General features: G+C 39.6%; 3 protein-coding genes across 4 annotated transcripts in view; all 3 read right to left on the bottom strand.

Moving 5' to 3' along the window:
* The window catches only part of LOC149312266 (uncharacterized), a 25857-nt gene extending 2024 nt beyond the window's left edge, over positions 1-23833 (bottom strand). The window contains exons 1-13 of the mRNA XM_089527184.1: positions 23615-23833; positions 21865-21954; positions 21048-21155; positions 19434-19518; positions 13964-14025; positions 10421-10603; positions 9012-9094; positions 7996-8072; positions 5971-6111; positions 4554-4571; positions 2642-2680; positions 2226-2264; positions 312-436 (exon numbers count right to left, since the gene is read on the bottom strand). Coding sequence (XP_089383310.1) covers positions 312-436; positions 2226-2264; positions 2642-2680; positions 4554-4571; positions 5971-6111; positions 7996-8072; positions 9012-9094; positions 10421-10603; positions 13964-14025; positions 19434-19518; positions 21048-21155; positions 21865-21954; positions 23615-23833 — 1269 coding nt within the window. The remainder of the gene's footprint in view (positions 1-311; positions 437-2225; positions 2265-2641; positions 2681-4553; positions 4572-5970; positions 6112-7995; positions 8073-9011; positions 9095-10420; positions 10604-13963; positions 14026-19433; positions 19519-21047; positions 21156-21864; positions 21955-23614) is intronic.
* An 8074-nt stretch (positions 23834-31907) lies between these two features.
* On the bottom strand, positions 31908-48197 carry LSMEM1 (leucine rich single-pass membrane protein 1). 2 transcript variants are annotated; one of them, XM_089524314.1, is made up of 4 exons: positions 48073-48197; positions 44663-44788; positions 33663-33803; positions 31908-32163 (listed from the first exon to the last, which is right to left on the bottom strand). In XM_089524314.1, exons 2-4 carry the CDS (start codon positions 44784-44786, stop codon positions 31976-31978), a joined length of 453 nt encoding a protein of 150 aa, XP_089380440.1. In that variant the 5' UTR covers positions 44787-44788; positions 48073-48197; the 3' UTR covers positions 31908-31975. The 2 variants fall into 2 exon arrangements, with proteins under 2 accessions (XP_089380440.1, XP_089380441.1); XM_089524315.1 differs by having other exon boundaries at positions 33663-33800.
* A 3003-nt stretch (positions 48198-51200) lies between these two features.
* IFRD1 (interferon related developmental regulator 1) lies at positions 51201-67117 on the bottom strand. The gene is made up of 12 exons (XM_089524311.1): positions 66743-67117; positions 61839-61943; positions 59684-59765; positions 57389-57513; positions 57126-57283; positions 56359-56409; positions 56093-56271; positions 55617-55725; positions 53881-54015; positions 52881-53009; positions 52511-52606; positions 51201-51823 (listed from the first exon to the last, which is right to left on the bottom strand). Exons 1-12 carry the CDS (start codon positions 66789-66791, stop codon positions 51734-51736), a joined length of 1308 nt encoding a protein of 435 aa, XP_089380437.1. The 5' UTR covers positions 66792-67117; the 3' UTR covers positions 51201-51733.
* Between the last annotated feature and the right edge of the window lie 4972 nt (positions 67118-72089).

The following is a 72089-nucleotide window of genomic DNA, read 5'->3' as shown; positions in this document are numbered from 1 at the left end:
ATGAGAATAAACTACAACACTATCTCCTCTGCCACCAGACAAACTATGAACAGTTGAAGTGGGCAGAAGTTTAGAACAGCAGAGATATGCAGCACTGGAGCTCTGTCCCTGAAGACAAACAAATTGAGCAGGATGGTAATTTGTAGAACCCTTGATTTGTAGGGCATAGGATAGCTTCATGTGCTATAGAAAGATGGGGCCAGTTGAGAACCTCCAACCACATCTATTTGGAAGTATTATACTATATATTAATTTTTATAATGTTTGTTACTTACGAATATCCTACACACAAAGGTCAAATTCAATTTTACTGTCCATGTCTTTCTACTTATTCTGTTGGCATAGGCCAGGCCAGGCCAGGCCAGAAAATCCAAGGCTCGTTTATAGCCCATAGCCAGATCCATTCCAGAATACCAAGCCTTATCCACAGAACATCCTGAATGCAGAAAAACATGGGCCCTTGGATGACCACTTCTTGACCTTTTGGCTATGAGCAAGTGAAGCATAGGCTATTAGATGATTGTTATGTGATCTGCTGAAGGACCTCAGGTTCCCAAGCACTGCTGGGTAGGTGACAGTGCACCTAACAAGCAATATACAGTTGGACCTCTGCATCCACTGCTTCAACCATCCACTGCGTGAAAATCTTCTCAAAAATTCCAAAAAGAAAACCTTGATTTTGCCATTTTATACAAGAGATGCCATTTTACTATGATACTGTATATAATGAGACTTGAGCATTTGTGGATTTTTATATCTATGGTGGTCCTGGAAGCAAATCCCAGCAGATAGCCAGGGCCCACTCTACCCAGCAGATGGAAAGCATGCTGAGATATGGCCCAGCTGCTTGGCACACACATTTCTTCCATGTGATTAAGTGAATTGGATTCCACTATAATATATGAAGCAGAACACACTTTCAGGCTTAGTTTCTTCAGCTTTCGTTGAAGGCTTGAGACTTACTACATATTTTAGGCTCTTATATGCTTAGTTTTGCAATAGGTTATTAAAAATACATAACAATTAGAAAAGCAATTTATAGCAATAATCACCAGATTCCCATACTACCAATGAACTTGACTCTTTCTTCACTGAGAATGCCGATAAATATTAGGATATATTAGGAAAGCGTAGTAACAAAACAGCAAATATCAAGACATTATGCAAAACTGGTATACAGCTCAATTTGTTTTGTACAATTTCTGCAGGCTAATATGAGAGAAAGGTTGGATATTGAAGGGAAAAACTGGATTCATAAATATCTAAAGATGATTACAAACATAGAAATAGTATAACATTTTTTGCCTTTGAATCCTATATTTTGCTAAAGATTATTAAAAACAATAGGAATGGTATTTTTTTAAAAATAGCAGCAATTAAAACAATAATTACCAGATTCCTGGACTATTGATGGTCTTGAGCCTTTCCTCGCTGAATGCCAGGAAATGTTAGGATATATTAAGAAAGCAACAAGAAACAAAACAGTAAACATTAAGACATTATATTAACTGGCAAACTGTTCAATTGATTTTGTGTAAGGTTAATATTTCTGCAGGCTAATACGAGGAAAAGACCTAAATACCGTAAAGGCACAGATCCTGCCTGATCCTGGAAGCGAAACAGGGTCAGCCCTGGTTAGTAGTTGGATGGGAGATGCTGCAGACTATATTTCAGGGAAGAAACGGACAAAACTTTCTCTGAGTATTCTTTGCCTAAGAAAATTTTATGAAATCCATGGGGTTGCCATAAGTCAAGAGACATTCTGAAGGTGTGTGAGGAAAAGGTAGGATATGGGTAGGCGGAAACTCAGTTCATAAACAAATGAATCAATCATAGTAAAGACTGGAGGACTCTACCGTCTATACTTAGCTACAAAAGGATCATGGACACTAACAATCACGAGTGTGTATCTACAGGATTCCAGACATAGAAACAGTATTGGAATGTTTTGGTTCTGAATGACACGTTTAGCTAAATATAGCAGTTAACAACAAATCGAAGCAATAATTATCAGATTCCCAGACTACTGATGAACTTGAGTCTTTCTTCGTGGAGAATACCAGGTAATGAAGGAAAGGCGTGTTACTGAGTGTGGGGGGGAAAAACTGTAATAAACATGAATTTAAATATGCAGAGCTTCTGCATGTTACATTTTGCTGCAATTCATTAAGAACAAAGGGGGAAAATATAACAATTTAAAAACAGCAAATTAAAACAAAATTTACCATGATCCCGAACTAATGATGAATGTGAGTCTTTCATCACTGAAAACATTAGGTAATATAAAGGAAAGGCAGCAAATTGAGAGAGAGAGAGAGAAACGTTCAAAGGTCAATATGAATTTAAATATGCATTGTTTTTTGTGGGGTTTTCAGACTATTTGGCCATGTCCTAGAAGAGTTTATTTCTGACATTTCACCAGCATCTGCGGCTGACAAAACATCAGGAATAAACTCTGCTAGAACAAGGCCACATAGCCCGAAAACCCCACAAAAAACTATGGATGCCGGCCATGAAAGCCTTCGACTTCACATTAAATATGTATTGCTTCTGAGTGTTACATTTTGCTGCAGTTAGGAAGAGCACAGCAATAGATTCACAATTAACAACACAATTAATATCAAAATAAAACAGTAATTACCAGTTTCCTGGACAACTGACGAAATCGAGCCTTTCTTCGCTGAGAAAGTCAGATGATAGGATGTATTAGGGAAGCAATAGCAAACAAAACAGCAAGTATCAACAAGACATTATACAAAACTGGAATATTATTTAATTTATGTTGTGACAGGTTGTTAATATTTCTGCAGAAGGAAAGGCAACGTACTGCAGAAAACCAGACATTGCGTAAGAAAATACGAACGTCAACATATGTAGCTGCTGCTCTCCAGTATTATGGTTAGGTTAAAGTATGCCTGAATCATTTATCTGATCTGCTAATCCAATTTTTAAAAAAGCTTAAACATCTAAAAGGTTTTATCTGATTAGGCAGCTTTTTTTAAAAAATCCACATGCACTTTTTAATTCAAGGCTCTTTCAGATAATGCCATTATGGCTCTATGATTCTGCATCTGTCAACTTCATGCAGAATCCTGGGATTTGTAGTTTGGTGAGCCACTTGAACAACCTTGTTGAAAATTCTAAATATTTAGGAAATTCTGTTCCCTAAATAGTAAACCCCAGTATGCCATAGGATGGAACCATGATAATTAAAGGAGGAACCATAGCACTATACTTGTGTAATGTAAAAGAGGTCTCAAGGGTTTAGGAAAACTAGATGGATCCCCTGAAGTGAAGCATTCCTTCTGTTCCTGTGATTGGAACCAATGCCTACTCCACAAAAATGCCTACAGCAAGACACTTGGGTGCATCTTATTAAAATGCTTCTTGATTCAGAACAATTAAGCTTAGGGGGAACAATCAATAATTAAACTGAAACTCATATAATAAGAGGATTGCAGCCCGAGCTATAAATACAGTTCACTAGATTGATATCTGGGGTTGATCCCAAATTTAGGTGATACTAGACTGGCATGAGTAGATTTCTACGTCCTTTCCTCCTCAAGACAAGACTTTCAAATAACATCAATAGATCTTGAGCCAATCTGTGCCAAAGGAGGAGAAGGGAGTCCTCACACACCAAATTTGATACAGCTGTTTTCCATATTTTCCTTTCGTCCATGAAAGGCAGATTCTGGACCCAGTCCATTAAAATTCTTCCTGGACTTTGCTATTGTTTTTGCTTTGTCTAAGTCTATTTACGCGTGGCATTACTGACCATACTTCCAGGACAAATAAAACTACAGAGGCCACTAAACTAGTAAATCAAACATTACTTGTGGGGTCGTGATCATCTAGTAGCAACCCATACCTGGAATGCCAGTTCCCAAACAATTTAAACACTCATCCACCCAACTCCCAAATCCTGGATAATGGGTCTTGGAGAACAGGATAGATACCAATGGATCTGACAAGCAATGCACCTAGCTCATGGCAAATATGGTTCGGCAGGGACCGGGGCAGGAAGAAGGATATTTCTTTGACATATAAATGGATTTCAGCAATCTTATCAAGCTCATTGCACTGCTAATAACATGAGAAGTCATATACATTCTCAAATTTATTTTCTGCAGTTGCAACTGAAGCTTTTAGGACTTTTTAGATACTAGATTTTGATCTGGAAAATAAAGTTAGTCTTTTGGATTATACCTCCTGGAATCCACAAGCTCTTACACACACACTCCTCCCAAAACCCCTACAAGTCCCATTGAAATCAGTGGGACTAACTTCCATGAAAATGAGCTCAAAAGTTCACTGTAAATGTGCTACAGCCATGTAAAATTAATGGAATAGTGTGCAACATCCTAAAAGGGAAAACAGCATGACTGATGACAAGCACAACTGGGGGAAGAGAGTTTAGCTTTCTGTCATGCAAAATCTGGTAACATATACAATGGATCACATTCTCAGTTTTTCCCCTGAAGCTTCTGTCTGCTATATTTTGAAACAGGTAGTCTAAAAAATAATAGTAACAGTAACAATAATGTAATTACCGGATCCCTGCCTCGAGCCTTCATCAGCAGAAACACCAGTCCAGTATTCAGAGACAATAAAAATGCAAATGTGAGGATTAGAAAAACAATAGCACAAAACATCTTGATCCTGGAGCTACATGGATGTGCTACACCTTTAACTGTTTCCCTCTTTACCAAGAAAGCATTTATGAAATGTATTGGGATTGAGGGCTGGATAACAGATTGTACAACTGTGTTATAGGGCTACTTCATGCAATCTACCCAAAGACATAAGCCTCCAGGTACATACTGCAGGAAGATGGGGTCCTTTGGGAGCCTTTGTGCAGCCAACAGGTATTGTAGTTTGAGTGTTGGATTAGGACTCTGGGAAACCAGGGTTTGACTTCCAGTTTGTCCAGGGAAACCCACTGGTTGATTTTGGGCAAGTCATTAATCTCTCAGCCTCAGAGGAAGGCAACAATAAATCCCATCTCAACAAATCTTGTTAAGAAGCCCCCATGATAAGTTCACTTTAGGGTCACCCTAAGTCAGGAATGACTTGAAGGCACACAACAAGAACCTAGTCCACATATGTGTGAAACAAAGGGCCCAATCTTCCCTTGCTGTGTATGGCAATTCCTTCGGGAAAAGGTGGGATATAAATAAATTATTATTATTATTATTATTATTATTATTATTATTACTTCACCTGCTGGATGGACAACCACAGGCCAGGTGAATCCATCCCATCCTGCCCTATGGTTTACAACATATCATATATGGCTTACTACTTTCCAAGATACTGATTCATGAATGATGCTAACACTTACAGATTTACAAGGATTTTCAGGCTGCCAGGAATTTGTGGGTACCCAACAGGAGCGCATCTGCCTAGAGAGCAAGTGTGGGCAATTGTGGAATGGTAAAGTTCCAGTTCTCCCTAACCTGGTATTTAGATCACAATTCTCACCCCCAGTCAGAATGTTCAGCGCTCAAGGATGGGAGTTGTAGTCCAAAACATGTCATGGACACCACATTGCAACAAGGTGGTCTTTCTACCCCCTCCTCTCCATGGTAACTCACTTCCAAAATATTGCCCAAATACAGGAATCTGCTAAATACAGTGTATTGTGCAGTAGGGTAGAGTGGGGGGTGTCTGATAAGGAAAAAGGACAGAAAATACAGTAGAATGATCCTCCTACTAGATTCCTGTGATCTTTCCCTTCTCCCTTCTCCCATACTACTGAACAGAGTTCCCTGACAGATAGGGATCTTTTAAAATGTCTGCCAGAGAAAGGGTGAAAGTTACCTGCCATTCACCACCTTTCTCCTCTCTGGATTCAGCTCAGTATTTTTAATCCGCATCTTTATAAAAGATAGTTTGTATACAAACCTGCATTGCTTCTTAGTATAAACCTGTTATTCTTTTGTATTTAAGAATCTTTGTAATTATTACCATTAATAATTAGGCCTGATTCCATGCATGCCTTTATGTATGCTTTTCTCCTTAATAACGCAAAGTTGTCAGAATCTTCTGCATAGCCATGCCTAAATGGTCTCAATGGAGTTGATATTCTTGGTCCTTTGTTTATGTCCACTGTTAATTCAGGAATATGAGAAAGAAGGTTTGTGAATTAAAGAATTTTAAAAACACAGATACACCATCAGTTGCCATAAAATACACAATTAACCAAAATCAGAAACATGCATGAACCTCCCGCATGTATCTTATAAACAGCATTAATTTCTGAAACAGTAATCTCTTTTAGAATACCGTAATGTCTAAAGATATACTGTACTTTTCTAAAGAGTTAGTTATATTTCATGAACCAGTTATGAAAATTGTAGTCTCTCCCCCCAAAAAAAGAACTTTCAGAAAGAACATGAAAAACGAATGTAAGATTCTATCTTCTCCATAAAATATCCATGCATACAAGTGACAAAAGAAAAAGTTTTTGGTTTTTATATACAGTATATATAAACAGCTGATGCATTAAATATTTTGCTCTATGATTCTTATCAGTCCCAGCCAACATGGCTAATGGTCAGGACTGATGGGAGACGCAGGTGAAATACACAGCTATAAAGTTGTTTTTCTTCTGGTCTTTCTGTGCTGAAGTTGTGTAGGAGCAACATTCAGAGAGAGAAAATGAGAATAAAGAGAATGCAGTATTTTGTATTAATGGTTTATTTATTAGTATTACACAGTATTACACAGATTCGGTTAATTACACATATATGCTAAAACAGATTAGCCTACTTCTAACAAAGTATGATAAAGGTTTATTTTAATTACTTCACTGCAAGCCTTTTGCAAACATCCTTTAGGGACCTGGCAGGGGTCTTTAGTTTTAAATTTGAATGCCTAAAATAGCGTTGTGATTTATATAATGATCAGAACAGTTTAAATCTATTATCTATATATCTATATATGTATTATCTATTATCTATCACAACAGTGCTGTAAACTAACTAAATATTAGTAGTCCCATGTTACTGATAGCAAGCAGGGGGTTTGAGGTTAAGAGAACAGCAACTTGCCATCAGTCACCTAACACATTATATGTTTCCTTTTATTTCACTGAAGTATCTGGACGCACATGATGGACAAGGGATCGAAATAGAGATCAGGGACTCCTCCACACTACACAGCTATAACACTATGATACCGTTTTAACTGCATCAAACTGCATCCTATGGCATCATCTTTGCAACATTTAGTTAACAGACTATGTGCCATGACAGCATTTACTATGGTATATGCTGTGCCTTTCTTGCTCCTACTAAAGTAATAAAGACAGGCATTGTATCAAACTAGATGCTACAGCAGACATGAAGGAGCAGCAACCCCAGCAATTATATTATAAAAGTGACAGGTTTTCCTGAAATTTTGTTGACAAAAGCAGGGGAAATGATGGATTTGTTGAACAGAGAGTAAAATTATTCACTTAATTTGTAACTCACACTTTCTCCAAGAGTGGGATTTAAAGCAGCTAGACCTACATCCCTGAACAAGAGGAAACTCTGCTGAGATGTACAACTCTTAACAAGAGAAAACTCTTCTGTATGGGTCTATTCTGTATGACACCATGGGAGGCAACTAAGGAAAAAGCAGTGTTCCCCAAAATGAATTAGAAGAGGATGTTACAAGACAAAACTACACAGAACGTACTAGTCTTTAAGACATGTTAATCAGTCTATGAGTATATGAGGAACAAGAACTAACTGGAGCCTTTAGCTATTCAGAGTACAGCCAATGAGTAGAACCACTTGCTGAAATAAGCCTATTTGGTTTTACACTTCTATCTTAATTTACAGTTCTAGTTTGAGTAATTAAGCTTATTTACTTTAACATTTAATATACTAAGCATATTTCTACAATCAATGTATATTTTCTATAATACATATTAATTAAAAACACATAGAAAGAAAATAAAGTATTCGTAGCAGAAGAGTTTCAGAAACATTCACTTGCTCTTACAAGTGGCCGCAAATGTTGCTCCAGCAAAGAGGTTGATTTCTGTTATGGTGTGAAAAGCATTCAGGGACCTCAGGAATCTATAATTATCAGAAGACAAAGATGTCAGTAACATTTATTCAAAGTTTTAATAAGTTTATACACAAATTACTTTATTGTTCAGCACTTCCACACTTCTTTCAAATGTCCATTGTGCTCTTGAAAGTTTTGTTCGCCCACTCTTCACAAAAAGCCTGATGTAATGTCAGTTAACAAATCAAAGAAATAAACTGAAGTATATATGTTAGTTATTCCTTTATTTATTTTTGACTGTGAAACAAAGTTATTTTACTATTTTAAAAAGGAAACTGATGAGAAAAGTCTAATGATTCAAGCTCACCCCTCTTTATGGAGTATGTGAAATGAATAAATAAGGGGAAATTAAAATATCAGTTTATTAGCAATAGTGTTGCAGGAAATTGCTATTTGTTCGTTTGCTAGAATGGAATTCTAAGAATGTGTGGTGATGCATAGCAGCAGGTCTGAACTATCTGCATGTTATGGAAGAGTAAAGGATTTGGTGGCAATTTCCCTGAAGCAGAACGTCAGTGGTGCCATAAAATATCGCCATATGTGTCAGTGAGAACAAAATGGAATGAGCATGAAAAAGATTACAGCAGATTCTTGATATTTGTGGGCTTGCTATCCACAGATTTAAGCACCTGTGGATGACTAACACCATTGCTGCTGTCAATGGGGGTGTATGCACATGACTGCACACACATCACACCATAAGGACAATGAGACATGAGGTCCCGGGTTTTTCCTTATTCACAGGGGATGGGTGTCCGGAACCAACATCCCATGGATACAAAGGGTGTCCTCTTCTGCCTAGAGTCTTTTATGAACCATATCACCACAAATCATCACTCACAAAAGAAAAAAAAAAGGGGGGGGGAGTGTGTATTTACAGTAATGTAATACAACTAAATGTGAAAAGACTCTAGCTGCATACAATAGCCAATTCTAGTCATACTCACTTATCATAGAAATAAGGCATTTTAGGACTGTGAAAATCTTCCACATCAAAGAAACTTGCACTTTCCGGGCACAGCTCAAGGGCCTATTGGAAGTCAAACACAATTGCACAATGTACATTAGTCTAATCTAATCTACTGCATTTCTGTTCAGAAGGCATCATTGGACACATGAAATGTAATGGCTAGGAAATAACATATGCATGATTTCAAAAAGGTATAATGTTGTAAACTGAATGACCTATTTGTGAATTTAGGCCTGGTACAGACAGATAATGCAGCACCAAAAGGCGGTCACAAAGCCTTGCCGCCGCAGCTGTGGTGACTTTTAGAGAGCGCAAAAAGGAAAAGCTCCTTTTTCCATCCTCTAGAGGCCAGATCAGGGCCACGGTGTGCAGTGGCTGTGCCCCAAATCCGGCCAGTAAAGGGGCAGCATGCAGCCCCTTACTCGCCATCCATCATTATATTTTTAATCACACTGGGCAAATCAACCTGTCATGTGGTGGCCATCTTTATTGCATCCTAGCATAGAGTTTACATTCAGTAAACCTGCCTTTCACAGTCAGTGAGAAGCTTTGTTGTATTATCAGCCAGGGAAAGAAAATATTCTGCATAGTTTCATTACCAGAATGAATCACTGATAGGGAGTGGGCTGGACTGGGCTAAAGACATCCTTCCTCTGGTCTGCTGCCAAAGCTCTGCCCTGTCTCTCCAGCTAGGCCAACCATGGATTTGATTGACTATCTGTGGTACAATTGAAAAGGAGGTTGGCGTGAGCTGTGAGCTCTCTAAACCACACTGCAGCTTCAGGGGGGAAGAGAAGCAGTTCCAGTTTCCTCTGCATCCCCATAGGATGCAAACGCAGGACCTCTGGTAAACCAAAACCCTAATTGACTATGTCATTACTGTCCCATGCTAAATAAAAATGGTGGATAAACCAAATGGCTACGTGGGCAAGTTTGTGACATGCTAAATATCTCTACTACTATTACTATTTCACCAAGTCCCCCACATGATTGTTTGTATTTTTCACCAATGGGTTCAACATGCTGCAAAGTACCCTGGGCATTTTCAGTCTGTCCCTTTTCATTACCACAGATTAATTACCTGCTTGGCTATATGAAGAAGCACCAAACCAGTGTGAAATGGATGGTTTTATGGCTGTAGTTTGATGCTTGTTCTCTCAATATACTTTTTAAATCTAGGTTTCAAATCAGTTTCTTGTTTTTGCAAGATTGCAGTGTTAACCAAAACAATTTTTAAAATAATTTATAAAATATCAATTTTATAAATAATACACCAGTGTCTGTCTCTATTAAGATTTACTAACTACATTTCAATTGAAAAACCGTCATACATTCAGTCAAGAAATAAACCAATTAAATCATAATCACCTGAAGAACTGAAATTACCTTTTCTTGATCTTTATTTGGCTCCAGAGAAGGCACTCCCCCAAGAGATTTTAAAATAGCTCCCCTTAATATCAAAGTGCAAACATGAGATGAATTTAGTCTGAAACTAAAGTTCAAATCATGAAGGGCTCTGTTTTTTTCTTTTGCTGAGCTCCACACAAGAGCCCTGATACAGTACACATCCTAGAAAATGAAAAGCATAACCGTCAGTATAAACTGAAAATAACTTAGGCTCATAACACAGTTCAATCTATGTCTGCGTAATGCAGCAAATCCTACCTGAAGCAGTTATAAGACTATAATTGAACAAATCTCATTCAGCTGTGAAGTTCACCTTGTACCTGTGAGTACTTCCCACTGTAATCACCAGGGTTGATATCAGAATAAAATGAGCAGGGCAATTTCCAGGGGATGCGGACTGCACTGGGTGGCACTTCAAGGGTATGTGTCTCCTGGTGCACTTGTAGGAAGGGGCTGCCTTCTGGTTTGTACTGCAATGCCTTTGTATGGGTAGATTGGGACATATGGAGACTGAAGGTCCTGAGGAGGACCCGGTCCACCAGCCTGCAGGCAACAAGGAAGATAACTGGGATGCTGTCAGCATACTGCAGTGGAAACCTGGGGGGGCCACTCCCTTCACCAAATAGTGCCTGAACCCCTTCGGGAGTTGCAAACAAGACAGAACAGCCTCATGCTCAGATGGTCCCTTCAGGTGCCTCAATCCACCAGGTGTCAGCAGAAAGTAGACCAGAGCTTTTCTCTTCCACGGTTCTCCAATCTACTCATATAGGACCATTTGGCCTGGCTGGGGGAGAGGGTCTTAGGCAGCCTGAGGGTTGGGGTCTGGGAGAAATACAGTGACACAAATAAACCGGATGACCAGACTTATTATTCAGGAAAAGATATGCTTAAAGCATTGTGTATTTTTGCTACTAAAGTGGAAACCCATGATGGAAAAAACAGGGGTTTGGGCCAAAATGTGGGAGCTCTGCCAGACTGATCTAAGATGTGTGTACAGGTATTTAACATGTGTGCATGCACACACACACACATTCAATTTTCTCTGAAAAAGACTATGTAGTTTCACCTCAAGAGAGAGCTCTCCAACCATTTTCTGGTACAGGGGAATACTATATATATATATATATATATATATATATATATATATATATCTCCCCCACCCAGGGGCTCAGGGTGGCTTACATTACATTAGAATAATATTAAACTATTACAATAAAATAAAAAAGAAGATAAAAATATCTAAAATACATTAAAACAATATAGCATCCTAGGGCGTTCTTTAAAAGTTTTCCGTTTTGAATGCTTGTTTGATAAGGAAGTTTTTCGCTTGTCGGGGAAGGTCATCAAGGAAGGGGCCATTCTGGTCTACCTGGGAAGGGAGTTCCAGAGTCTAGGGGCAGTTACAGAAAAGGCCCTCTCTCTTGTCCCCACCAACAGTGCTTGTGATGGTGTTGGGATGGAGAGAAGGGCCTCCCCTGAGGATCTCAGAGCCCCAGTCGGCTAATATAGTGAGATACGGTCTGCCAAATATCATGGACCTGAGCCATAAAGAGTTTTAAAGGTCATCACCAGCACTTTGAATCATGCCTGGAAACAAACTGGCAGCCAATGGAGCTGTTTCAACAGGGACGTTGTATGATCTCTATAACCTGCCCCCGTTAGCAGCCTGGCTGCAGCTCTTTGGACCAACTAAAGTTTCTGAACACTCTTCAAAGGCAGCCCCATGTAGAGCGCATTACAGTAGTCCAGACAGGATGCAACCAAGGCATGTACCACTGTGGGCAGATCCAGTGTCTTTATCACCAACAGTTCCCTGGAGAACCAGGGGGCTGGTTTGGCTCCATTATGTAAGAGGGGATGCTCAGGAGTGATTGTGTTCATGGCCCTGGTTATTTCCTCATTCCAAAAGCTGACCAGAGCTTCAACAGAAATGCCTGCTGAGGTGACAGGAAACTCCCCAAGAGCCCTCAGGAATCCATCCAGATCCATCAGCCTCCTGGGGTGGCTGATTGGTCCCCTACACCTGCCGAGGCGCCAACATCCCAGTGAGTCTAAACCAGACCAGATGATGATCTGTCCATGACAACAGAACTATAGATCATCATCACCCACCCAGCACAGAAAACAAGGTCCAGAGTGTGCCCAGCAGCATGAGTAGAGCAGATACCACTTTGGACAGACCCATGGTTGTCATGGAGGCCAGTCCTGAAAGGGCAGTCTCAACATGGGTGTTGAAGCCCCCCAGCACTAAATAGACGAGGAGACTCCAACCCCAAGTCCAAGCCCACCCCGGCTAGCTCAGGAAGGGAGACTGTTGAGCAGCGGGGTGGGCGGTACACCAACAGAATCCCTATTCTGTCCCAGCTACCCACACTCAAAACCTGTAGTCTGTGCAAGGGGGCATCTGGTCATGGGGATGGAATCACAATAGACCACTGCATCTCCCCCCCCCCCCATTTACTGTATAGGATATACTTCAAATTCTGAGAAACTGCTACAGACATGATTATAAAAGAGCTGCTGTTCTCCTTAGTCACACCATAGAAGGTATTCACTGGGTCAAGAACCTGAGCCCAGTGCAGAGGTTGACAGAATCCCAAATGCTGAATCATATAAATAACTCACCATAGCCCAAAAAAATACCAGTTTTCCCAGGGGTAAAAGTGGTAGTGTTCAAAGAAACATGTTGATAAATTATCCCAAACACACAAAAATGGACAATGAACACACACACAAAACACTAAATATATTCCAGACAATCCACCCTCCCACATAGATAACTTTATACAACACAACTGTTCTGGGGTGTACTGAACAAGAAAAAGCAATCAGAGAAAGGTATAGGGGAATACATATAATGATATAGCCTAGGTCTCTGTGAAAAGAAACAAGGGAATCTGTTATCTTGATTACAGTTTGGGGGAAATTGGGGCAAGGCTCTGTAAGCTAACAGCATCAAACAGGGATTGTCTCTCTCCAGAGATCTGATGTGTGACACTGGATATGGAGTGTTATGTTGTGTCTCCATCCACACACAAATGGTATATTTGTAAATAAAGTTACATTTTATAACAATAACAACAAAACAAAACATAACAAAACAAAGAGCTTTAGGTCTCCAGAAATCCATCCTTCCAAAGGAAATCAAAGGTAAACACACACCCCAGACCCTCTAGGGAAGAAGAGAGAACAATAACAATATGTTTGTGCTGACGTGACAAACAAATGCTATTGACTTGACAAAAAGCAAATCAGCTTATGTTAGGAAAATTTTTATGGTCTAGTGTTCTAAGAACGTTGATCAGATCATGAATTGACTCAGTATAGCTGTGGCCACATGTCTATTTGCTTACTTCATATTGCAGTAGTATGTAAAGAGATTCAAAAAGTCTTTAAGTTTTCGTCACATTGAAAAATTCAGAAAATTAAGACATAAAGTTTCCTCACCCAAACAAAAAACATTCTGTATGACTACTAAAGAAAATGGGCCCTATCCACACAAATTAGGTAATTATTACTCACAGAATTTGAAGGGTCGGAACACACAGCTCTTGTAGCATCATTAATTGCTTCTTTAATCTTGTCTAGGAATAATGAAATAAAAGATCAGATAAATACAACAGCCAAGATGGGATTTGGCAACCCCAAGATAATGTATTCTATCTTGTACAGTTTTGGACAAACCAGGGAATCAGTCCATGGTTTGGTTTTTAGACTACTTGTTTAGCAAAATTTTAAAACAAAAATTCCTTGTTCATAAGTCAAAAGATAAATGGGTATGACAGAATGCTAGAGTTCAAAACTCTGCTCTGGTTTGTCCATTTAGTACTATACTACAGTTTGGCACAGAATGTGAATAATGATAGTTTCTTCTGTGATCCATTACATTTTGCACCAAAATATAAAAACTCTTTAAAAAATGTAGAAAACTAGTGGTTTCCTCGCTGTCAGTTCTCAGAACATTTTTTAAAGGATTTTAAACTGGAACAGGGACGTAGCCAAGGGGGGGGGGGTTCTTGGGGTCCGGACCCCCCCTTCCGTTAGATAAAATGAATGGTGCGTGCTGCCGCACCGCCACACCCAAGCCCCATTATAATGGTGGCACTTAGTCTGGACCCCCCCTTCCCAAAATCCTGGCTACATCCCTGACTGGAAGGATTACGAACGGTGAAAACAGGATTGGATAGCTCACTACAAGCTGGAAACAAACAAATGATAACAAAATTATACAAAATACTATTAAGCAGGGGAAAGGAACAAGAAGTTGTGAAAGACAACGTGAAGAAATGGGCACAAAACAGAGGTCATAAAATTCAGTTAGACAATTGGGAAACGGCACGGAATAAAAATTTGAAATTCACAGGGAGTTATAACCTAAAGGCAAATTTCTATAAGATTCTTTTTAGGTGGTATATAACCACAGAGAACACAGCCAACCTTTTTAAAAGAACACTTAAACACCTGTTAGAAGTGCAAAGAGATAAAAGAAACCTTCTATCACATGTGGTGGTATTGTCCCCTTGCAAATAAAATCTGGAAACAAACACACTTTAATAACCCAAACACTAAAAACCAATTACCAATTGGCTCCCAAATTATGTTTATTGAATACGTTAATCATTCTAGACACACAAACCGAGAAAAAATATTGGAATATCCTTTTTATATATGGTAATTACAGCTCGACTAACTTACACGCAAAAATGGAAAAGCATGAAGATACCAACCAAAGAGTATTGGCTACTCAAATTATACAAGATGGCTGAAAGGATATACTGACAAATCTAATAAATGATTGATAATTCAACCAGTGTATAAATTAATGGAAAGAAATATCTCCACTATGGGAAGACCAATGAGGAAAACTAGCAGTAATATTTTTGAATAAGATATGTATTATGTTCAGAATAAAATCTGGCTACAAATGAAGTAGCTAAAGACAAAATTCAACGATCACACAGAATTTGATAGCTTAGAAGGTAACTAGAATTTGAGATTAAAATAGAAATGTATGAACGAGAAGCAGTCTAACCAAAAAAGTATAACTAAAAGAGACTTTACGTAGCAGGAGTACTTTGATTTTAAAAGGGAAACTACTTGACACCATATCTAGGAAGTTAGGGGGGGGGGGTTTAAGAAAGAAGGGAGATAAAAAGGAAAACAGAAGAGACAGAAAAAAAAGAAAGAGGGAGGTTGAGATAGTAGTGAGATAGATTTAAGGAAAACTAATATTTCTTTTATTTTAAACTAAAGGAAATTTAAGATCTGCTTAAATGAGAGACATGATAGGCAGATATATAGATACAATAAATTAAAGAAAGACCTAACAGATGCTTATAAATATATTTTCATTAATATGATAAATATGAACAATCTAATGAACAAGGTTAATTATAATAGACGCGATATTACTAAGGAGGAAGCTTAAATGAAAGGCCAGGCATGGTGATGAAAAGTAATGACATAGTAAGTAGGATGATGATAAACCAGTGGATTTAAGATTACTAGGAAAGATAAAAGGGAAAAGACAGATATGAAGAAACAAGCAAGAAAACGTAATGAAGGATAAAGTATGTTGATGTGAAGGTATAAGGAAGTACAAAGGAAGGTGATAAATTGATAGATCAAAGAGTACCACGAAGGACAAAAATGAGAAGATAAATTGAAGGAATAACTAGGGAAAAGTAACAAAGATCAAAGTAAGGGGATGGGAAGGCACAAGGTAAGCAATGAGTAAGTAGATTAAAGTTTACTAGGAAGGATTAAAAGGGACAGTTAGATATGCAGAAACGAGTAGGAAGAAGTAATGAAGAATGAAATAAGACAATGAGAAGGTTAGAGGAAGTGAGAAGGAAGTCCGGAAGTAAGTGGACTAAAGAGTATCATGAAGGATGGAAAGGGATAGATATGAAAGAACAAGTATGTAAATATAAGCAAGAAATAAAGATGGAATCAAGGAGATCAAAGTTAAAGAAGAGGTATGACCTAGAGATTTCAAAAGATGGAAACTGAATATAGGGCATTATGGGGTAATTTTCTTCTATTTTTATTTCTTCATGTTTAACTTCTTCATTGTCTAGTAAGACCTGTACACATTTAATAAAAACACATTACCAAAAAAAAACGTAAAAAAGGGCTCCCAAATAGTCTGGCGATCCACAGATTTTAATTAATGAAGACACAGCTTTAATACAGTAGTCTCCAAACTGTGCCCTTTAAGAGATTTTGGACTTCACCTCCCAGAACCCAGACTATTGATCAATGTGGCTGAGACTTCTGGGAGCTGAAATCCAAAATCTCTTCAAGGGCACAGTTTGGGGACCACTGCTTTAATACAACCTTGCAAGAAAACCAATTGCTTTAACTTTAGCATAGGACTATGTCCAATGGTCATAACAACAAACCAGATAGAATTAAACATTAGGTTAAATTAAGCCAGGGCTCCTACTGGGCGCAGACAAGAGCTAAGAAGGGAGAAGGAGGCTAGGCTAGACAACAAGACACATAAAATAATTTATTATTGCTTAATGTAGCAATAAAATGCTAAGCTATGGAAGGAATGGACTTAATTTTGGACTTAATTCTGAGTAGACATGCATCACACTAGGTATTAGACCACCAGGAGAGTCTATAGACTGACAGATGTTACAACGATATTTTCATTAATATTTTGTACTATAACGGTGTAGTTCCATACACATGATTTAATCAGAGATAAGCTCACTGCACTCATTAAGACTTACTTCCAGGCAAATGAGAACAGGATCACAAACTATTTATCAATTCAAGGTCAGCAAAAGACTAGAATAAAGCTGGGTTCATTATCCTGCACTACTGTCTACCACCATTTGCAAAGGAAAGGAAGGGCTATCTACCGGTCTGTAAATGTACTTCTCAGTTTATTATACTGTCAAAATGTTGATGACACAGATACTGTATTCACTTAAAGAATCTGGATTGTAAATAGACACAGGGAAATTGGTCTGGGTTATGTATCTCTATTTTAAGTACCATAAACCTTGCAGTGCAAAATCTTATCAGCACTGCTGGTTTGTGTAAGTTCACTTTAGTTTTTGAAGCAGGTAAAAAAATGCCCACAGATTTCCATCTTGCATTTTTCATGTCCAAGCAAACTATCAATCATATGCCTAAATGGGCACATAATTGGATTTCCATGTATTATAATCTATTCAACAGGTGGTGCTGAACAGCAGGCTCTCTACTATGTTGCTAAAGAAATATAAAAATATCTTAGCAACCAATTTTTAAAAAGGCATGAGTATTTCCTCTTCTACAGTTAGGTGAGGAACCAAGCAAAATTTATATTTCAGAAAGTAAAGATCATATTAGGCATACAGCAGGGCTGAGCAGATGTCAGAATTGAAGTTCGCACAACCTCAATATTAGAGCTTACTATGCTCCCTCATATCCATTTTTGGTCTTTCTCCAAGGCCTCTTTGTTTCAGCAACCTAATTTTAATGAGGAAAGCGCCTACTTTTCATAGTTGGCATCATTAACCAACTACAAGGCAACAGCTTCCATAGGCCTACTACTCAAACGGTCTTTCAGGAAATTCCAGATTATGTTTTGCCCGCCTCCCAATATTTAAACATTCTTTAAACATTAACACTGTTCTGTATTTGTTACGCTGGGCTTTTTTTTTCTTAAAAAAGAAAATTAAGACAAAAATAATAAGTCTAAGCTACGAAAATTAGTTCTAGTTTGCTCACGCTAGAGACAACACATTTGTGACAAAATATGAGCCTTGAAAGAAAATTCATGAATAAAATAATAAGAGGGATAACATGTGTAACTGTGAAGAAGAAGCTGAAATTCAGTCCAAGAGGAACTTAAAATATCAATATGTGGGTTTTAGGCATGTCTAAAATTGTTTTCAGTTTTTCAACTATCTGGTCCAGCAATGGCTGCTATGACTAGCAACCAGTCTCTAGAAAAAGGTCTTTCCTAGCATCTGCTGTCTGACTCACCTTTTAACTTGATGATACTGGGAATTGACTGGGAATATTTATATGCAAAGCATGTGCTCCTGCGCCCATGGCCTATGTTTTATAACCCAACGTTAATTTGATATTCCAAATCAATCTGAGGCGGGATACAGACCGCCGCTTTGCGGCGGTCTCCCGCCGGTGCCATTTGCTCCGCATGGGAGCTGCAGCAGCCAAACCGCGCGGCTCCCGCGTGGAGCAAAAAAGAAGCTCCATTTCGGAGCTTCTTTTTGCAGCGCCTTTATGACGTCGCGAGGCGCCGCTGGCGCATTCGCGACATCATAGGCGCCGCGACACGTCTAGACGCTATGCGTCCAGTACGTAAACATGGCGGCCCCATGTGGAAGGGGCGCCGCCATGTTGTACGTATTCTATATGTACTAGGGTTAGGGGGGTGCAGAAGCACTGCCCCTTCCTAACCCTAGTACGTATAGAATACGTACTATATGGCGGTTTGTATGCCGCTCAAATTACATTAGAGGGCGATTTTGTTTTATGGCTGCCTACTAGCCAACCCCCTGTACACTAATCCAAAGATATGTAAGTAGGATATATGTACGGTATCCTACCAAAGATATAGAACATGCATACATAATATGAGTTCTGTACATACCTTTGGGTGAAAATATGGAGGTTAGGGAGTGGAACAATTCCCATTCCACCCTCAAATTTGCACTGAACGAAGTAGAACATGTAACAGTTTAATTCTTTTTTAATGCTCTGTATTCTTTTAAATTGTAAGCTGCTTTGGGTCTCAGTTCTGGGGGAAAGCAAGAAATAAATTAATTTTTAAAAATGAAAGAAGAAGAAGAAATAACAACAACAACAACAACAACAACAATTTAATGTAGAAGCACAACCCAGTATAGTCCTTTTCTTGCTTTCCCATAAGGCCAGGACTGAAATAATATGTTTCAATTATCATTTTTTACTTTCCCACATAAACACATTTATTGAGTTTAATGACAAAATCAGTGTATCTTACCACATTTCACATATGCATATGCTCTCCTTGCAAACACAGGTGTGTGATAGAAAGAGCTGGTAACACAGCCAACTTTACAAGCTGTCTGAAGAGAAGAGGATGCCATTCTGAGCTGTAATATTGTCAAACCTAACATAGTTTTACAGTACACTCTATGGTTATGCTACATAAACACTGCTATTCTTGACATAATGGATCTTTGAGCCATCCACATTAGCTTCATTGCTCTTTTATTTATTTCAAATTACTGGTCTTATTTACCTCAGCAGGGTTCTATAAGATTACTCCTTAGACTGTTCAGACTCCTATGGGGATGATTTATGTCATCATTCCAGCATAGTGTTTCCCATAATTGTACCGAGTTTAAAAAACATTAGAACCCAAGGGGCCAGACAAGGAACTATAACATTAGCAGCATGCTCATACAAATCAATTTACTCCCTTGCAGGGGGAAAAAACAAGAATGGAAGAGGAATTTAATGAGATTGTACAGGAACTACAAAGACACCATGGCAGTCATCGGAACTTGTGGGTAATCATAAGTATAAATAGATCACAGACATAAATTCCAAAAGCAAAAGAATATACATGGTCATTTTTCCAGCTCCCCAACAGGAAAACAGCACTGTCAAAATCTCTAGCACTAACCATCTCTTTGGGGCCGCATTTAGTCCCAGTTCAGCAACAGCAAGAGTAATGGCATGGACAGGTACCAGTTTTCAGTGCACAGTGATTTTTATCACACGTTTCCCTTTTGGCTTTGGAAACAGCATATTCAATATACTAAAGTGAATATAATACTATTTATGTGCTGCGTTATCTGAAACTGCTATGCAAGATTCTACTGAATGGTATAGGACAACAGAGGGCAAGCATAACTTCTTTTAAGACCTCCCTTGCTTTGGTTGCTGGTGAAAACAGAAGGCCTTGTGTCATAGTTTTAAAAATAGTCATTAAGGGGGGGGGGGCTATTCTGACTGGATTGAGTATCTTCTCCCCCTTCCCACTGCACAAACATTTTAAGAATTGTATTAAAATGCACAATGCAGCTCACAAATCTAAGGTCTTTGTGAGAACTGTCAGGAATAAAATGCACTAACTTTTTACAACAAAGGTTTATTAGAGGCTGTTACTAAATACAGCTGCTTCCAGGTGAGGTTTTTATTGTTCAATTAACCTGCCTCTTTCTGGCAATTTTATAAGGAATTTCCAGACAACACTGTCTTCTATTTATAAGTGCCTTATGTTTCCCAACCATTTTTCTTACCATGGAATCTTTGATAAGAGAAAGAAGGAATGACTACATAGGGCCTTCTGACTGGCAGTGTTAAAAGCCCTCCACCCAGAGTACTCAAAGTGTCAAAATAAGATGGATGTTCTCAATGTGATGTACTGCGACTGTTGTTTTAATAGCACCCTACTACCTCAACCATCTGGTGGTAAATATAGAATTTAAAAATAGGTAGAATAAGAACCACATATCTAGCAGTGCATCTCTATGATTGATTAACTTTGTCATGAATACAAGATGTCTATCTTCCTTCCATAAAACACACACACACACACACCATGATTGTGTACACAATGACTACAAGCATTTTGCACATTCCATACTTTGGGGGTGTTTGTTTCTTCCATTGCGTATGTAAACTCTTCAAAAGCATCACGATGACAATTTAATTTTTGGAAAGCTACTCCCATATGATAGTAGGATTCAAAGATCTGAAATAAAAGAACCAGGATATCTGATTATTCATAACGCTTTCAGAGATGTTTATAAACATGCCTAGCCAAATAGGAATAAAATGGTTCAAAATCATGAGTTTTGCCAATCTAGTGTGAACACATAAATAATAAATCAATAATAAATCAATAAATAATTTACTGATTTGTATCCCACCCAATCAACAAGGAATCCAGATGGCTAACAACAGTGGAAGTACAATAAAAATACAACATGCAACTAGGGCTCCAAATTAAGAATAATGATAATTCCCCATTAAAAAATGAATACTTTAAAAAAGAACTGAGTAAGAGCAGTAAATAATGGATTAAAGGAATAGTCTGAACTGCTATAATGTAAGTTCTTAAAGGTATTCCAGTCGCTCTGTTAACAGGATGTGAAGTGTCAAGCAGGGATAGGGAAATCTAAGAGAAGGAAAAGAAGGTGGATCTTACTCCCCTCCACAACATGCTCATTTAACACAAAAATTTAACTCACTCACAGTTCTGCTTTATAGCAGAACAGGAGAACCTGTGACTCTAGTCTCCAGGCAATGCTGGACTTCAACCTGCAGCAGTCCTAGCCAATAGGGATACTGGGATTTGAAGCCCTGCAACATTTGGAGCTTCCTCATCCTTTTTTCTTTTTAAACAAGAAAGTATGCATTTAATAAATATTGAAGCATCTGAAATATTATACTGAAATTACCAGCTGAGCATACCCAGGACCAGGCACATATTCAGAAGGAAACTTCTTTCTGTTCAAGCAGTATAGTAGCTTTCTGTAATGGTCAATTGCCTACAAATAAAATAAAAAACAGCACAATAATTTTAAGCTAAGATGAATACACTGAAGATGATGTTGTGGTAGTGGTGTGCCATCAAGTCATTTCTGACTTATGGCAACCATAAGGCAAGTTTATCATTGAGTTTTCTTGGCAAAATTTGTTCAGAGGGGGTTTGTCTTTGCCTCCCTCTGAGGCTGAGAGAGTGTGACTCACTCAAGGTCACCCAGTGGGTTTCATGGCCGAGCTGGGATTCAAACCCTGGTCTCTGGAGTCATAGTCCAACACTCAAACCACTACACCACACTGATTCGCACTGAAGATATTGCTTAATTCCTTTTTAATTGTCACTTTTGTACATTTTTAAATTCTGCTATGCTTTTGGACTGTAAGTTGCTTTGAGTCCCAATTTTGGGGGAAAGGCAGGATGACAACAACAACAACAGACAGCAAGAAATTTTCTGTTAATGAAATGTATAGCAAGGCCTTGCGCCACTCTGTACACTTCTGTTTTGGCGGAAGGACACCCTAAACAGAAGATATAAAAAATGAATGCAGAAATATTAAGAAAGAATATAGTCCACATGGATTCCTAGCTCATTCATGTTTTGCTGTGCCATTGCATCAATGGATGAACACAAAGGCGTGGAATTCCAGAATAGAAGCGACTCCAAAATTCCAGCTGCCTGAAACTGGGCAAGATTCAGGTCAGTCCAGAGAAATATAAGCAGGAAATAGCTTCCAAATGGGTAATATGTGACAGCAAAAAAGAGTCATTAGAAAATTATGATACAAGAATAGCTTTAGTATTTATTGACTATAGAGCCAGCATGGTGTAGTGGTTTGAGTGTTATACGACTCTGAAGACCAGAGTTCGAATCCCACCATGGCGATGGAAACCCACTGGGTGACTTAGGGCAAGTCACACTCTCTGAACCTCAGGGTAAGGTAAAGACAAATCCCCTCTGAAGAAATCTTGCCAAGAAAACTCTATGATAGGACTGACTTAAGTTGAAAATTACCTGAAAGCACATAACATGGTGGCATAAGGAATGCGCCAGAGTGCACCACTGGTGCACTCGTTACGCAAGTGTTGCACGGCGCTGTGCGGATGCTGCGCGGCACTTGCGTAACAATGGCAGCATCCATCTGTACAGGGCACTACCATTTTGATGCCCTCGTCATGTGCGAGGGGCAAGGGGCATCTAGAAGCACCACCCCTCATGTGACGAGGACATCCTTTTCGGCCCGTCTGGACTGGGCCACTGTTTATTTAGCTGCAGCATCTCCAAAGGAAAAAAACTTCCAAATTTCTGGAGCCCTGATTTACAGGTTACACAGTCTTTTATAGCATTTTAAACAAAGAAAACTACAAATTACATTTTCTCTGAACCATTCGTTTCTCTATCCCTCATGGGTACCCATCAATCAAACTATTATCTATATATTTTCTTTTACTGTCTCCAAACTGTCTCTGCATTATATCCTTTTGTTTGGGTTAAGCAATTTAAAGCAGGAAGCACTTTGCGGTCTTACATTCCAGAGCAGAGAATTTGAACTGTCCTGATATCCATCATCCTGTCAACCTTTGCCCTCAATACATTCCAGCACTATAATTCTCAGCTCCTGAGCATAGTGAAAATTTTAATTCTAATCTATCCTCTTCAGCGTTACCTGGAGCCACTGCCGGCCCCGCTCGCAGGTGATAGCATTGTGGAGATAGGCTTGTGCTTGGGCCTGGATGCGCGCTATGGCGCTGAGGAAGGCCGGGGAGATGGCTTTGGCCTCGGCGGGAGGAGGATAGGCTTCAGCGGAGGATTGGGGTGATGGTAGTTTCTCCTGGCTTAGCCTTCCTCTTTGGCGGTGCAGGATGGTCCCTCGCGCAGCCGCCATCTTGCCCACTGAGGCTCTGATGCAGCAAATGGGTACCTCTATGATTGCCATGGCAATGGCAGAAGGAGAACCTTCAGGCCCAGGGCCTCCTCAGGTCACAAAAGGGCAGGCACTGCCTCATTTGCCAGGCCACAGCCTCCATTTTCCGCCTTGTGGGAGAAAGGCAAGATATAAATCCTTGAGATAAATAAATAAATACATTTCATCTGAGGATGTGGACTAGGGTCTACAAAAGCTCTTGATGCCAACTTCTTTATTTTTGAGGTGGATGTTGCTAGAGATATATAGAAAAGCTCTATTATAAAGCAATTGGCTTATGTTTCTTGCTTGCTGCTTGACTAGGGCCTCATTCCCACTTACAAATAAATCGCTTTGTGATCCTCATCGATGGATCGGTTTGGCAGCAGAGCGTGGTTCACACTTCATTTGCCCTGATCACTTTTTTTTTTTTTTTTTGGCTGTAAAACAAAATAAAATAACCCACTTGTGGTTCACATTGACGAATGAACCGATTCAATTTAAACAGTTTCTTGCAGGAGGCTCTCAAAACCCACTTGTGGTTCACAATGGAAATGAATCAGTTCAATTTGGAGCATTTTAAGCAGAATTTTTTTTTTCTCTGTGCATCAGTGCAATCGCATCTACATACTTCCATGCGAGGGTCAAAGGGTGAGCGAACACAGGTTGTTAATCTTCGCTTCCCCACCCAGCGACCCCTTATCACATCATAGTAAATCAATTCCAATCCACATCTCGTTCACACTGACACTGAATCGATTTGTGAATACAATTCTTCAAATCGATTCTTGAAATCATTTCTGATCCACATCTTGTTCACACTTGCGCAGAATCGATTTATCCAAAAAGATGTGGGGAAAAAATCAGCGTCAAAAAGACGCGGGTTAAATGGGTCTAGTGCATGGCCACCCTCTCCAAATCGCTTCAGCAATTCGGTTCAAGTTCGAACCAGGGTCATTTAAATCTCTTCAAACCAATTTGTGAACCAGTTTAAAATGTGGTGGGAATTTTCTGGCATTTCCGAGGTGAGGAATTAATTTATTATTATTACATGCATATGAGGCATTCTGAGGTGGCAAGGAGGGGGGATACAGGATGAAGAGATGGCATTAGCTTGCATTTTGGGGTTGAAAATGGGGCCAAGGGAAGATCATAACCTGCACTGACCCAAATGCCCACAACACACATACACACACACACAGGAGGTTTTTAAATTTGACAAAATATGCGCATTCTGGCGCCTGGTGCTTTAAAAAAAAGGAGGGGGAAGCACACTTCCGATTGCCCAATGAGTGCTGGAAACATCACCTATGACAATCGCGGAACTGAAATTTGATTAACAGCAGGCACTTTCATTTTAAACCCGATTTCTCCAAGAGGGCATTCAGGTTAAAAGCACTTGCTTCCGGAGAGATTCAGGGAGGGAGAAACCGAAGCTTCCCTGTTCCTTCCAGCACAACAGTGCCAGTGAGAATGGGGCCTAAATTGAACTTGTCTCTGAATAGAAACATTCATAGGATGAGGTTGCCCATTAGCTGATACATGCATGAAGGAGTTGTGCCTTTAGTCTCAAGATGAAACAGTTATAAATGCATCCCTGTTTGGAGGCCAAAGGAATTGGTTTAGTTTCAATTAGCCCTTGATTTTCTTTCTCAGAACCCTTTTAAGCGACATTTTTGCCATTATGTCAGAGACAGAATTAGGAATAATTCACTCTAATGATCTTTCTAGCACTATGAGAACTCATTTTAATCAATACGTACTAAACTATTTTCTCTCTTTATTCAGTCTGCCCTTCATAATGAAGTGCCAGCCCTCTCCAGAAAACATACAGGCAAACCATTTCTATAATAATGGCAGATTTCCACCACCTAGTGGATAAATTCTGTACTCTGTGAAATTCCTTGTAGACCTGTACTCTCTTGGGAGCTACTTCACAGGTTTCATTGATTTCATGCAAGTAGGCAAAGGGATTTTCTTGTAGCACCTTTGAAACTAGCTGTGTGGAAGTTATGTTATAGCATAAGCTTTCATAGACTTGGGTCTACTTCCTCAGATGCCTGGAGTGAACTAGTGCCCCACAAGGCCCTTTCTAATCAGACTATATGAATAGCCGCAGAAATGCAACGCGTGGGTATTTGTGGTGATGTGGCAAGTTCAGTTTTAACTATGGCAGGAGGACAGCTGTTGCCTAAAGTCAGGGTGGGTGGATGACCATATGAATGGTAGAAGTGTTACCCAAACTGCTAGAAGGACACCCATAAATTAATATGTTTTAGGGGAATTTTGCTACTTAGCTCAAATGGGATTTATAGTGCGGCTGGGACAACAGTGGCCTGAGATTGCAACACAAATATATACCAGGTCCAAATCATACAGAACTCCAGAGGCAATTCCAAATTAGTTGTAGTTTTCTTAAGGAAATCCACAACATACACACAAAAACACATGCACTCACACACACAAACAAGAACTGAGAATCAAAGAATGAGAGGTGAATAGATTTTGAGGCTTTGCTAAGGGTGGTACTCACCAACAATGAGGTTTGCTTCCAATTGCTGGAAATCAGGAACAGAGAAGGACTCAATAGCTACTTCAAAACAGGGGTGCAGATAGATGGGGGGGGGGGTCTAGAGGAATACCAGCATAGAGGTCTGCAGGCCAACTAAATTCCAAAGAACTAGATGTTAACAGCCAATATTTATGCTGTGAACGTGCTTTAATGGCAGAAATCAAAGACTTGGGGTTATTAACTATACCAAATGTTTTCCAGGAAGGAAAGTTGGTTGAGAATTGTAGTAGGATTTGTTCGTGAAGGTTTCTCTGGAAGATTGATGAGAGCAGTAACCATTTCCACATCAAGGCTGGGAGTTGTAGATTTCCAAGAGAGGTGTTATTTCTCATGACAAAGAGCAAACTTATACCTTGGCAAGGGAGTTCTTTTTCAATGACACCATCATCTTCCTTCCCCAGGCTAGCCATCAACATCCTGTATTTACCAAAGGGATTATGTTAATGTCTCTGTGTGATTTATTAAGAAGAGCACTTCAGATCACTCCCTGGCTAGTGTCAGCTGGTCTGGGACTAGCTGCATGCCATGAGAAGATCACAGGTCATTCACAAGTTGTAGCATCAGCTTTTGTAGGCTTAGGTCTACTTCCTCAGATACATGGAGTGAACTGGTGCCCAAGGACTTTTATAATCAGATTGTATATCCTCCACCATCAACAAAAACAACTACAAAGGAAGACTGGAAAGAGAAACAGCTGGATTGGAACATACCTCCAAACTCCAATCCATCAACCATGTGTTGAACAACTTTCTGACACACTACATGTACTATACCACAGGTTAACACCCAAGCTTCATAAGTATGCTCTGGACCTAGTTATCTCATCTCCTTTCTAGTTCCCAGCCACCAAATCCCCAAATTCCTTCTATTAGGTCCACATTTGGCCCCTTTATATTTTGATATCAAGTTCAAATTTTTAAAAAGGGGTTTTTGATACCAAAGGTGACTTCCTTTGCACAGTTAGTCTCAAAGGTGCTATAACATCGCTTTGCATACTGATATTTCAGGCTAACACAGCTATGTCTCTGAATTCTGATTTTATGCAAATTCACTAGTATTGAGGGCATGCCATTCCATCGATGCACTGGCATTGGGTGAAAGTATTCCAGGTCATTCGTATAAATTGTGAATAAAGGAGCAACTAAGCAGAACTTGTTACTTGTTAGTATCAGAATGAGAGAGAGTGTGTGTTCTTAGATGAAAAATGGTATACCCAGATGCTAGTCCTGAGGTGCAAAATTCAAATTACCATGTGGACAGGGGTAGACACATATGTAAAGTTTGGCTTTTGGTATGTTTCTTTCTGGATTACTATTGGTCTGTTTCATACATTTTTATCTGACTGTTCAAAGTATCCCTCATCATAGCTAAAAGTACTGAAAACATTTTGAAATACTGACGACAAAATAAAAAAGGCAAGAAAAATACAAACAGCATCAGACTGAAAAATGCAATGCAAACTAATCTTTCTCCATTTCCCACTTGTGCAACCCCCACTTTTTATAAAGAAATAAAAATCTATAAACCACCCTTCATTAGACCACAGGTGATCTCATCTTGATGTGTTTAGCGTTATAAAGAGAGCCTTCTCTGCATATTCACTCAGAAAGATGTCCTTTTGATTTCAATGGCACTTTTTCCCTTGGAAAGATATCCAAGGCAATCCTAACCATGTAGTTGTAGCAAGCCCTCATCTAAAGCTAAAGGAAGAATTAGTACAGTAGATGTGCCACTTTTTCACTAGTCTTTTAAAAAAACATTTATCTGGTCCTTTGAAAAGGAAGATAAATCTTACAGACCACAGTGTTGCATAGTGGTTTGAGCATGATTTCGGAGACCAGGGTTCAATTCTCAGCTCAACCATGGAAACTCCCTGGGTGACCTTGGGCAAGTCACACTCTCTCAGCCTCTGAGGAAGGCCAGGGCAAACCCCCTCTGAACAAATCTTGCCAAAAAAGCCCCCATGATAGGCTGGCCATAGGGTCACAATAAGTCAGAAATGACTTGAACGCACACAACGACGACAACCTCCAGAGGATTTTGAGGACTTACCTTGTATTGAAAGTGTGTTCTCGAACCAAGAGAAATCAGGATCTTGTGGGTTGAAGGCTTCTCCAGCTATATGCAAACACACATCATCTTCCCCCTTTCCCCCTCTGCAGCTTGAAGATGTAAGAGATATAAATCTTTCCAGAGGCAAGTGGATTACAAGATCTCTGGAGGGGGATTTCCAACCTTCTCTGTGACTGGTCCTTTGCCATCCTCAGGGACCATAGATTGTACTATTATGCAAGTAAAAGTGTTCATTCATATAGCCATACACAAGAAAAACATCATTATATTCTATAGTTTATATACCATACCTAAGGGTGGTTGTTTTTAAGTGTAATTCTGCACACCTAATAAGTTTCTGATCATCTCGAAAAGCAGTACAGTGCCTCCATTCCATGTAATACATTCTGTTTGAAACTATGGAGTATTACAAACAGTTTGCAACACTGTACGACACTGTCCTGTTCCAACCGGAAGTGTGTGTGTATGTGTGTGTTAAAGACCCAGCAGAGAAAGTCTATAATATGACTAGAGTAGTTATTTGGGACCTAACTAAAGCTGACTTTCATTCATAAATGATATCTCCCTGATGAAAATACCCTAAATGTTTGCCTCATTGATTTTGAATCACTCTACTTACCACCAGGTGTCCTTCTTGCCTTATTAGTGCACATTTGCCACTGGAAAGGGACTTTGCATTTGATTTACAATTTTTACAAACAGGACTGACAGGCCGTAGTAGTCCAACCTTTAAAGGGGCAAATGGACAACAAAAGTCTGGATTATTATACAAATTTTTAAATCACCTATCGAGAAGCAAAGGCCTAAAGTATTTTCCCATTTTTCCTTAAAAATTGGAAAACATGGGGGAGGGGGGGGGGAGAATCAGATTATGAAATATTTTATTTTAGAATGATGCATAGAATATATCCAGTGTGCATCCTATTAGTAGTCTCAACTAGAATAGGTCCACTAAGTCAATTGAATTCCACATGTGTTTACCCTCCGTTCAACAGGTCTGTTCTAGTTGAGACTACTCTAGTTCAGTTGAGTCCAATAGGATTCAAGGACCAGAATATTCATATATTGCTTCTTGGTCTTCACTTTCCCAAAATTAAATCTAAGTGCATTTAGGACTTGAGAAAGAAAATCTCCAGTGTTGCAGAATACAGAACACTTTAAGGCACTTGATTCAGGAATGCAGTCTAAGATTCTATCAAGCGTACCATTCCTACAACATGGTGACTAGGTATTTACAAAGCCAATCTCTCATGCCTCTTGTTTTGCACTGCTTCTAGTTCCTTCACCTTCTGCAGGATGTGAAAACAAAGGCTTTTCCAGGACTTTTCTGTGTCTACAACAGTTCAACGCAGCAGGGCTGGTAGAGAAAGTCTTCTCAGTAATGTATCCATGGCACTCAAATTTATCATTATTTGCACAAAGAGAGCTAGTGGTAGTATGAAACACCTGCTAACCTTACTGCAAGAAATTAGACAAGATCATCTTCAGTTTCCTTTTACAGTGCAATCATTTTGTGATGGAACAGAGGTTATTACCATTCTTTTCAATGTTAAACATTAACTTCCTCCAGTTCAAAAATTGCCCTGAAGAAAGTGTGTGTTTGTGTGTTTTCTGCTACTTTAGATTCAAAAGGGTTATTTTGGCACCTCGTAGGTAAAATAGAACAGAAGATTGATAACGAGAGCACACAACTGGTAAACATAATACTTTATAGGTGCTGAAATTCCCTTTCCACCAATCTGCGAGACTTCGTGTTCTTTGGAGTTATAAATTAGCAGCACAGATGTGTCTGCTGCTTCCAGAATAAGCTCATTGCTATTCAGGACTTTGAATCAGTATAGCGTGGAGTGCATTTCAAACAGCAGCCAAATAGGTAAGAAGTTACCAAAGAGGAAACAGGGAGGTCCCATAAATCCTTTCCTGAACTGAAAAGCTGTTTCTGTAGTTGTTTATGATTCATTCCTATATACAAATCTTCGGTTATCAAATCCAAACACTGGAACTACAGTTAATTTATGTAAACTGAAACCTATAAAAATTCTCTTCCCTTTTGGCAGGAAGCACTGACTTCTGTCATGCCAGACTGGGTCCTTAAATGAAGCACCTGACTTTTGTAATTGCTCAGTTGCTATGTTCCCCAAAAACACTTGTTTCGGTATAGATCTGACTCTACCATTGGGCAAACTGGGGCGGCAGCCTCAGGCAGCTGATTTTGGGCAGTATGACAGCCCAGTTTGCAGTTATTTAGCATACAGAAAGGAGAAGAGGCACTTTGGTTTTTCTGTTTCAGGTGCCAAAATAACTTTGCCAACTTTGGGTGCTATGTAGCTTGACATGGGAGGAAGCATTTACTTTTCTCACTCAGGCATCAAAATGCCTTTTGTTTTCTTTATAAATGGAGTCTTATGAAGCTCCAAAGTGTTATACAAACTAAGTAATAGCTATTAGCTATTCAGCATGCAAGTATTCTTTGCTCACCCAGTCATGTTTTAATGCACATAACTATGTCACCTGGATATAGTGTGAGCATTCTAGTGGTGTGTCCACTTAGGCCATTGAGTGTGAGCATGTGAACATGACATATTAATAGGAAGTATTAATTAGAACACTTTCATGATAGGAATGCTCTCCAGATGTAGGATTACAATCTACTACAACTTGTATAATCCTTGGCATTCATCCATGCTGAGTAATGCTGATGGAGTTGGGAGTCAAAGAACATCTGTAGGATCACAAATTCCTTTCCTGCCTAAAAGAGTTTAATTTTGGTCTACATGTTTTGCACTAATTAGACCTTATTTACCTTACAGAGGATAACATCCCCTGGCTTTTTGCTCACTTTGGCTTTCTGGGAAAGGATGCACCTAACTATTATTCTAATCATATGTTGAAGTGAATTATTATGTGCTATGAAAGCTCTGATTGCTTAGTCTTCAATAGCATGCTTCTGAAATGTAAATGGAGTCTTCCCCTGGATTTGAAGTCTTCTGTAAAAAATGGACCTTCCATTTGCAAAATTAGGGTCCACGCCTTTATATTGTTCAATTGCTAATGATGTTCAGCTACTAATATATACAGCCTTAAAGAAAGCTGATGCTACTTCTTCAGTTTTCTATTTATACTGCACTAGAACATGTACTATGATACAGTATGCTGAACCTTCTGCATGTAACAAGACGCACCACCTCCAAATCAAATGTGTGTGTCAAGCTCATCTGTTCATCTGTCAGCACCCATAAAAATGATCAAGAACCTAGAAACTGTGGAAAACTAGATACAAGTCTGTCAGTATAAATTCTACATGATAGTGTTCAGCAAGCTGTTTCTCTAAGCTTCTCTTAAGAGTTGTGGAGCATAAGGAATTATGAATAAAAGGCTATGTTACATAGAACTTGTCTGAAACTAAAAGAGTAAACAGAATTGTTTTTATTACACAGAGTGACCCACCACCCTGAGGCTTTCAGCTCAGCATTTATCAGTCAATATCCTGAAAGATCATGACTTGGTTGTCTTGTCTGCACTGTGCTAATATTTTCTATATTCTCCATCAATTCAGTCTGGTTGAGGTACTGTAAAATCATATCATGAAATTTCTTAAGGTCTTCAATGCTCTTCCTTTCTAATACTATTTTTCTTGAAACTTCATCCATCTTATCTCCAGTGTGAACTACAAAAGAAAGGGGGGTTAATGTTTTAGACTTAATTAGCCTTATGGAATGAAACACAACCCACACTACAGCATATTTGATCACCAGGATTGGTCCTGTCAGCTTTGTTCTTTCAGTAAATGGTTTTAGGATTCCTGGCACAGAAATTTCTGCAGGTTTGAATAGCCTTTTTTAGTTGTTTGATGTGAGTTTTCCCCCACCAACTGCCACCATCAACAAAACTTCTACTGGATCTATTTCTATTATGTCTCCAAACCAAATTTTATTATGCCCAAGGATGGGTGCCAACAGAAAAATAAAGAAAATATTGATCACTAAGGCAGAACAGTTCTCAAGAACCAATCCTGATTCAGTAACTTCATGACAATGTCCTGCTTTGTTACTTTCATAGCCATCCGTGCTTTTCTCGAGTATATTTTGGTATCATTTTCAATAGGAGAGATTTTCAATAAAATGTGTAAGGTTTTTTTCTACATTCAGGACATGGCTACTACATGACCATTTAAATTATTTTTTATTAAACATATAAGATTGGCTACATAAAATAACATTGAAACCCAAAACTGATAAATTCCCTCACTGTAGTCTCAAAGAGCTTTATCACTCTAGAAAAGAAAGCCAAAATGGAGCCGGAGAGTAACGCCTTTCTGTGTGCATGACAATGCATGACAATGTAGTGCATCAGTGTTTTTCTTGTGTGAAATGAGTCTTTTGTCTAGCTGGAAAATTTTGTTTGACAAAAGACCTGCTTTGATGACTGTCTCCCAAGAAAAGAGAACTGAAGTGCTACCAACAACATGGGAAAGGTATGGCGAAAAGCACTATTCTTTGGCTTTCTTTTCCGCTATGATAAGGCTCATAAAGTTGATCAACATATCCCAGTCTTTCTTAAAGTTAACCAGAGACTTCTCTTTGATTCACATTGTCAATTTGTCATTTCAGCAAGCTTATGTATCTTCACCAACCAACCTTCTTGTGTTGGAATAACATATTCTTTACAATTACATGATCCTCCTTCTCACATACAGAATTTAAAATTTAGAAGCAAACTTCTAGTCAGTCACATAAACTGCACTTCATACATTCATTCTTTACTTGGCATTCTTCGGGAGAAAAAGACAGAGACTGTGATAGAGGAGCTGAGAAAGGTGAGAGAATATGTTTGAAGAATAGCATATGCAAGCCAAACAGCATTTCCAGAACACTATAGGAAAAGGTAATCAAATTGCATTACCCAGGTCTCTTTTCATATGAATCACCTGTACCTTTGTGCCAGCTGGGAAATAAGCCAATGTTGAATTAGCTCCTTCGCTCCTTCCAGAGCTCTTTACTAAAGGACTTTGTTTATGATGTGTATTGTTTGTTCATTGATGATTTTATCAAATGTGCCATATATCAAAAATAAGAGCATGTTACATATATAATGCCATTAAATTCCAACCACAACTCTCATTGCAGTCAATATCATAAACACTAAAAAAAAAAAGCCCTCACTTACCTATTAAGATTATTACAAAAGAAACAAGTGCCAGGCTGACAATTAAAGTAATGATAGATGTGACGAAGAACCAGCTTTGGCATCTCAGGCTGTTTTGCATCATCAAACATCCAGTGCTCTCTGTATTCTCTTCCCAGACTGCTGTGAAAAAAAGAAGAAGAAACAGAAGAAGACTAGGAAACCCCAAGATGATAAGAGGAAAGTATTTAAGACAATTATCATGGCAAAGTATTTCTGGTTCTAAGAAGAGAATAGTGCAAAGCATTCATGACCTGAATGTACTAAATCTATCTATCCCCTTTCCTCCCAGTAGCACACAGCAACTGTTTCACACACACACCCCAAAAAGAAAAGAAAACCACCAAATCTCAAGGCATTGAGTTTATTAAACTGCACTACCACTGCTTAGGGTCACCATAAGTTGGAAACAACTCGAAGGCACAAAATAACAACAAAAACCATTGGTGCTGCTTCTGAGATACACAAAGTAGGCACTGCTGGCATGGGCTTTCAAGCACAGTAAGCTATCAGTAGAATACTGAATAAACGTCTCTTCTCCGCTCTGCTTAATGAACAGTTTCCACTGAGTGAGCTAGCTGTGAGTATTTGATTAAGAGATTGTAAAGTAATCTTTGGCAAGGAGCCCCACCAAGCTGGGTTGTTTTTTTTTTTTTTTTCAGGCTTTAATGTTCTTGTCCAAAATGGAAATGGAATTTAGTCACAGTGGGCCTTTGGTATTCACTAGGATTTGATTCCAGGTCCTCCCCATGGATACCAAAATCAGTGGATGCTCAAGCCCCCATTAAATTCTGTGGCATATAATAAAATGGTGTCCATTATACAAAATGACACAATCAAGGTATTTTTTTGTAATTTTTATATATTTTCAATATATAATTTTAATATTTTAAATATTTTCAAACTGTGGGTGGTTGAATCCATGGATAAGGAATCTGTGGATCTGGGGTGCTGACTATACTACCAAAATCAATTATGAACTACAAGTTTAATTCTCATATTTCTTTCTTTTTTTATCACAAAGTCCTGAAAGGGCTAATCAGGTTATTTAAAATTATTCACATGAAATGATAAACTGATGACTTGAAGACAGGTGTCCTTCGCTCCCGCCTCCCCTAAATGTTTTGTAATTTAGAAATCTGACCACAGATTCCTTGGTAAACAGCTGTCAGCTATAAAGAGTTCATCTGACTGTTAGAGGGCAACAACATTCCTCTCTATGGATGACTTTCTAAAACCACATACTAGACACCAAAAGTCTAGTGTGTAGATCTCTAAAGTCAAAATACTGGAAAACAAATTGCTCTAAATTACAGCCCTTTAAACTTTCCCAGACTGAACTGGCCCGCAAACTTTGCTGTTAAAAATGAATTATTGTACTGAAAGACAGTAGTAACTCCAAATTGGACTGAGAGGCTACAAATAATGCATTCCCCTGTCAATCTCTTATATAGTAATAAACAACTCCCACATAATTACAGGCCACAGCCAGTGTCATCACATGGACAGATGCTTACTTTGGATGAAACCCTCGCAGCTTTTTTAAAAAGCAAGCACCCAGTGCTAGGCAGCCACTATTTTAAATTCTCACAATACCCAAGAGCAATTCTATGTTGGGGACATTCAGGGAAAATCAAGCGCCAGATACTGTGCATCAGTCAAAGGAACACTATCAAGTAAATTCACTAAGGTACCCCCATAGGCATAGGAGGGATCCTTGAGTAAAGGCCAACACACATTGTGGCTGTTGGGATAGTAGGTGTGTTACCTATGTGCTCTCTCACACACACACATCACAAGCATGCACACATAATGTCTCACAGCACCAGGATTGGATTAAGACAGGCTAGGGCTCTAAACTGTGTCAACATCATAAAAAGAGTAGTGATAATGTCTGCATTAGAGTAGTTTCTTTTTTCTTTATCCTCTACCTTTTTTATCAGTTACATCAAATGTTAAATGTAGGGGTTTGAGATATATATGTCTCAATGCCCATCATAACCTAAACTAGAGGTTAGAATTTAGCATATACATAAAATCTGGCTCAACGACTCGGAGCCTCCCCAACAATCCTGTCAATATGATCAGTAATAAACTGGTCTGTAAATGGTGTGGGATGGGCAGCCTTCAGTCTAATGCTCTATCTGTATAATTTGTCGAGTTTAGAACACACCACAGGATTCTGTATGTGTTCAAGCAACAGAATGTAGAACATTGCCAGGAAAGTATAATTTCCAAAGAGCTTTGAGAAGACAGCAAGGGAGTTGGGGTTAGACAGCTAAAAATAATCTTGTTGCCATGTGTACGTTAGAGACAAATATACATGATAATAAAATTAGGACAGAGTATTTGACAAACATACATGGTATGAAGGAAATGTTGGCTTGTCAAAAGAATATCATGTTCAGGTGAGTACACCCTCAACCAAAAAAGCAATTTGCCCCTCCTGGTTAAGACTAGACACTCACTATTGAGAGGAACAAATACCTAAAGGTTAAAAGGACAGTTGGGCAGTTTAATGATTACAGCATAATATGGCCAAGCAATCTGATAAAGAGGAACAAGAGGATTGTGAAGGATTAACCAGAACTGTGGAAACTTGCCTGGAAGGCAGGAAGACAGGAATTAGTCAATAAATTGGTTCTGGAAATTAAGAAATGTTAAAAGGTAACTTGAAGAAAGGATGTTGCTAAAACTATGCATTTTTGAATGTATAAAAGGTTTGAAGAAAGACAATGGGGGGTGACAGTCTTGGAATTGCCATGTAGGCAGCTGTCACCCCGTACGGGTAATAAAGATGTGCTTATTTTGAGCTAAAGTTGGACTCTGGATTCTCTTTGTTGCTGGGTGCTCCAAGGACCCTTCCGGCATAGGTTGGGAGGGCTTGCTACCCTCCCCCTTCATTTTCTGGTGCGTTGGCCGGGAAGTGGAGCACCCTTGCCTGAGAGCTTCAGAGGAAGGTGTTAGCCTCACCCAGCTGGCACAACCCCGGAGGACGACGGTGACTGCTGTACGACGAGAGGGGCCCCACTTCTACTAGACCGTTGGCAGCTCTCCCGCCATCCTACGAGGACGTCTCAGCCAGAGGTGCCGACCTTTCACGTGGCCAAAATAACCACAAGAGGGAAGACCAGCGCGCTGGAGGAGGCAAGTATTAGTGCACATTGAAAAGGGAAATATTGTTGGGAGGCTTTTGTGTGTTGAGTGAGTGATTTTATAAGCCTAATCACGATTCCTGTGAGCCTGCCGTCTGCGCAACCGGGGGCCCAGGCTGGTGGGTTGTGAGTCAAGCAGCTACTCCCCCATTTCCTTCAGTAGCTGTGAATCCCTGTTTTCCCTGTGTGTCTGTTGATTTTGTACCACGGTTGGGTTATAGTAAAAGAAAAGTCTAGACTATAGATTTGGAGGGACATAAACCTCAGGAGCAATTGCATAGGAAGTCGGACTAGGTGAGGGTGCCCCAAGACCCTAGTTTCCGCAATGGGGGGGGAGGACAGTCAAGAGGAAAGACTCCCCCAGAGAAAACAGTAGAAAACAGTTGTTAAGACAGGCTAGTGAGGGTGGGTGCCTCCACCCAAGACCTAGTCTGCAATAAGACAGACTAAATGTAGTCTGCAATGGAAAAAAAAAAAGAAAAAAAAAAGAAAAAAAAAGGGTTCAAAAAGGCAAGACGTCTTTGGATTGTATGCTAGCAAACTTTGGAGAAAAACACTTTTCGGCAGGCACCGAAAAGCAGGGAAGTTGAAAAAAAAAAAAAAAACACTTTTGTATGTTAGAGTGGCCACTTTTCCCTTTAGATTCCCCCTGGCCAGTTATTGTGTCCTTGGACCTAGAACTTATAAGGAAAGTGTTAGCCTTTACAGCAAAGTACCAATCCAGATCAATGCTACTACAATGCTACTACAATGCTACCACAATGGTACAATGTTGTAAAAGAAAATCTGCCATGGATAATGTTTCATGGTAGTTAAAACAGAAAAAACCTAAAAGTAAAAAGACAGGAACCAACCCCTTTTTACTGGACTCTGGCAGACAAACCTACCCAACCTTACCCAAGGAGGAGGCTATAAAACAATTACCATCAACAGATGATAAATTACTAATCTGTTTCAATGAAGATGCTATGCCACCATTAGAAGGAAAGAGGATTATCCTGATAGAATAAATCGCAAACCAAACAAAAGGAAGGAGGAAAACAAGCAGGAGTTTTTTCCCCCCTTAGAGTAGTCACTCAAATGGTTCCAGTTGGAATAACAGAGAAGGGCATTCCAAGTTATACTATTCAAAGTACTTATCAACATGTACTGTTCACCAGTAGTGATTTATAAAACTGGAAAGTAACCAGATCCCCATGGTCGGAAGATCCTACTGGAATGACCACTTTAATTGAAGGCATCATGGGCACCCATATGCCCACCTGGCTTGATATCCAACAATTGTTAAATGTTTTATTAAGTCTGGAAGAGAAAACCATGGCATCAACTCAAGCCAGAGAAAAAGTAGGAAAAGACTATACCAGACCAGAAGAAAATAAGACCCCTTTTGTCAACCTATTGGAAGAGACTAAAGTTTATACAAGCCATTGAATAGCCCATAAGTTCTAAAATGCTCCTAGATGCCCAGTACCTTTGAAATAGACTTTGCCTGAAACTAGAAATTTGTGATGAAATTTGAAAAAGCCTATGTCCGTTTGCTCTGAGGACTGTGTTTAAAATTTTTTAAAGGAGCAAACAGAAGATAAACCCAGGAGCATGGGCAGAAAAAAGAAGATTAAAAGCCTGGAGTGTTTAAAATGAAAAATGAAAGATGGGTGTTAGAATAATTTAAAAACACCCAAATGGATTGTGTATCATATAAGAAGAAAAATCACATTAATGAAATACCAGTTTGTGTGAAAGAAAAACACTCCTGTTAAAGAAAAATATAATCCCAATCTGTGTGAGTTTAAAGGAAATATTATTTATTTATAAAGCACTGTAAAGTTACACAGTGCTATAAACTATAATACATACAATGTACAAACAACAAACTTCCACAGATTGAGTTAGAAAACACAGAACCTAAAGTAACAAAGACAAGCTTGAAATTTGGTTGTGAGAGCAGTAGAACAACCACATTTAAAGAGTAAAGACGGGTTTGCAAAGTTATGCAGAACACATGAAAGAACCAAGCATGTTTGTAAAAGGAAAGAGACTCACAAGAAGCCTTTGGATTGTGGAAATCCAGGCTGAGGAAGGATGTATGCATGGAGGCCTGAGAGAGGAATCCTGAGAGAGAAATCCTGAAATATAATATAGAGCACACAGCCAACCACCCAGAGAAAAGCAGGAGGCAATGAGGAAATAAATGGGACAGGATTGCTAACAGCTTTTTAGGAAAACTTTCATTGAGCAATTTAAAAAGGAAAAGTTTCCTTCTACAGAGCGAAGGCTTTCTTTTTTTTTTCTCCTGCCCCCCTTTATTCTTACCATGGAGGATGAAAAAATAAATAAAATTAAATTACTTTCAGTTCCTCAAGGCAAGGCCAGAGATAAGACACTGTGTGCACTACAGAGAGAACAAAGAGTTTGCTTTAAGAAAGCATGAGAGAGAAAAAGAGAGAGTTCTGGCAATACTCTGAAAGTGAACACTGGAGGCACTAGAGAGTCAACAAGGGTTCCAGAGCATAACAAGAGTGCTATCTTAATGAAAAAGGAGATGAAGTTACCATTGCAGAATAAGTTTTAGCTGCACTTGATAACAGCAGCAACAACAACAACAATAAAATTACAGAGAGACATCTTGCTAAGTTGAAAGAGTCTGAGAAGGATTTCTAACAAAGAAAAGCATTTCCAGACTTTAAAGAGTTTTTCAGTTCTTGTTTTTTAAACTTTTGATGTTTATGAAATTCAACCACTTTTGAGAGTGTTTGGGACTGTTTGGATTTTGAATTTTGAATTTTTGGGGAAAAGGACACTGTTTCATCATTTTAGCATTTTTGAGTTTTTGGAGGTTGTGATCCTGAGTGAGTTTTAAATGTTTTGTAACCAGACCTGAGAAGATTTGGTAAAACCATTGAAATAAAGATTGTAAGAAAGGACAGAGAAGTGATCTAGAAAAAGTCGTAGAAGGATTAAGGAATGTCCCAGCCTTAGCAGACAGAAAGTTTACAAAGGAAAAGAGAGAAGTGAAGGAGCAGATGCAAGAAAAAAGCAAGTTTACTGGCCTAGCAGCACTGAACCAAGAGAAGAAAGGAGGACGATATGTCCCATTGGACTGAAGAGGCCAGATGAGAGTATGTGGAATGATGATATATGAGGAAGAGGAGGAAGACGTGGACTTAGACAAAGAAGGAAGGGAAGCCATGAACTTAATGTTAGTGCCCCCCTTCTACCCTGCTTCCTAGGATGTTCCTGCTATGGCAATGAGAGATGCGGAAGAAGAGGATTAGTGAGAAAAAGAAAAGTCAGAAGTTTGTTTTGAATTAACCACAAGGAAGGAGCTTCCATTTGAGGTTATTGGAAGAGTAAAAGGATACATCCTCCCAGATTCACTAGTATGAATGCCATCCCAACTTGGCCCAGAAGTTGTCAGAAGAGACACTGAGATAATTGAATGAATAAACTTTATACATTGACTGGCTCTTGAATATGTGCAGAAATGCCCCAGAGGTTGTGTGATTAGAGCTAAGTCAAACCCCTGCAAGAGACCTATGCCACAGTCTGAAATGGTACTTGAAGAAAATCTGTCAGGAAATAGGATTGGGGTGGACACAGGTGTTACCAATGTGTTTGTTAGAAATGAGATGTACACCAATTAGAATGTTAGGATTGTCATCCTATGAAATGGTTTATGGAAGACCCCCCCTCTTGAAGAATAAAACAGTTAAGAGGAGATGTAACTATTTTGGGAAAACAAGTTTTGATTAATGAGGTTCAAGCATTGGGAATTGTGTTACACAAACTGAACCAATATGTGGGGGAGGCAAAGTACCCTTTCCCTTTTACTGCGCTACATTCTTTCTCTCCAGGAGAATCTGTGTGGCTAAAAGATTGGGAGACCACACCTTTGGGACCCAGGTGAAAAGGACCATTTGTGATTTTGCTGATGACTCCAACCGCAGTCAAACTAGAGGGAGTCAAGCCTTGGGTCCATTATACGAGAATCAAAAGAGACTACACCACCAAAGATCCTGAGTGGCAAGTTACTTTGGACAAAGACAATCCATTTAAGGTAAAACTTAAAAGGTTTGCAGGTTCCAGATGGAGGAAGGGGCAGCATCGCAACGTGAGCCCCCCTTCCGAGGTCATGATTCTAAGATCAGCCTCGAAGTAAGAGGAAGGATTGCCAGCCGCGGGTGATCCTGAAAGAACCAAGGGACATTATAAACATTCAGGAACACAAACCACAAATTTATTTTGGCCAGACCTACCAATTTGTCCCCCATCATCACAATTCACTTGTTTCACGGTTCAACACATGATTATTTGGTGTATTGTTATGATGTTTGTATTTCTTGTAGGATGTGATGGAGGGTGGGGACAAAACAGATTTCACCAAATGGTGAATAATATTTCTAAGGAATTCAACAGGAGCAGCTGTTGGATATGTTCACATGGCCCCTCACATCATGGTCAAGGTTGGCCAATCACTGTTTCAGCAACTCTAAACTTGACAGGGTGGAATGTAACCAAGGTATATTTTGGAGTAGGAGATCCCTCAACATTTGATAAGGCACAATTTTCATTAGAGCAGAACGATAGGCCCCTGGCAGCTTTATGTGTTCGCCATTTTCAGCAGTCAGAAATGGTAGAGAAAACAATATGGATGGGAAATGTAAGCATGGGATATGGCACTAACGTGCTGGTAAGACGTGCAAACTTGGGAGATTATGATAAATGCAATCTCACGGTACATTTGAATAGTAGCGAGGTTTGCACAGGGTGGCCCTATCCCTTAGGTTGCTCTATCCAAGGTGAACCCACTCTATTTGGACAAGTAGGAAGCCATACACTTTTGGGGGCCCTGAATAGACAAATGGGATACCTTGCTGGCCCAGGTAATTGGACAGGAGGGTTGCCCCCCCCGGGCGTATATTGGGTCTGTGGACAATGGGCAGGAAAAATATTACCACCTGCATGGAACGGTACCTGCACTGTTCGAACCCTTATGGCTGGTGAGTTGAGGTTTCACCCACAAGATCAACCCCCCAGTAGCCTGGGACCGACAGTTTGGTTGACATAGACATATGTTGAGAAAAAGGGTGTATGATGAAAAATATGGATATGACCCTGATAACACATACCTGACCGAAGGGGAAAGATTCTCGGCTATAGGTATGTCTGTGTTAGGTGTGGCATGGAATATAAAACAGCTTAGGATCCTGTCATACCAAATGGAAAGTTTAGCCACTCGATCTGCAGAAGGATTGGAGACTCTACAGAGAGAGGTAAACTCATTGACAGAGGTTTTGGTCCAGCATAAAATCGCACTGGACTATCTGTTGAGTCGAGAAGGAGGATTATGTATGTGGCTAAATACTACTTGTTGTCATTTTATTAATGAGAGTGGAATAATTGAGACGGATGTAGAAAAACTGCACAAGATAGCAGAAAGTGTGAGAAAAACATACCAACCAACTAGTGACTGGTGGTCATGGATAACATCTTGGCTACCAAATCTAGGATGGGTAAAAGGCATAGTCATAACAGGAGTCCTAATTTTGGTAATAGGACTGGTTTTATGCATGTGTATTCCCTGTCTAATGCAATATATGCAAAATATGGTAAACAGAATGCTTAATGTGGCTGTGGCCAAAGAAATGGTGATGTTAAGTTCCTATCAGAGGACCCCCAGTAATTCAGGAAGAAATTCGCCAGAAGAGAAGGAGTTCTGGTAGAAGCAAGACTGATAGTGTTACTCGTTGACACAAGTCACAAGAAAAAAATGGGGGAATGAGAGGAACAAATACCTAAAGGTTAAAAGGACAGTTGGGCAGTTTAATGATTACAGCATAATATGGCCAAGCAATCTGATAAAGAGGAACAAGAGGATTGTGAAGGATTAACCAGAACTGTGGAAACTTGCCTGGAAGGCAGGAAGACAGGAATTAGTCAATAAATTGGTTCTGGAAATTAAGAAATGTTAAAAGGTAACTTGAAGAAAGGATGTTGCTAAAACTATGCATTTTTGAATGTATAAAAGGTTTGAAGAAAGACAATGGGGGGTGACAGTCTTGGAATTGCCATGTAGGCAGCTGTCACCCCGTACGGGTAATAAAGATGTGCTTATTTTGAGCTAAAGTTGGACTCTGGATTCTCTTTGTTGCTGGGTGCTCCAAGGACCCTTCCGGCATAGGTTGGGAGGGCTTGCTACCCTCCCCCTTCACTATAAATTCTGGTAAGAACTAGATTACTATAGTCTTACTAAGATTGTTAAGGGCATGGTGTGAAGGCACATGAAGAATTCTGCAGCCACCTTGCTGAAGACAACCATCAATGCATTATCTTGTCTGATTTCAGAAGCTAAGCAGGTTCAGGCCTGGTTAGTATTTGAATCACTGGGGATCTTCAAATAGAGCTAGGGGGGAGACTTGCTAGTCTCTGCCCCTTATACTGGGTATATGGACTAATGTTTTTATTCAGTATATGGCAGCTTTCCATCCTGTTCTGTCCTATCCTAAGCAGGCCTTGGTGCCTGGATGGGAAGATTCCCAGGAGCCCCTTGTATCTTCTACCCTTTGAGGCTCCATTCAGGAAGAAAGGTGGGCTATCGACTAAATAAAGCAATACATAGGTAATAAACATGCATTTACTTCTCTGTGGACATGCATAAGACTGTGCTGTATGCAATCTAAATATTTCAGGATCAAAAACAGCAGCGAGAATATTAGAGAAAGGAAAAGATGCACATTAACAGAAGCTAGTGGGAAAGGCACAGTATTTACAGCTTTAAAAGCAGCCAGCGGGTCAGTAGTTAGCCAGCTTTTAAAGATATACAACTTTTAGAATAGCAGCTCCTGTTTGTAAGTCATGATATTGTTATCCAGGTGAGTAACGTGAAACAGAATGAAACAAAAAACAGATTGTTTATACCTTTAACAGTTACTCAGAAGAAGGCTTTTTGGCTGCTACACTTCTTATGCCTGCAAGACTGTGGCATTTACCAGACTGCAGTTGCTAAAATTCTTTCTTCAGTGGAACTTAGGCTATGTCACATGCTCCATCTTCTGTTGCATGGGCTCACCCTTTCCAGTTGCAAAATGAATATGTGTGCAAGCATTTTTTTTTAATTAATCAAAAATTAATCAAAGTTTAAAAGGTCAGATGGATTTAAGGTACTTTATACATATGCATACACATCTTTGGAAGATATTAATATCTGTTAGTTTAATACTTCAAAGCACTTATTGCTGTGGTTCATAACGTTGCCCTGCACCTATTTTTAAGCAAGAACAGTCATTTACTTTGGGGGCTATTTATTTATTTAGGGAATAATTATTACCTCAGTTACATTTTGCAGGATGAGGCCTGCCCTATGGATGATCTTGAAGGTGCACAAGTGCAATGGTGTTGCTATTTTGAGACCATAGTAGCCAGATAGTTTCGATTGGGGTGGCCAAAGTGACACTTTAAAGCAATGTTAAGCCCCTGAGTTCTAGAGGAACCCCTGATCCATGCCACTGGAAAAATCATCAGTCAAAAAAAGTCATTTTTTTCCAGCTCTGGAAGCTACTGGAAGCAGCAATTTTCCAGTAAAATGAGGTGTAGAACACTCTCCAAAAAGAGCTAGATATGGATTTCCAGACACTTTGCTACTGATTTTATGCTTTTTAAAAGGGGTTAGTAAAGATGGCAGTGAACTGAAGTTGCCCAGGTTTAGACATACTGGTTAATATCTGGCATCTTTTGTCTATTCTAAACCATATGCAGAACACAGTTAACTCACTGAATGTCTCAAAATGGCTACGGCATTTGTTGATGAATGTTCCCCAGGATACATACTTGGGTGCTGAGAATGAACGAGACAATGATTTTGCGCGTTTAAGTTGTTTAAGGAATCGACAACATAAAGTCTTCCTTCATCATGAGAGTTTTCTGCATCATTTTCAGCAGAACTGTCCATCATACCTATGAGACAACAACACAGTTACTACTTCTTAAAATAATCTTTGTTTAACTATGGAAGAAAATAAACAACAAAACCATGAGTGAAATGCATATGATAATGCAAAAGCAACCATTTGTCTTCATGTTTTGAAAAGACTGGTAGATCAAGTATTATGTGGCAACAAAAAGGACCAGGTTCCTGATTGATATCATCATAATAGTGTGCGTATATTAAGTCTCCTGTTGACTTATGGTGATGTAGTGAAAATTTCATAGGTTCCTCAGTTTCATGACACATGTCTGCCTTCTTATTGCCCTTGAGAGGCTGGCAAGAGCAGCTTTGCAGCTCAGGCAATGACCTGTATTAGCCGATAACGTGTTTAAAGACCTTTTTGCTGTTCTTTCCAGTGCTTAGTGTTTTCATACCTTGCTGCCATTTACAGGTAAATTATTAAGTCTTTATCATTGTTTGAATGTTCAAAGGCATTAAGTAAGACTGTGACTTAAGTATAATCTGTAGCTGGTCATTTTAGTCAATTCTCACTCAACCTTTCCTGAAATGACTACTACCATGTGTATCTCACTATCTCACCTTACTGAACCTTACCTTATGATGTAAGAATTTTGGCAAAGTGTATGTGTGTGCATGCCATCAAGCCAGTTTATGGCAATCCCATAGTTTATTAGGCAAGAGATACTCATAGATGGTTTTGCCAGTCCCTTGCTCTGAAATATAACCTACAGGACCTGGTATTCATTGGTGGTCTTCTGTCCAAGTACAAACCAGGGCTGACCCAGCTTAGCTTCCAATATCAAACAGAATCTAGTGCCATGAGAGCTTTAGCAAAGTACAGTACCAATAATCAAAAGATGGTAATTCATGCTTCTGTCATTACCACATATTTCACTGTATGTGGTAATGACAGAGCCTAAACAGAAAGTGTTTGCAAAAAGAGGTTCCATGTAATACAGAGACTTCAGTGGTAGGCAGTAGAGTAGTGGAGCCAGGGCATCCAAGGTCAAAGCCCCAATACTTTTTGATGAGCAGGGCCTAGGAACACCCTTCTTTGACTCTCTTAATTATGCTGAGTTTAGCTACTATCCCTACACTAACAGGTGGAAAAACATATTGTGTGATGAGCTATATCTGTGTTGCAATGCATAGCATTTTGGACTGGCATGGTCATGAGTGGGCAAGATTAAAACCTTTCTAAAAGGCATGCTCCTAGCAATAAACTGTGAAGAAATGTATTTACATATCTATGCAGCCAACATTTTTGTTACTTTTTTTATGCCTCTGCAGCATAGCTACAGGGAAAGTCACGTCAAAAATGGTTGTGTGCTCATTGTTATGCTGGTGGCACTGGTAGCAAACTTCTGTGGATTGTGGGCATGGCTTTTGACCGTCAGGAGTCTTAAACCCATTAATCCTTACACCTCATACCTTGAAAAATGTGTGTGAAAGGAAAGGAAAACAAACGTAAGGTTACATATGAAAACATAAAGAGGAAACTAAGCAGTGAAATATGGAAGTTGTCATAATGTTATGAGTTTTTCTCTCACACACACTCACTCTCTTTTTATCTTGTTTTGTTGCAATTTATAAATCCGCTCAGCGTTAGCCTTTACCCTTTTGGCAGTTCACCAAGGACATCCTGAAGGACATAAAGACGGCTTGCCAACTGTCCTTCCCTGGCCTTGGTTTCTATATCACTCCACACAAATTTCCTGAGTCATTCTTTCCTCAGCACTCACTCTAGGAGGGTCTTTATGATTTTATTATTTAATTCATTTTATTTATATGCCACCTTTCTCTTGAAGTGGAAGCCAAGGCAGCTCACAAAAGGAGTAACAAATACATTGATCCATTTCTTGTTTTTATTCATTCTGCGTCTTAGTGGTACCTAGAAAATGTGTTGATGTATTGCAGTTGTTTGCAGAACTTAGTAAATTGTTTATTGAATTCAGCAAAAACTGGAAGATGCTGCAGACTTCTGCTGGTAGCCACCTTTACCTGTAACCTTTAGTAGCATCTCTGTCCGTTCTCATGTTTTTCTGGCATCACCCTCAAACTTGCATTTCTTCTACAAATTAATCTGCTTTTATAATTTAGTTTGTCTCTGTATTTAGTGTGTAGAATTTAAGCATGCTTTTACTTGCATAGACAGTGAGCTGATGAACAACAGTATCTTTTTCTCTTGGTGTCACCATCACCATCACAGGCAGGAAGAGAGCCTTCTTTGTGGCTGGTCCCAGGTTGTGGAATTAACTCCCATGGGAAGCTTGTTTGGGCTCCTCTTTTTTCTCTGCTTGTCTCCAGGTGAACACCCAAGCCTTTGAATGTTAACTATCTGTTGCAGAAGGTCTTTGATTTGAGGTGTGTCATGTTTGCATTTGTATTTTTATAACTACACCGGGCCATTGGTATCCGCTGGGGCTTGGTTCCAGGACCCCCTGTGGATACCAAAATCCGTGGATGCTCAAGTCCCATTAAATAAAATGACACAGTAAAATGGTGCCCTGGCAAACTGGCAAAAATCAAGGTTTGCTCTTTGGAATGTACATATTTTAAAAAATATTTTCAAGCCATGGATACTTGAATCTGTGGATACAGAAAGATGATTATATTATATTTTAATTGTCGTTCAATAATCATTTATACCTGACTGTCTGTTGCTTGCTTGTTTGCTGACAGACTTAGTTTTGGGCCATAGATTATTTGATATTAAAATACAATCCTAAAAAACAGGGATGTGGGGCTGTGGATAGAGAGGAAAACCTCACCCCTAAATAATAAATTTCACCTCCAATATTCAGGGTCTTTCTTTCTGTTTTTAGGATAATATCTTTGTGCTTCCTGCTACAGAAACAAGCAGGAAAAACTAGCAAAAGAAGCTTGCAAAGTAACTCAGCAAATGCAATTGGCTTTGACTGACTGGTTTAAGTCTAAAGCACTGTTATGTCCCATTATGCACTTAAGACTTAAGAAGGATTTAAAGAACAAGAAATTACATCCATTTGTCCTTTCCTTCAAGTGTGACTAGTAGATAATGGCAGTATACTTTTAAGAAAAGCCAAGTCACTGATCCTTAACAAATACCTGTACCACTTTGCTACTGTTTGAGCAGAAACCAGTATCGCTATCGGTTTGGTTACTGGTGCATAACTTTATTTCCTTTCATTTGATTTCTTAAAACAAAGGCAGTGGTGACCATAAAAAAGTACTTGCATGCTTCAATTAACCTAAGGGCAAAAAAGAGGATTCTTTATTGATTTGAAGTCATGTGAAGCTGAAAAATACTTACATTTTAGTTAAACTTCTGGTGCAGAACTCCAGCATTATGCTCCAGCAGAAAATATACTGATTGCTATTCTCCTTGTCTTCTGGAAATCCATTGGAGTGTCTCCACTGAATCCACCAGCTCAGCTCTGAAACAGAGTGTACTTTCTGTCTATATTTAGTATTCAATTCAGCCAAGTTGTCAGGTTTCACATATTTGGAGAGAGTAATTTAAAAGATATGAGTTTACCATCTTAATATACTGACTACATTCACATTTGTTTCGTGCTCTTCTCCAGTATAAATACTGCTAGCATGTATGTATTCACTACCCCTGTAGAAAATTAAACATTGTTTATTCATATTCTGTTTATGGGCTTTCCAGAATCATCTGGTGGGTCACTGTACAAAGGAAATGCTGAACTAGGAAAGATTTTCTCTGAAGATGCCAGCCACAGATGCTGGCAAAACGTCAGGAAGAAAATCTTCTAGAACATGGCCACATAGCCTGAAAAAAACGCAAAAAACCTAGGAAAGATTTTGGTCAATTAACAAGGGTATCCTTAGATGGAGCGAAGATACTACTTATTATCTAGATCTCAGTTTATTCACTCTTCTGGCCTTTCAGCTATCTTCCTTTCCTAGCTTTTGATTCAAGCAGTGAGAAAAACAAGGCTTGCAGCAGGATATTTTTCTTAGTTTGCCATTTTAGACACACAGGGACAATCTCTCTGTTTGATTGCTCAGTAAATATGAAATATGGCTTAGAGGTTAAACATCAACTCTGACTGCAAGATTGCCACATTGGCAGTTTGAGACCTAAATGCCGTGTGATGGAGTCAGCTCCCATCACTAATCCCAGCTTTTGCCAGCCTGGAAGTTCAAAAGCATGTAAAAGTGCAAGTAGATAAAGCGACACCACTTCAGTGGGAAGGTAACAGCGCTCTGCATGCCTTGGCTTTTAGTCATGGTGGCTCCAACCATGGAGTCGTCTTTGACAACTCTGGATCCTTCAGCTTAGTAACGGAGATGAGCATCACTCCCTACAGTTGGACATGGCTAGACAATTATGTCAAAGGGAATACTTTTACCTTTAAATGTGAGTGTGTAGTGGTTTGGGTGTTGGACTAGAACTCCAGGAGGCCAGTGTTGAAATTCCCACTTTGGCCCAGTCACATACAACCTCAGAGGAAGCCAAAAGGAAACACCACCTGAACAAATATTGCCAAGAAATTCCTGTGCTGGGTTTCCCTTAGGGTTACCATATATTTGAAATGATTTGAAGGAGCATAACAGATTGATGTTCCTCTATATGATCCATAGAATCATTCTTCCTTCCATGATCTCATGTACAACATACCATGCATTGTTAATTTGCATTTCCCATCACACTTCACATCAGGCTGTGCTCCATAAGGTTAGTAGGATATCACATGTTCCCTACTCATCCTAACATATTCAACTTACATAGAAGGTTGGTAATAGCAACCTTCTATGACCCTTCAATGTTGATCTGAAACTCTAATCAGCTATAGCCAACCTAATTAATAGTGAAGAATGCCAGGAGTTCCAGTTCAACATCATCTGGACAGCCACACAGTTCTCATTTCTGAAATCAACGCTCATTCCAAGCTGAGATCTGGCTATTTGATACTCTTTGCAGGAGCAATTTGAAGACAAATTAGATGTCAGTGTTCAGGAAATCACCCAAGTTTGGGAAATACAACTGATGCATGGAAAAAGTGCAAGTTAAGTGACCAGAGTAAAAGTGAAACCAGAATTAAGTACAATGATGACTACAACTCCAGGGGTTGAAACTCATACAGTACCATTGTAGAAGCATATCATGCCCATGCCACATTCACCATATTAGCATTGTTATTCAAACTTGCACACAGTCTGATTTTGTATCAATGAATCTATATTCACACATCTATATTCATCCTTGCCCAACCAATAAGGGGAGAAAAACAGGACAGCGTTCTGAAACTCTATCCCCACATCACTGGCAACCTTCTTTAGCATACTGTGATTTCCAAGACTGAAACAGGTAATGGTCACATGTGATAACCATTTTATACTTTCTTCACCATCTAATCCAGCTGAAAAAGCACCTAGGGTTGATAATGGACAAGTGAAGCTCAATCCACATGAAAGCATTTGGGAAGGTTAGACAAATTGGGATTTCATTTGTTCTCTTTGTGAGGATGTTGGTAAAAGTACATGTACTATTCTAGAATGGAACCTTAAGAGACTTCAATTTAGATTTCAAAGTACTGGTTGGATCTCTAAAGTGTTAGAATGGTCCAGGGTATCTTCTTCATGTAGTGATTTCAGAGACCTTTTTATTACATCCTGAAATATCAAGGCAAGAGAGATGAACCCTTTGTAGTGGTTCTGGGCTGCATCCACATTGCAGAAATTATCTGGTCTGACACTTCAAGTGCCCCAACAAACTACAATTCCTAGAATTCCACAGCACTGAGCCACAGCAGTTGAAATGGTCAACAGAAACTACTTTCAATCTTTTTTTCAGGTAGGTAGATGTAATTTATATTTTTCAGCTGCTACTCTAGTCTTAACATATATACTGCATTATACATACTAACATATATAGAAACCATCTATGTTCAGGCAAGCTGTGTGCAGAACACAGTAATGTAGTACTACTATTATTTTTTATAAAGCAGTCATATAGGCAATACTAGTTTGACTGCTACCCTCTTCCTCACCAAAAAGGTTATTGTGATGTATAATCTACAAAAAGTGGACAACCTATGGTCCTTTAGAATTACAACTCCCATCATCCCTGACTACTGGCCATGCTATATGGAGTTGTAGTAACAGAAGGTCCAGATTCTAAATGGATGGAAGGTGCTAGGATGTCATGAAGTGGAGAAATTCTGCTAGAAGAGGTGTTTCAGCTTAAGCACCATGGACCCTTCAAGGTGCCCTATCACTGGACCCCCTGAGAAGACCCTCTGAAAGAAGGTGGCAGGGCATGGAAAACAGCAGAAGTTTCATTGGTCTGTTTCTCTCCAGCTCCATTTTGAAAGTTGACTTCCCCTTTCCCCCCATCATAATGTGTATGGAATATAATGCATAATGTGCATGACACCAACTCATTTCAGACATTTTGTATACAAAAGCAGGTTTCAGAGATAAACAGATTTATTATCCACATTTCAGCATACAATGTGTAACATTTCTGTTAACATTTGTGCTACTTCATTGTTACTATAGGCAGAGTTTGAGGGATCCCTGAATGGAACACCAGGGTCACTTAGCAGTCTACATGCTTCTAGTTTTAAAATGCTGTTGACTAAAAATAGCAGCTCGTTGGGAGGCTTGTTTTGCCCTGCCATCTAGTTCATTAGCTTGTTAAAAACAAGGAGCAGAATCAAAACAGGCCTCAGCACCATGTAACTAATAGTGATACAGATTATGCCAAAAAGAGCCAATCTTAACCACCATAAAGTGTAAGAAGCTTCCCCCCACCTTTCTGCATTCTAACCTATACACACCACATTTCCAACTAGGTAGTTAACATACGCTACATCAATATTCTAAAGACGTACAATAAGATACCTAACAGGTATAGTTTAAAAAGCTTCATTTCATTATACACTGCAGTTATACACAACAGGAAGTGGATTTTAACCAGTTAAGGATCTTCAATAATTGCTCTAGAAAACTTCACCCACATCTGCTCTTTTATCACGACATTTGCTTCGAGCCTTTGTCCGAGCTTTGAATGCTGCAGAGTTGTACAGATGCTATGAATAAAGAGAGAAAGATCAATGATACAAACTATAAGTCTAAACCAATGCTAGTCACTCTTCTGTTAAGTTTTGTAGTCATAGCATCTTCCTGAACGAAGACACCCCCCTTTCCTACGGTGGCAAAAAGACAACTACTAAATGGCAGTAACAGCTCAGCTAGATCAATCCAAATGCCTTTTTGGGTCCAATATGCTCTTCCAAAAGGAGGCAAGAGGAAAAAGAGCAAGATAAACTTAAATGAAATAGATTTGTTTTTTTTAATAAGTTTCAAAAAGTGTCTGTTGATTAAAAACATTTTAAGGATCGACTAGGAAAATGAATAAAGCATAGTGCAAGTTTAGAAAGCTGTCAAGTCACCCTCTCTTCTCACCGTCTTGCCTCCATGCCCACTGTGCTCCCCACCACTGCCTTTTTCCAGCCAACCTAAATTCATCTGCCATACATTTGGGAGAGAAACTCAAGCAGTTGAGTGATGTTGAGTGAAGGTGGCCATGTGCTACTCAGCTAGCCCTCTTGAATAAGGAGTTGAGCAAGAGATCTGTGCACAAGGCAGATTCAGTTTCTGCTTTTGCCAGCAGAAAACTGTTCAGTGCCCCAGGCAAATGACAAAACACAAGGCAGAAACAACATTTAACACGAGAAAAAAATATAATTCAGTTTCAGAGAATGTAAGTCACATACCCTTTCAAAACGGGGTATCTTCATGGCTTTAAGAGCTGCATCATCAAGCATCAGGGGTGGCCCAAGTTCAAAAATATTCCGGAGGAGCTCATTGGACTGCACAGGAAGTCAGAGTTAGTCACTGAAGTTTTCCACTTTCAAGTATTCATATTTAACAGGCAATTTTAGAGATTCCCAATGAAGTATACCCCGTTATGTTTCTAAGTGTATCCTACTAAAATGGAGGCTTATGGAACATCACAAAGTGGTTTCCTGCTCCTTTTTTTTTGCAGTAGCTTGTCTTGTTAAAAAGACAGAAAAGGAATGTGGCAGTTAAGAACAGATGACTTAAGACAAATGGAAATGGAAGTGCTTCTGCTCAACAACTTACCTGCAAATGATACTGCAAACCTGACCCCAAGACTTCCTTGAAAGTATCATATGTTTGTTTTTTAACCCAACAATCAATGTACATGCGCTCTGGTCCAAATTTGACTGTCTCTGTGGGAAAATCATGCTCCTGTAAAACAAATAAACAAGTTGCAATGCTGAGTGTGATTTTTAAAATGATTATAGCTAAGCACACACAAGCCATCATATAAAGACAGACAATATACAATTAGTAAGATCAAACTACTAAATTCCCCAGCCATGATTGGAACTTCTGGAAGCTGTACTCCAAAACATGTGGAATATATAAGGTTGGGGAAACCTGCATTAGAAAAGCGTTCCAAACATCACTGCTGCACTGAGGCTGACAGTTATAAACATCTGATTTTTTTAAAAAATGAGTAAATGTTCCTGAAAGATTAAAACAAAGACTAGTGGGCCCTCTAGATTTGCAGGCTGCATATCCTTGAATTCAACCAACCACACATCATCATATTATTAAATGGTGGCAACATGACCATGGACATGCTGAAGTGTGCATGTTCACATCACCACCATTTAATAATCTGGCGCATGATCATCCATGGTTTTTTGTAACTGCCCAGGGTGCCAGAGCCAAAACTCTGGAGATCCAAAGGGTCCACTGTACTCTAAAATTCAGCATCAGTGCTTGTCTTTAGGCAAAGCAATCAAGACTCTAATGATACAAATTTAGAAATTCTCAGTGACTGGTCATTTCACATTTAGCATTCACTTCTTTTAATGGCAGCCTACACTTTAGATACACCAATGACTGCTAGTGAAAGACTTGAAGCTCTCCTCTCCACTCTTCAGTTAAGCTTACTACATGCTGAACATCCTGCCATCAATACTAGAAACAGGGCAAGTACAACATATTAAGTAGCTGTTCGTCTTAGCACTGACCAGCATTCCTCATAATAAACCCCTTTTTGAGAAAGGTGAAATCCTAAATTTGCTACATTTATTTTTTAACTGCTTACCTCCACAGCTCGCAAGACATCTCTGAACACAGACCGCTGTTTCCTTTTGTCCACCTTTGCCCGGTGCTTATTCCCATCTGTAGCCAGAGCCTTCAGTTTCTGTGTTAGAACCTCCATATCTTCATAGAAGAAATCCTTGCCAAACAGAAAGGAAAAAGAACAGTAGTTCATGATGTTGCTTTTAGGATTGAAGTTTCAGAATCACAAAGTGCTGAAGTTGATTACTTAATAAACCCATTCATTTGGTTCAGAAGAACAGCGGAAAGAGCAGGACAAACCACTATTATGCGCAGACTATGTGATCAAGCTGTCACAATTCTGAAAGCAAGAAACTTTAAGAGACAGTAAGGAACTCCTCTGAGTCTTCTTTTCTGAAATATATGGTAATTTGTTTATACCATCCATCTTCAGACCCTTGGAGTTTCATCTTTTGGCATGAACTAATAATTGATGTGATAGTGCATCCATCAATTTACTTTTCTAACGTGGAAATCTTATCTGTATTGCTGTTTGAATAGTGTCTGGACTTTAAAACCCTGGCAAAGCAGTCCTCTCAAAACTGGACTACTGCATTCCGCATCTTTCGGCTTCCAAACTACACAACTGTTTCAAATATTTGAATATCCTCTTCTTCCTTGCATGTCCCATTTTCTCATCTGATGTCAAATCAGTCTGCCTAAGTTACTTATTTCATAAGTTCATGTACGATAACATCAGTCTCTCCTATGATTAATAGGGTGAATTTACTAAGGTTAGATGTATGTAGGCTATTACTGAAACAATAAGTAGGCCAAACAACAACTTGTTACTTGAGCAAGGACAATGTAGAGAAGATGCAGAAATTGAAGTAAATGGAGTCATAAATATGCAAATAACTAACATGTTATATTACTGCAATGGGCTGAAATCATCAAAGTCCAGTATTCCTCCCACAAAAATTAAATTTCAATAGCTCAGAATCAAACTGCAACAAAGGATTCCATTATATTCAAAACAGATACCAAGAAATACACTGTTTTGATTCATTTTTTAATTCTGTGTTATCCTATGTTGTCAAAGGGTTCTCCTGGCTACCATCCCAAGACAGGCACATAGATAAGTTGATACTATTCTTCAGCACTGTCAAAGGAAAAAAGTAAAGATATTAATAAAGACATATAAAAAATTGATAAAGCAAATTGAATTTTGCAACAATTCAAATCAATAAAGTGAAAGCAGTCATATGGTATAAATTCCAGTGTACATGAAGTTTACAAATACTGTCACTGTTGGCATGTGGTAATTCAACAACATGCTACAAGATCACATTATAATGGTGTGTAAATGTGACAGGGTAGTCATATACACAGAGCAGGAGGACAAGTCTTGATAAAAAGATTCTAATTTCTGCTTATCACTGTTACTATTAAATGATAGTATTATTAAAATGATGAATTGAGCCCAAGGTCCTAATAATGTTTGCATATACTGGATCATTTTTCTTTTGTGAGAGATTTGTTCTTTGATTATTCAATAATTGCCTAGTACTATCTTGCTGAATAGCCACATTACATGAGTCTGATGGAAGTTGTAGCCGAACACATCTAGAGAACACCAAAGTTGTGGAAGGCTGGTCTAATGTGGTCTATTTCTTTACAATAATGCAACGAACACTACAATGCATGCTATAAAAATCATGACAAGAATTACTAACTCCATTTTTTTTTACATTCTCTTCTGTGGTTCTTTGGACTTACTGCATCAGTTTCTCTTGCCAGTTCAAACAGAAGAGCCAATGTTTCTCCAGCAGCAATCCTCATGTTTACATCATCACAAGATAGCAAGATGGGAAATTTATGTAAGTGCCTGTAGAAAATTAGAAGCATCTTATTTATCTGTAAGGAAAGCCTTATTTGACAGAATGCAATATTAGGCTTAGAATGATATTTTTGTGAGACTGTGGAAATTTCAGATCATACATTTCAAGGTCCAAAAGAATTAGCATCTTGCAACCAGCTCACAGTTTCCAAAGAGACTTCAATGCATTGCACCCACTGCCTCTTCAGAGTCTACATGTCTCCATTACACCCCCAGGATAAATGTCAGTCAAAACCAGAGTACTTCCCCTCCCACTGCAAAATTACACGACTCTTCCTACCCGAAAGGATAGGGCTGGGGGATAGATTGTTCAGTTACTATTCCCAAGTGAATTACTATGGAACTCAATACACACATTTCAAGCTTTTTCTTCACTTCATTTGTTGGGCAAATGGTCAACAGAAGGGTCCATGCCAAGAGAGCACTGATGTGAAGAACTGTGTTCTGGGTGCTGGAAATGCCACTTGAATTTCTCTCCTTCTGACAGGATTTTGTGAAGATATTCTCCAGGCATTCCATCGTTGAATATAACTCCTGGTTTAAAAAACAGTCCACGTAAGCTGCTAAGCAGATTCCTTCAACTGACCATTAAGCAAGAATATTTATCATGAAACTACTTACCATAATGTCATCAGTGGCAATAAAGCAACAGACTCCCAAACAGGTGGCACACTGGGTAAAAGAAATATAAGGCAGGATGCTTGATTTTGGTTTTATTAATGCTTAGATAACATCTTAAAAACAGTGACTCATCAACATCTATCGGCCTGTCACAGTCATTTCATCACTATTGGCTTAAATGATCTAACACTGGCTTAAGTCCTATTAGCCTAAGTGATCTACCATTCTACCAGGCTTTATATTCCCACAAGTCAATATGCTTAAAATAGCAACACTGCTAATACACTTTCTTTTAATTAACAGTTCAAGCATGCACTGTCTGATCACCAACTTATCATTTCATCAGAAACAAAAGGATATTTATGAATTATGGCAACTAACACTCCTACTAGTTACTTATAACAATATTAGTAAGAGTAATACTACAAAACCAGTCATGATGTTTCTAGCCAGACCAGCTGTCAATGATTAATGTATTCAGGATACTCCCACTTCCAAGTGCTCTCTGCCTGACTCACGCCAATATCCTTATGACTTTTTTGCTGCCAATAACTACAAACAAACAGTGGCAAAGCAGGCCCTGCTTCTTCACTCTCCTTGACTTGGTAATTACACAAAGTTAGTTTATCCAAATATATGGAATCAGTTTCACCACTGAAATATTCTATTACTTAACTTTGAATATTCTATTGTACTGTTTCTGTGAAGACAAAGAACATCTATCTGCACCTTTTCTTGAAATGCCAGGTATTTAATCTTATACTTACAGCTTGCCTTGCTTGTACACTTGCTGACCCATCACAAAGTATCTTCTTCAGAACTGGTGCAAGGGTCTTAAAGACTTCTTCGCTTTCAATTCCTGACCCGAGCTGCACACAAAGTAGGCAAGCCAGCCCGGCTGCTGCACGCTGTTCATCACTCTTGCCTACAAAGAGCCAACAAGAACTTGCTATAATACTGTATCTAAAAGAAATTAATCTTGATAATAAGATAATAAGCCTACTTTGAAGCAAGCTATGGCTGGTGTTACCTTTTTTGATACAGCGTTCAATGCTATCTGTTAGTGTCACTCTTCTTTCCAGGATGAAGTCATAAAGTATTTTTGAAGTCAAGGCATTTTTAAGACCCTCAAGAGCTGACTGCCTTGTCTTTGCACTATTGGGACAAAACATGGAACAATTCCCGATTAACTGTCAGTCAAAAATTACACCCTACTTTCAATCTGGCTTTTTCTTTATGGTTTAGACTTACTCTTATCCATTTTAAATACTTTTGAATAAAGTAAACTAGTAGTACCAAGAAAGAGCCATTGCAGTAGTAGTGGTGAGGTGTTCCTATGCAGATGTTGTGGGATTGCAACTCCCATCAGCCCCAAACAGGACACTGAATGACCAGGTTAATGGGAGTTGCAGTCCAACAACATCTGGAAACAGCATGATCACCATCACTAATTTAGTTCTGGCAAGATCAAAACTTGAAAACTGGTAATAAAACCCTATCCAACCTCAACTGTGACAACTGATACATATCAATGTTTAACTCCACTGACTTATTATTATGTTTCTTTATATCCCACCTTATTCCCTGTACAGGGACTCAAGGCGGCTTACAAATCTAAAATAGTCCAAGTTAAAACACTATAAAACATACAAAATACAAGTTTAAGAACAATTAAAAACATTACATTATTAAAATGTAAAGGAGATGATCGCTCTGTAAAATTATATACCATATATACTCATGTACAAGTTGACCTTATGTATAAGCCGAGGGAAGGTTTAGGGTCAAAATCATGGATTTTGATATGACCCCGTGGGTAAGTCAAGGGTAAAACATAGGGGCATGAACAAAGGATGTAAAGGACAAAACAAAAGGAAAACCACTTATCTCCCTCCTCTTTCCTCTCTGGACCTCTCTCAACCACCACTTCCCAGGTGCTGGAGGAGAAGATCTTAACACTGGACTGAGAAGGGAAGGGAGAGGAGGGAAATGGGGTGTTGGGTGGGCAAAAAAGGTTTTAACATCGGCTTGGGAATAGAGGGAAGTGGAGTTAAATAGGGAAATTGATGGGGTTAGTTAAATGGGATGTTTGGTGAAGAGAGAGAGCCAGAGGACGAGAAGGATGGGGAGAGAAGGTTTTAACATTGGATTGAGAAGGGAATCACCTCTCTCTCTCTCTCTCTCTCTCTCTCTCTCACACACACACACACTCTTCTGCTTTGGCAGCTCTTTCAATGATCACTACCAAGGCAGGGAGAGTGGGGCATCAGGCAGTGTTTCTTTCAGGTTCTTTCTAAGCTGTATTACTGTACTGACCTATATATAAGTTGACCCAGGATTTTAGGGTCAGTTTTGGGGCATAATTTTTTTTGACTTATAGTCGAGTATATACAATACTCTCTCCTTGCAGATTTTCCATTGCTTTGGAAAACGGGCAAACCTACATCTCCATCAGAAGAGGAAGAAGTGGTAATCAAATGAAAATAAAGCAAACTGAAATAACAGGTAATCGGTTGCCTGATAGATGCTTGAACTCTGCATCTACACAGTTCCACTGGCACAAGCAGCTACAACAAATACAATAAATACCCAAACGCCATGCAATAAATCCCCAAGGGCTTGATTGAAACAGTGGTGGGCTGACAAAATGTAATAGGATGAATGTACTGAAAAATTGGATTGAAGGACAAATAGCTTGAATGTAATATTTCCTACCACTGAGCAACAACAGCTATCTAAAAAGTACATAGAGACCTTGTAGTACCTTTGAGATTACAGTGGAGCCTCGGGTTACGAAAATAATCCGTTCCGCGGCCGCTTTCGTAACCCGAACGGCTTTCGCAAGCCGAATCCCCATAGCCGCTAATGGGGAAAAGCCGCGATTTGGTGTAAAATCGCGGCGAAAAGCACCAAAAGTTTTTTCGGGACCCGAAAAAACGTTCGTAACCCGGATCAATAATTTCCAATTGGATTTTTTCGGGTCCCGAAAAATTCGTAACCCGGGTATTTCGTATCCCGAGGTTCCACTGTAGCTGAAAGAAATTGGCAGCATGAGCTTTCGTAAACTTCAGTCTGCACATACTGACTCTACAGACTAACATGGCTACATCTTTGAATTCTACCACTATGGAAAGCTATCTAAAAAGTGAGGCACAGTGAAGGACTTTGACTTAAAGTGATAGCTCCCCAACTTTTATTAATCAAATTAGTTCACTTCAGAAACATCTATGGCACAGCTCCTGGAAGTAGTTTATCGTTAGTACACTACGAGCTCTAATACACAATTTGAAAAGCCACTTAAGATAATTTCTAAGACCTCCCATACCTCTTATCCAATGTAAGGTCAATGAATCCCTTCAGCTTGTACTCCAAATCTTCTTGGGTTGTTTCCTCATCAACTTCAGCCACTGTACATATATTTAATAAGATAACTATCAGAAACTTTAATCTGTACAAACTGACTATCAGTTTTCTGAGTTCTGTGAAAATCATATTTCCATAACTTTTGTTCCAATTCTGCCTTGCCAGCTCTTCCATAGATGCTCTACTCAGTTTTTCACTATTTTTGGTGGCTGTGTGGGACAGATTGTGTCATCACAGATGTCATTCTAATACCCTGCAGTAATAAATGTATTCTATTGTGGTTTCACCTTAGAACAGAGATGAAAAAATTTGGGAAGTACAAGGGCCAATCCCCCCCAATTGCTGCTAAATCACAGCCATGTTCCATAAAAAATGTTTACTGGGTATCCTGGAACTAACAAAAGCAATGCACCTTTTCTGCTTCAATAGATCTATTCAAGTGATCCTCAGTGACTTAAGTAGTTTTACGCACTCTATCTAGAACAGAACGGTACTTTTTTAACTGTTGCAGCTTTCCTGAAGAAACTCTGTCTGAAGTATTCTGGCAACCTTTAATCTCTATAGCCAGGTGAGGAGCAGGTTCTGTTGGAAAGCCTTCTCGGAGAGAGCCATCTCAATGGCTGTTCCCAGCATTTGGAACTTCCTCCTGTGGGAAGCCTAGAATGGTCTCCTCCCTGCTCTTATTTCGCTGGCAGGCAAAAACTTCTCTTCAAGTAAGCTTTTAATATGTAACTGTGCCCAGGGACACTTCTTGCTGGGGTGTTTGCTTTTGTATGTTTTACATTTTTATCTTTTTACATTAATGTGATGTTTTTGTGTTTTTAAAATTGTACTTTTTTAAAAAACCCAGCTTTTGTGAGTCATCTTTGGTCCAGTTTAGGAGAAAGGAGGCATATAAAACAAACAAATAAATAACATTGCTAGCTGAAGGTATCTTAAAGGCATTTAGATATAAGCAACCCATGCTCCACCCACATGGTTACTCCTGAGGGAAAAGGCAACAGGCCCTTCATAATCATAATACAGGGCGAGTAACATATGGTGGAGTCTTAACTTCCCATGTTTTATTTATAAATAAGCACTCTTTCAATAAACCTGTTGACTTGTTGTCTATGAAAACGTTTCAAAAATAAATGATAAAGACCACCATTCTCTTTGCACCATTTTTGCACCCTTCCCTCAAACATTCCCTTTTTCTATGTTGCCAGGTCCCATCTATTGGTCTTCCCAGCAGGATCACTGCTCAACCATGTCCTCATTTGCCTGTAATTCAGATGCCTGCACTCACATCTTTCAGCTGTTTTTCTGCCTCCAAGTTTTTCTACAGCTCTGTTTCACAAACTGTTACCTTTCTTTCTCTACATTCTCCCTGATATAATTCCTCCCTACAGTGCCATCTGTTCATTACCATTTTCCTCCTTCAGTCTGTTTTCATCCATCTATCTCCACCCTTCTTTGCTGAGTTTTAGTGGCAAAACCACACAAGGCTTTGAGCCTTGCAGCAACCCACAATGGTGTAGGAGTGTGTCAGGCACATGTGAAGCATGGAATTGTTGCTAGCCAACTGCAAGAAGATGGCAAAAGAGTGGTCAATTCTACCTGTACCTATGAATCCAAGAAGCACAGGTTCAAAACACATTGCAGAAATAATCCAATTTCAGACCACTTTAACTGCCCTGGCTCAGTGCTCGGGAATCTTGGGAACTGTAGTTTATTGTGGCACCAGATCTCTCTGACAGAGGTTAATGTTTCACAAAATTACAGTTCCCAGGATTCCCTAGAATTAAGCCAGGGCAGCTAAAGTGGTCTCAAACTGGATTATTTCTGCAGTGTGTTCTGCACCACTGAAGCAATGCTAAAGTAGTGAGACGGCAGTCCCTGATGGCTTGGAATGAAGTGCCATATTCTCACTAAGATGCAAATGGACCAGAAAAGATGCATACCTGGCATTCTCCTAGGGTGTGTAAACAGAACAAGGGGTGCACTGTCACTGCAAATGGACCTTATGTTAGGCTATACTCCAAGGACTTTTACCAAAGAAAGACCCCATCTTAGAATAATCTACTTTGTTCTTTCCAAAAACTTCTCTTCTGTAGCAATCTTTCAGTAAGACTTACCCTCCTCAGTGAAGCTAGCAGGATCACTGAAGCCACTACAGTGGCTCATGGTTTCAATGGATGCATCTTCATCACTAAAAGGCTGCATGTTTCTGTGCTGGGCACCTGAGAAAAATATGGTTAGCTCAAGTTAATACTTGGAAATGGTTTTGATAATCTGTTTTTATTAAGACTAATATACTGCTATAACATTCTATTGGTAAACCATAGAGTTTGGGCTCTACTATGAGCAAAGTGGCAGGAAGGAAGACAAACCGACCCTGGCTACATATCAAAGAAACACATATTTCAGTAAGCACAAAAAGGGCTCAGCTAGCCCTTACTTAACTTACCTAGCAGCAGCAAGCCTCTCAATGAACTGAAGCCTTCAGTTTATAACTGCAGAAGCTCTTTTAACTTCCAAATCAGTATACAGAAACTATACAGACAGTGCATCACTTATGTATGTAAAGGCCAAATACAGGATCATTAGAAACAAAAACCTACCATTCAGCTCCAGACTGCTGAAAACCTCTGCCCTCAATCTCAAAGGGATCTTTTATGGTCAAAGAACAGTCTTGCAAATAAATCCGAGTGCTGTTTCACTTCAGCAGAAACCTGACTTGTCAACATGTGCAATTAAGAAGTATGATCAAAGAGATGCCTTATGATAACTTTAGTGCACACCTATCATTGGGATTCTTTGCTAGCTTTGTTCAGAGGGACATTTTGCATTTCTCAGAGGCTGAGAGATTGACTTGCCCAAGTTTACCTAGCAGGTTTCAATGGCTAAGCAGGGATTTGAACCCTGGTCTCCAGAATCCTACTCCAACACTACAATCTCTACACTATGCTGGCTCTCCGGTTGAAAATTAACTCTGTCCAAATGCTAAACTTGTGTTGTTGGGGTTTTTTTTTTGCATTTGTTTAGCAAAGTAGAATTAACATTTTAATCAAAACTGCAAATAATCAAATCCTCAAAAGTCAAGCCCGCAAATATGGAGAGCCAACTGTAATTCATAGATATTGGTTCTGCAAATCACATCTTCCATCCTTCAACTTTTCTATCCATGTGGGGGATAACATTAACATGTAAGATCAAACTATGTTAGATGAGATCAAAGAGAACCAATCAATGTTCACATTATGGCTGATCAGTTGCCAACAAGAAGGCCACAAGCCTTCTTACAAGTTTAGATGTGGCTTCTATCCTCCAATAACTAATAAACAGTTATACTGCTTCCGATACTGGAGATGAACATTTACATATTACTGTTACCATGAGTATTGCCCACCCACCTCAACATCTTAAGGTAATAAGTAACATTGAAAATTAAAAACCATTATCAAATTCAGGCAGTGGGAAAAAAGAACTGAAAACCAGAAAAACAAAGCAATTACTTAGCTGATATCACTGGATAAGACCTGCCATGTATGTACTGCACTGGCCTTGTAAGGTTAATTTTGTACTATACTGTATATAGTAACAATGCCAGGTTATTAGTGATTCGTTTCTCCCATGACTGTCAAGAAGATGTCATGGATCTGAATGCACAACTTTTGAGACTTCAGGTTTTTTCCTCTGTTTGCCAATTGGGTAGCACTTGTTGCTTCTCTGCTTGTTAGATGACACTTGTCATAACTTCATGATCATTTCCCGACTATGAGAACCAGGAAATATTCCGTCTGCTGTACTAAAGGTATTTATATTGTACTAAATATTTCCATAAAAAGCACATCTCAGCATTTTATGGCATCTTTTACAAGTTTTATGTGGGGGAAAAAACCTTTTGTGGACTGCAGCCCACATCATGGCTCCATTCCTTGCCTCTGATGGAGTGCAGTCAACAAATGTTGTGCTAACTGAAATGTATTACAGCGGGACCTTGTTATCTGCTGGGGTTTGGTCCCAGGATCCTCCGTGGATAACAAAATGCGTGGATGCTCAAGTCCCATTAAATACAAGGCATAGCAAAATGATGTCCCTTATATAAAATGGAAAATCAAGGCTTGCTATTTGGAATTTGTACTTTCTTTGAGTATTTTCAAGCTGTGGATCCTTGAGTCCTTGGATAAAAATTCTGCAGATAAGGAGTTTTGTAGTCTGTAAGTGCTGCTGTAGTCTTTAACTGTAGTTTTTAAGATCTGGGTGTAGAGAAGTAAATAAAATGATAGGGAAATAAAAAAGCAACAGGGACACCACTGGATGCATCTCACAGCATCCCACAGCCAGCAATGCTCCTAAAGAATTGTTTTGCCTTTGTACCATATGCAGTATTTTCATAACTCTTGTAAACTTTTCTGCAGATTTCATTAAAATGAATGCCCAGCCTTGGCATCCTTAGACTTCTTGTTTTACTTATACAACAGTGGTTCCAAAACACTGCCTTCCCAGGTGTTGGCTAAATTGGCTGAGGCTTTTGGGAGCTGAAGTCCAAATCACCTCAAGGGCCAGAATTTGGGGATCACTGTTCTAGAACAGCAAGATCCCACAACTCCCATATTAACCAAATACTTGAGCCACATTTTTCAAGTCACAACCTTTTTCCAAACCAGAGAGCTGACAAAAGTAACTTATGGAATCATTAGCACCAGGAAAGGTTTCGGAGATTACAGCTCAGATTAGGGAGAGAAAATTTGCAGGGAAAGTACACATTTCTGTTGCCACTGTCTCAGTGTTGAAGTTAAGTGGGGTTTTTTAGTCAGTGACTGGAGCCTAGCTGATGATTAATATCTCGTATAATTTCCCAACAGGGGAATAAACTGATGACGTCTCCAGTTAAAACATTACCCCTCCCTATGACTGAGACAGCAGGAATGGACTGGGCAGGGCTCAGCTGAGTTGAGCCAGACAGCCACTACAGAAATAATTCAGTTTGACATGACTTTAACTGCCATGGCTCAATGCTATAGAATTGTGGGATTTGTAGTTTGTATGTGGCACTGGAACTCTCTGACAAAGAGGGCTAAATATCTCACAAAACTACAAACCCCAGTTTGCCATTAGATGGAACCATGACAGTTAAAAGTGGTATCCAGGAGCTTACAACTATGTAGTGTGAAATAGGCCCCATGATGTAAACTGGGACACTGAACCAACACTGTTGTTTTAATTATGAAAAACAAAGGCATTTCCTGTTTGTGGCACCAGAGCTCTCTGACAGAGAGGGCTAAACAACTCACACAACTACAAATCCCAGAATTCCATGGAACTTAGCCATGGCATTTATCATGGTGACAAACCACATTAACTCTCCAATGCAGACGCAACCCAAGTCAGCAGTAAAAATGATACTAACCTTACATAGGAAAACCCAAGGCTAGGACTAGGGGTTTCAATAGAGAGGGGTGACATTACTTCAACAGTTTCCTTTAACACTTGATTGCTACCGTAGGTGAATTTTTTTATTTGTTGCCTGCTATAGTTTATTTTTTAGTGTTAATATGTATCAGTATGTATTATGCTAAATTAATTTCATAGAATGTACACCTTAGGCAGGCTTATTTTATTCTATTTTTAACTGATTAACTGTATAAATTTACAGGACTCTATAAATAAAGCTTAATAATAATAATAATAATAATAATAATAATAAATTACCATCTTTTATCCATTCCCCCCCCCCACTTTAACCCCATGAACATGTAAATACATTCAGGCTGAGCATGTGACACTGGCATTTAAAAGTACCATTTTAATTTTGTGAGTTGTTTTACGTCACGGCTATTACCACTACATTCAGTGATATGGAGGAATTTTATGAATAATTTTGCTACCAAAAAAGAAAGAAAACATTACTAAGGACGCTGTGTGGCATGGGAGGAAATCAAATGGCCAGCTGTAGTTAAGTCACTGGCTGGGCCTAGACTCCTTGGATTTAAAGCCTTTAAAAGGGTGGTCCCCTTTTCTTTCATCTCGATTTAGTTTCATAAGCCAGTTTTCTATCGCAAATACTGTACTGTAGTTCTTGATATTTCAGTTTCTGAGCTAACAAAAGTCTACCTGCAGAAACCGTATATAATAAAATTCTCCAATATTTTTTTCATCAATAACCAGGTCAATCTCTTTTAACATATTTAATAGGTAAAACTCTGGTCTTAATTCGTATTTGATTTTAAGTATTTCTGAATCTTTTCCCACTATATTTTCATTTAGCACATCTCCACCACACACTCGTCAGCTTGGAAACACACACACACACACACACACACACATTATATATATGACGAATAGACAGGATTACCTACTTATCTGTTTTGAATGAGAGTGTGTAAGGAAAGAGAACAGACATAGAAAAAGGCAAAAAAATATGCAACTGTTACTTATTAAAGTGTAGGTTATAAATGGAACCAAGGAAGCGACGTAAATATAATGTGAGTTTTAAATGGCAATGTAGGCAATTGCCCAAGATTTCTTAAAGGGTAATATTTTATATTTATATTTTGAATATAAATATAATATATTTATAATGTTATAATTTATATTATATATACAATATAATATATATGTAGTATATATAATATATTGTTATAAAATATAAAATTATATATATATATATATATATATATATGTTATACATTATAAATTTATATATTACATATATAAATTATAAATTTCTAATGTTATAAATATAAAATATTTTAAAGAGTTTATTTTGTTATAAATAAAATCATAGAAGGGGAAAAAGCCAGTCCCCAAACTGTGCTCTTTAAGGTTTTTGGTTTTGGACTTCATCTCCCAGAATCCCTATCTATTGGCGAACATCGCAGTGGCTTCTGGGAGATGAAGTCCAAAAAAAATATCTCTTTAAAGGGGGAGAGAGACAAGGTAAAATGGGGGCTGAGAGAACTCCTCTGCTGCCACGCAGCGGAACTACGGCTCCCAGAGTGCCCCTCGCGCAAGGTGCGCATGCGCAGTAGCTCACCTGACGTTCCGCGCGGGTTCCCCCCTCCTCGCCGCTTAGACTTGGGCATGGCGGCGGCCTCGGCCTGTCCAGCGGCAATGTTTCCGCGCGGCTCCTCCTGGCGCTCCGGCACCGGCTTTCTCCGGTCCCCGGCCTTTTCACTCCTTTCGCCCGGGAAGTCAGTGACAATCAGCCGATCGAAGAGCAAGAGCGCTTTTTACTATAGAAACGTCTTTGTGAGGCCGGCTTCCCGGACCGAGGCAGCGGATGTGATTGAGGGAGGCAGGCGACTGTAGCAGCGGCGGCGGCAGAAATCCCCGTGGAGGCCCGTGAACGGAAACGATACATCTTTCTCCTCTCAGACGCCAGGAACTAAAGGCGGGGGAATGCCGCCGACGCGACTTATATAGACTCCCCGGCTGGAACGGGGGGGCGGGGATAATGACGTCACGAGGGGCGTGGTTTAGAAACGGGCCAATAGGAGGACGCCGCTGCTGCTATGACGTAGAAGCGCGGCGAACTCTGGGATGGTTAGTGTTTCCCGCCCTCGATGTACAGTAGTTTACGCCGCTGCTTGGAGAGCGGTCTATTGTCACTCAGAGCGCGTTGCATGGTGGGATTTGTGGTCCAAAAAGACGCGGGGGCCATTACGGCACGCGAAGGCCTCACGTCGCCCGCCTTGTTCCCTCTCTCTCTCTCTCCTTGTCCTCACACGACCCCCAACGGTCGATTTTTCTAGCGAAAGCAAAGCGCAGGCCTGGGTTTAATGAGGCGAGCAAAGGCCAAGGATTAGGAATGAGGAGAGGAAGTGGCTGCAATAAAATGAATAGAAATAAAAGTATACACAAGCAACACAAACAGATATATGTGTGTATTAGAGGCTTTAAAGGCTTGTTTTTTTAAGAAATCCAAATTAGTGTGAATATCTTATCCCTCAGGTGACAGAGTCAGTTCAAAACATTTTGAAGCCTGAGGTAAAAGGCAGAAAAACCACCCCACTCCCAAAGTCCCAAGCCTAAACTAAGGCATCCACGCTGGAGAAGTATCCTTTCTGCAAGCAGATAGGGACCCTGTTGATGAAATACGCAAACGTAATTCCACCTTATGCTTGCCTATGTAACTTTTTGTGTAGATAGGTGTTCCCTTGTTCCATTGTAACAGAAATTTCAGGAAACTTAAAAATCTAGGATTGGCAGAGCAAGGAATTCGCAAGAGGACCTAGTAATTGAAAATCCATAAGTTTATTTCCAATTGTCGACAAAGGAAAACATTGAACTCAGTGGAATTCAAGTTCCAAAAGCTGAGACCCCGAACAAGACAAAATGGCTCTTTTTATATTATTGAAGACAAGCTTCTTCAATACACCTGATTGGCTAATTACAATTTAAACATACAGAATTCTTACAATCAGAACAGAAATACATGCATACATTAAAACTGCATCATCACTCCTTACCCCCTCCTTTACCCTTCCTTCTAACCTTGCTTCTGAATGTCAACTATGTATCCTTATCTCAGTAGTTTATGTTATGTCTTTTTACTGGTGCCAGCTTCCATCCAGGTCAAGATGCACTCCTTATTCCTTTGCTCTAGTTTTTCCAAACTCCAAGCCTTTATTTCAAAAACCTTCTCTCTGGCTGACAAAGGTGACTCCATCTTTCTATAGTTTTTTTATTTCAACAAGGAATTTCCACCACACAATGACCAAAGTCATAATTCAAAATGGCTTTAATAGATTACAAAGCTAGCCCAAAGCTAACACCGTTAATTTCAATATCGAGAAATTTAAGGTACTGTACTTGGACAGGAAAAAATGAAATGCATAGATATAGGATGGGGACACCTGACTTAACAAGAGTACATGTGAAAGGGATCTAGGAGTCCAAGTAGACCACAAGCTGAACGTGAGTCAACAGTGCGATGCGGCAGCTAACAAGGCCAATGCGATTCTAGGCTGCATCAATAGAAGTATAGTGTCTAGAATGATCAAGGAATCTAATGGGACCACTATATTCTGCTTCGGTCAGGCCTCACCTGGAATACTGTGTCCGATTCTGGGCACCACAATTCAGAAAGGTTGATGAGAAACTGGAGCGTGTCCAGAGGAGGGCGACTTAAATAGTGATGGGTCTGGAAACCATGCCCTATGAGAAGAGGCTTAGGGAGCTGGGGGTCTTTAGCCTGGAGAAGAGAAGGTTAAGAAGTGATCATATGATAGCCCTGTTTAAATATTTGAAGGGATGTCATATTAAGGAGGGAGCAAGCTTGTTTTCTGCTGCTCCAGAGAACAGGACCTGGAGCAATGGATGCAAGCTCCAGGAAAAGAGATTCCACTTCAACATTAGGAGGAACTTCCTGACAGTAACGGCTGTTTGACAGTGAAATATGCTTTCTCAGAGAGTGGTGGAGTCTCCTTCTTGAGAGGTCTTTAAACAGAAGCTGGAGGGCCACCTGTCAGGGATGCTTTGATTGAGAGTTCCTGCATGGCAGAGGGTTGGACTGGATGACCCTGTGGGAGACCATCCTAGGATTCTATGAAAGTCGCTCCGTGACCCACTATGTCACTGTGTCAGCCAACTACCATTGCTGGTGGAGAGCAGAAGGAATTAGAGAAGCATTCATGTATATCATCCTAACCAGTCACAGACTGATGGCATCCCATGATGAGACCTCTAAAGGTCCCCAGTGGATTTTGGTGGAAGAAGTTCCCATGTGTGTGCCTGGCTTGAGTAATATAGCCAGACATTTCTTCACCAGCAACGGAATTACTAGAGGATTCTCTCAGCAAAATAGGGAGCCCTTGGGGTGAAAACAATGGGAGCCATTGCAGAGTTCCACATGTGGAACCCTTGTTACTTGGAACTATGTAGAATCTCAGCCAGCATCTTGCAACATCTCCCCAGCACTTCAGACAGGAGTCTTTCTCATCCTGTTGGGAGATGCTTCAAATCAAACATGGGACGTCTTCCATGCAAAGCATATGCTATATACCATGGAGCTACCACACATACACTCACCGTTATGGAAGCACTATGAGATTAACCCAAGTGGCTCCCATGGAGGGGAGATAGCCCTCTTGGAAGGACCACTCCTAAAATCCATCCAAAGCTTTCTTGCCATTTCTCCTTTGCCCCCATATGTCTTGAGAAACCCCTTCCCAGGATGTTCAGTTCTCCAGCTTTACCACCCTCCTTCCCAAGACCTCTTGATACCTTAATCTTTAAAAGTAGATTTTAAAGTGTGAGGTAAATCCCATCACACTCCACAGGACTTACTCCTGAGCAGGATTTCACCGTCAATATTTTTTTTTCCATTTCCGCTTGTTGAACCTTAATTTTGGCAAGGCAGTTCCAGCTTCTTTGAAAGCCTCCATATAATCCTCGTTTATGCTTTGACTTCCCCCTTTTAGACCCCCTTTAGCACCCTTTCCCAAACCTAAGTCTGCCTAGGGGTGTTCAGCATTGAGCCATGGCAATTAAAGTGGTGTCAAACTGCATTATTTCTGCAGTGCTGATGCAACCTTGAACAAAAGTGTAGAGAGAGCTGATTTTTGTTATCCATGGGGGGTCTTGGAACCAAACCCCAGCGTATAAAAAGGGTCCACTGTAATTTCAATTTTATCAAATAGAGTTTGTAAAAAATGCTGACTTAGGGGCGAAACCCTTTGAGCCACCATCTCATTCGAGCCGGTGGCTTGGGACCGTAGCATTTACATGCCACATGCTCACAAGCTGACCGGAAGCTGACCAGCTGTTTACATGGGGGCGGCTTCATGATGCTCTGGCGGCGCAACATTTACATGCCGCTGGAGTGTCATGAAGTTGGCTTCCAGTCACAGCATGGGCAGAAAAGACAGCTTTTTGGAACCTGAAAAAGGAGCGGCTATTTGTCACTCCTTTTCCAGGCGGCTTTAAGACAGATTGGCAATCAGTTGCGATGGCCACAATCCAGCTTCGGAAAGGGTGGCTTCAAGCTGCTCCTTCCACTGGTCTATTTCATTCCTTTGCCACCCCCCTTTTTCCACATCACCTCCTGGATCTTTCCAGCCCCCAAAGGTGGTCAGGCGATTCGAAGGAATCACTAGCCTAGAGATAGGAAAAAAGATTGCTGGGCATATTAGTGAAACATGGCCTAGACACAGGGAGAAGGTGCTAATAGAGATAAGACAGTCAGCCAGGGAAAGAACTTGAATAGGGTTTTGGGGAGCTATGATTGATGAAATAGTTCAGGGGTCACCGTGTGATCTAAATAAAGCTTCCACTTTATTCTTTTTCACAACAGTGTCTGGCTGTTCCTGTTAAGTTCTGATGGAGAGTCTGGTCTGAAAAACAATGTCTGAATAACCCATTAGTCAGTGGAAGTAACCACACACTGTGGGTCACATACATCAACCCTCTCCTATCTGCTAGATATGGGCCCCTCTGGGTCTCTCTGACCTCTAAACATTGGGGGACAAAAAGGATTTCTGCCCAACAAACCCTCTGGGAATAGCAATTCTCCTTTTAAAAATGGATGCAGCCCCAAACTCCTTCCATGCCTGATCCCTTCTCCATCTGGTTTCATAGCATTTTGCATTTTTCATCTATCTTAAGCCATTTGAGGGCATGAATTTCTGGAAAATGTTTTTAAAAATCTTTAGAGATGCATGTTTTTGGGAGGGGTATTGGAAATCAAAGAGCCAGAAAAAGGTCCTTGAAGTCTGTATGGGACAGGAGGTCAACAGTTTCCCCAGCCCACTTCTGTCAAAAGATCTCCCAGTTGAAAGAAAAGTATCCCTTCCAGACCAAGGCTGATTGCAGCTCTCCTCTTGGAAGGGGAAGGGGCTAAAGTGGGGGGTTAGCCAGCTCTCCCAATGTTCTTGCCATGCCATTCCCCAGAAAGACTCCCCTGAAAGGGATCTGATCTTTGGCAAGCCTCTGTTCATCTTGTTCCAGCCTTTCTGCAAGCAGATATGGACACTGGGCTTAAACCAAGCTCTCTAAAGTTCCAGGTGACAATGTTGGGTTTGAGCAAGTCATCTCAGGAGATCCATGAATTGGATCATGGAAGGAAGGCGGGAGAGCCTTTGGGTAAAATTACAGAAGGGGAGAAGGGGAACAACAGTGACACCACTGTGTAGGTCTGCTCTAGACCTCCAAGTCAGAGTGAAAAACTGGATGAAGCTTAGCCTAAACAAATGACCAAACATTTGAACATTCAGAATGAGGAGATGGAATAGGAATGGGCCCTTACAACTGATATTACTTCTACGTGAAACTTTGGCAAGAATGGACAGTCCAACAAACTCCAGACTTGCCTTGATGACAATTTCATTGGAACCAGGCACACCAAAGTCTAGTACAAAGAGATGGATCGTGTTAGTTAATTT

The sequence above is a fragment of the Sceloporus occidentalis genome, unplaced genomic scaffold (genome assembly GCF_023333645.1).
Source record: "Sceloporus occidentalis isolate IW3139 unplaced genomic scaffold, rSceOcc1.0.p SCAF_5, whole genome shotgun sequence".
In the NCBI taxonomy this organism is placed as follows: Eukaryota; Metazoa; Chordata; class Lepidosauria; order Squamata; family Phrynosomatidae; genus Sceloporus; species Sceloporus occidentalis.
Note: the sequence above shows the minus strand (reverse complement) of the source record. Positions and strands in the feature narration are given on the sequence as shown.

What these genes read in the sequence shown, in the direction of transcription:
- IFRD1 (XM_089524311.1), bottom strand. Translation starts at nt 66,791, where the DNA reads ATGCCCAAGTCTAAGCGGCGAGGAGGGGGGAACCCGCGCGGAACGTCA. An exon ending in ATGTCTTGCGAGCTGTGGAG is followed by an intron (nt 53,010 to 53,880) that starts GTAAGCAGTTAA and finishes TTTGTTTTACAG; the next exon opens with GAGCATGATTTTCCCACAGA. An exon ending in GTTTGCAGTATCATTTGCAG is followed by an intron (nt 52,607 to 52,880) that starts GTAAGTTGTTGA and finishes CTTCCTGTGCAG; the next exon opens with TCCAATGAGCTCCTCCGGAA.
- LSMEM1 (XM_089524314.1), bottom strand. Translation starts at nt 44,786, where the DNA reads ATGATGGACAGTTCTGCTGAAAATGATGCAGAAAACTCTCATGATGAA. An exon ending in CGTTCATTCTCAGCACCCAA is followed by an intron (nt 33,804 to 44,662) that starts GTATGTATCCTG and finishes TTTTTTTCACAG; the next exon opens with CAGTCTGGGAAGAGAATACA. An exon ending in TTTTGTAATAATCTTAATAG is followed by an intron (nt 32,164 to 33,662) that starts GTAAGTGAGGGC and finishes TTTCTTTTGTAG; the next exon opens with TTCACACTGGAGATAAGATG.